Consider the following 56,509-nt stretch of genomic DNA (forward strand, 5'->3'; position numbering starts at 1 on the left):
CAACAACCCTGGAACTTGGAGGGGGGCCAGGAGGACCCTGAAACTGGGAGGGAGGGGGGCAACGACCCTGGAACTTGCAGGGGGGCGGGCGGACCCTGAAACTGGTAGGGAGGGAGGGGGCCCCTGGCACGCACTCTCATTCTCACACACACTCTCGCACACAGTCTCACTCTCTCTGTCACACACACTCACACATTCACTCTCTCTCTGTCACACACAAACACACATTCACTACTCACTCTCACACACACTTGTAAAACACACCCACTCCGAGGAAAACCTTGCTAGTGCCCGTTTCATTTGTGTCAGAAACGGGCCTTTTTTCCTAGTCTTTGTATAAATCACAAGCCAGCTTAGAGATATGGTGTAAGTTTTCTAGTTCAATTTGTAGATACTACAGTATGTCCCCCCAAAATACACAGGCAAATAGACTGAAAGATCTAGAACAGTAGAAAAGAAAAGCAGACCTGCAAAAACCCAATGCCTAATACTCACCTCGCAACATAACACGACCAAATTCACCACCATTAACACACCAAAACTGAATCTTCCAGTTTCGGACACCCTAAAAAATTCTTGGAGTTACCACTGATCGACACCTATCGCTTGAGAGTCACGCGAAAAACACAACCAAGAAGATGTTCCAATCAATGTCGAAATTAAAAAGAGTAAGACCTTTCTTCCCAAGGACCATCTTCCGCAACCTGGTACAATCAATGGTAATCAGTCATCTAGATTACTGCAATACACTGTACGCTGGCTACAAAGAGCAAATAATCAAGAAACTTCAGACAGCTCAGACCACTGCAGCCAGACTCATATTCGGTAAAACAAAATATGAAAGTGCTAAACCCTTGCGAGAAAAGCTGCACTGGCTTCCACTCAAAGAACACATTACGTTCAAAATATGCACCCTAGTTCATAAAATCATTCACGGAGACGCCCCAGCCTACATGTCAGACCTGATAGACTTACCACCCAGGAATGCTAAAAAATCATCCTGTACATTCCTAAATCTTCACTTCCCCAACTATAAAGGTCTAAAATACAAACTAACGCATGCGTCAACATTTTCCTACCTGAGCACACAATTCTGGAACGCACTGCCGCGCAACCTAAAAAACGATCTATGAACTAACTTCCGCAAACTACTGAAGGCCCATCTCTTTACCAAGGCATACCACAAAGATCAACAAATATGAACTCCTACACATATATCCAGAACTGCCTTATAATATCTACTTGTTAAACTACTATCATGTTTTTTTTTCATTATCATGCTTTAACATGCTTTATTTTGCTCTATTATGCTTTATTATTACCTTGCCTACAACATTTGCTTGTTAAATTTACTATCATGTTTTATCATTACCATGCTACCCAAGATCCTTCTGTTATACTAAATGTATATTTTCTTATACACTTCCACTATTCATGATGGTAAGCCACATTGAGCCTGCAAAAAGGTGGGAAAATGTGGGATACAAATGCAATAAATAAATAAATAAAAATGAAGTCAAACAGAATTTATTGACTGCAGATAATTAAAAACAGCATACAGATTTCATCTAACTGCCCAACATGGCAATGTTTTGCCCATGTTTGATAAGTGTTAGGGGCTTATCAAACTGTAAAATAAATACATAAAAGCCCATTGTAAAATGTCATAATACACTTAAAACAACCCTATATTAAAATAAAACAGCAGCCACCAAGATGTCACTACAAACAAACTTCAATACCTACCCAACAGGAGCCAATGAATGTATTCCCTGTCTGGTTGATACTAAAAAACATAAAACATACATATAAATAATTAATCAGGAACCTCCCTCAGAGCAGCCAAAGAAAGCATAAGTATGACAAAATAAAAAAAAAGTTACTCACCAAAGCAGCATACACTGCAGGGCTCACAAGCTTTAAGACTGAAGGGCTCCCACAAAGTTGACATTCATGCATAAATTCTCAAAGATATTCAAACACAGTTTGCCATCTGATGAAAAATTGTTTGAAAAAGAAGACAATAATTCCAACTTTGTGAAAGCCTTCCTTGTAATTGGACGGCATGACAATGATAATAAAGATAAAATGAAGATGTAAGTGGTGAATTAGACAGCACCACTTGTAATGCAGAAGATAATGATAACGATGATAAAGTACTCTTTGCTATATGGAAGTCAAGTGTTTCAGAGATTCCCTTGACCATAACTTGCAGACCCAGTCAGAAGACATCATTAATACTGCAACCTGGCCTGATCTGAAGGAACCTTTTATCAGACTGAACAATCCACTTTCTGCTAGTGCAGTTGTTGAACCTTTATAGCTGTGCTGGATTAATGACTCACAAGCACACTCGCATGATTGCAGTGGCGTAGGAAGGTGGGGCGGTCCGCCCCGGGTGCACGCGCTGGGGGGGGGGGGGTGTCGGCTCGCTGGTTCTCTGCTCTTTCTGCCCCGGAACAGGCTACTTCCTGTTCAGGGGCAGAGAAAGCAGGGAAGCAGCAGAGCCGACGCAGCTCCCAGTGACATGCACTGGGGGGCGGATTGGCCCTCCCGCCTGCTCCCCGCTGCAAGGTAGGGTGCGTTTCGGGGGGGGAGGTTGCGTTTTGGGGGGGGCGCTCCGGAGGGGGGCGCCATGCCCTGCACCCGGGGGGGGGGGGAGCGCAGCGGCGACCCGCCCCGGGTGTCAGGCACCCTTGCTACGGCACTGCATGATTGACAGTCATTTTCAAAAATGTAGTTTTACTTCAAGCAAAGCGGATTGAATTGAATTGTAGAGCAATAAAATTGTTGGGATAAAAACATTAGTAACACCTATTAGGGAAATTTTTCTATATAAAAACAAAGTACGTATATTAGTAACCAAATTTCACTTGTACTCCCTGTTAATCAATCAATCCTACAAATTCACATTATTTTAATGATTTAATATAGAAATACAAATATCAACATAAAACATATAACCCACCCACAAATTTTGGCACATTCTGAGTATTCATCCAGTTTTTAAAGAACATCCGAAAGTGGCATATAGCCGCAAATCTAATTTAGGAGAGCTGTTGAAACGTCCTAGTGGGAAGAAAAATGGAGGGCATCATTCCTCATGCAATAATTGCGTTTATTGTAAACATGCTATTATTAGGAATGCTATAAAAATTCCAGGATCTCAAAAAAAAATTTTTTATCTCCGGTCTGTTACGAATTGTAATAGTGAACGTGTTGTTTACTGTATAATATGTCCGTGTAAAAAATATTATATTGGTCATACTAGGAGGAAATTGAAGAATAGACTAGCTGAACACATTAGTAATGTCAGGAATTTGAGGGATGATGCCCCTCTGGTCACTCACTGGATGGAATACAAACATACTATAGAAGATATTAAATGTATGGCATTGCTACAGGTCCCCTTGTGGGATCGAGGTGGTAATGTGAGTGAGATTCTATTTAATATTGAACAGCGCTTCATTTATCAATGGAAAACGGTGACGCCTCTGGGGTTAAACCTTGAGGTGGAATGGATTTGAGTCTAGTACGTAATTAGGAGGAGGGGTTTGGTGGTATATATGAGGTATCCAGGCACTCATAGAGAAATGAATGTCGTCATTTCCTGTCTGCTCAGACCTGGAAATTAGCCCGCTGGGTAAGTTGCTGAGTAAATTGTTATTATTACTGAGGGATTAAGCATGAATCATGTATTTATTAAAAAGGTTGTAGAAAAGTAAATTGGTGTTATGTTATATAGGATTTATATGTGTTTGTTTAGGGCGGTGATTGTGGTTCTCCTGAAGAAGCTAAGAGCGAAATGCGGTCTCGCATTGAGAACCGAATGAGAGAATATGCTGGAATAAGGATGAGCTGCAGGTGCTCACAGTAGCTGGATTTTTCTATTGCCGACGGTCTGAAAACATGGAAGATCATCTTTAAAGGGGTTTCCTTTCATATATTTTTCCCGCATAAAACATTTTATGCTCCTCGTTTTATAAGGAGATTTATGAACAGTTGAAGCCCGGCGGATGTAGACCTTTATGATGGAGTTAATAGTATGACTACCATATGGATTATAAATAATCATCAAGGGTACATCTATACACCTGCGGGTTATTGACTGTGTAATAGCTCATTACAAGCTTTATAGCTGTGATTAGAGGATGTATGTATGACTGACATTGGGCAAGAATCTCCAGCAATGCTGGGAGCACTGTGGGTGTGTATATGTTATATGTTTTATGTTGATATTTGTATTTCTATATTAAATCATTAAAATAATGTGAATTTGTAGGATTGATTGATTAACAGGGAGTACAAGTGAAATTTGGGATAAAAACATTAACAATAGTAGCATTCATTGCACTTGCAGTACTTTTACTCAAAAGGTATTATATTGGGCATGGGCAATAACTTTATTACTTTCACTTAAGTAAAAATTTTTAATGTGTTCTTCACTTTACACTTTTAACGTAAGTACTAAAATATACATTTATTTTTACTTAAGTATTTTGACCTAGTACTTTAAACAACATTGCATGGCCAGCATGTTATTTAACATGGGAGAGGCGAGCGAAAGATCTTTTTCAGTTCTCTCAAAGGCCTGTAGTGTACGACTGCCACTGACTAGGTGGGCCTGACTGTTCATGGCCCGCTTATTAAACAACTGCTAAATGGCATACATCAAGGAGCAAAAGGGATGGTATCACCTGGGTCAGGAAAATGGCCCCGGGTTGGTGAGCAGGGACCGTCCCTCTATGTTAAATTGTACAGCGCTGCGTAACCCTAGTAGCGCTTTAGAAATGTTAAGTAGTAGTAGTTGGTGCAAGTATGTCACAAAAGAAGGAAAATGGAAAGCACACAGTGGTACTGCCTAAGGCGCTTCGGAGGACCGAGCTCTACAATAATGCGTTTTGCTAACGGAGTAAACAAGACACAAGCAGAGTCAATCGGCACTCTGCTTAACGGGAAATCCATCAGTCTTCTACCCGAAGGGCAGCCCCATTGCCACCACTCTCTCTATCCTAATAGACGTCTCTTCCGTTCCCTTCCCGCTGACTGTGTGCTGCCCACCCACAGCAGGCTCCACCTACGCTACCCTATCTTCTTTCTGATTGGAGAAAACTCGCGCGAATCCAACCTGTCAGATCGGGAGGGAATAGCGATTGGCCCTGACTGGCGCGAAGCTGGTCACGTGGACGCAGGATCTGGCGCGAAACTTTTCCTTCTAGGGTACCGGGAGGAGGAAGCGGGTTCTCTCTTTATAACGTGGGATCATGGATGTCCAGGAGCCAACAGGGACGGCGGCTGGACAGCAGCTCAAAGATGAAGTGGCGGAAAAATGTCAAAAGCTGTTCCAGGATTTCTTGGAGGAGTAAGTGCACATATGAGTGATCGGCCGTTGTAGCCCTCGTGTTTGTCCATAAGGATTTCCGCGTGTGCGTAACAGTTTTTATATTTCTAAAAAAAGTGCAGTATTTTATGTTTGATTGCTCGTTCGGAATCCACCCCCGGTCTGTCTGGGACTGAACACGGGCTAACGTGTACTATGGTGGAAAATTGATATAAGAACACTCCTTTGCTTTTCGTACGGTGTTATTTTATTCCTTACGTATATTGCGCCTTTTCGTTATTGGCAAGGGAGTGTGTCCCTTTGCCTTTAGCGGCCGGTTCTCTGCCTCGGGTCGGCCCTGACCCGCGATCCCGTTGTGCTTTGCCTGTCGTATCTGTAGCTCTGTCGCGACTAGAGGAATTGGTAGTAGCAGCACTACTACTACAAGGGGGCTAAAGCAGAACTGGGTCGATCTGTCATAATTAGCTGCTGCTCATAACCCCGGTATTATTTGTGTCCTAGCTGTTCGCTGTAGCAGACACTGAATTTGGTACAACACTTACTACTACTACTACTACTTAACATTTCTAAAGCGCTACTAGGGTTACGCTTGGGTCCTTTTTTTTTTCTCTCTGTCTCCGCCCCGAGAAGCTGGCAACAAGACCAGACCAACCATTTAGCAAACTGGGCAGTAAAGAGAAGCTACTGTCAATGTAAAAAAAAAAGTGGGTTCTGATAGTAATACAAACTCAAAGAATGGGTAAACGACTGCTATCAGGTAGGTAGCATTCTTTCACTCCTTCAAAGTCGAGCCCCATGGTGACGTCACAAGGGGGTGTAACCACAGCGGGATCTGTCTCTGTTTTCACCAGTGGAATAAAAAGCTGCATTTATTATTTCTATTTAAATTGTGTTTGCAGTATCTGGTAACTAATATCAGGCGGCTACAAGGAAGGGGATTTAGGGGTGATGGTTTTGCACTCCGGGGAGGGGGGACGGTAAGAGTAGAGAGTGACCTGAATCAAAAAGGTTACCTGGCTCATTATAGGTGCTGAAGCCAGCAGTCGAAACTTGCCGCCACGTTGGTACACCCAAAACAATAGCAAACGCTGTTGAAAACATTTACACCACCTTTCTTCCTATCTTGTGTCACCACACTTCCCTCCCTTATTTATTTTATTAGGATTTATTTACCACCTTTTTGAAGGAATTCACTCAAGGCGGTCAGTGTACAGTAAGAATAGATCACAATTGATATATCCTCCAACTGATTTAAAGCATCACTCTGACCCCTAGTGAGCTTATAATGGATAAGATTCCTGTGCTTTTCTAAATTCTCTACATTCCTCAAGTAGAGGAGTGTGGTAGCCGTGTTAGTCCACTCTTAAGGTTATCAATAGAAATCAAACAAAATAAAACATGGAAAAGAAAATATTCCTCAAAACAAATCTTTGAAAAGTATCTACAACTGGATGAACTGGACCTGGAGGGGTCTAAGTGGAGGAAAGACTATATTTATTAGGATTTATTTACTGCCTTTTTGAAGGAATTCACTCAAGGCAGTGTATGGAAGAATAGATCAAACATGAGCAATGGCAATTACAGCAGTAAAAAATATTAAAACAATACAAAGTATGGCATAGTATACTTCTTACAATGTCAACACAATACATAATAGAACATTATAATTGATAGTGAAGGGTAAAGCAAAGATGTAATATATAGATAGGGAAAGTAGGAAGAGTTAGAAAGTAAGGTGACTGATTTAAAGAAAGTTGCACATGAGGTCAGAAAGATGGTTAAATATTGTCTCAGCTAGGGTAGGAGTGGATAAACATGTCCTGCTGCAGTATGTGCAGCCCAAGTCACTCGTGTGTGTATGAGTGAGGCTAACAAGTTAGTTACTACTTCCATTAAAGGCCTGGTTGAAGAGCCCAGCTTTCACCTGCTTCCTGAAGTAGAGATAGGCTTGTGTTAAGTGGAGCCTTTCAGACAGTGCATTCCAGAATATGGGGGCTACTCCGGAGAAGGCTCGCTTGCGGGTATCACATCGTATAATGTCTTTTGGAGAGGGTGTGATTAGTGAAAGTCCTTGGCAGTGTGATCAGCCTATTCTTCAGGTAATCGGGGCCATTTCCTTTCAGGGCCTTGAAGATCAGACATAGAGTTTTAAATTTAGCCCTGAATTGTACTGGTAGCCAAAATGGTGTGATGTGGTCACATCGCTTGCAAATCTTCTAGGAGTCTTGCTGCTGCATTCTGAATCAACTGGAGCTGGTGCAGGCCCTTTGTAGTCAGACCATTGTAAAGTGCATTGCAGTAATCCAGTCTTGATGTTATCATGGCATGCACAACTGGGATAAGATTTACCTCCTTGATGTAAGGACAGAGGCAGCATAGCTGTGGCAGATAGTAGAAGCAGCTCTTGAAGGTTGGTTGGATTTGGGGAATGTAAGTGTTGAATCTAACTGTACTCCAAAGCTCCTGACTTGTGATTTGAGGGGGAGTTCGTACTTCCCAAAAGTGATTTTGATGTTGGGTATGTATCCACTTCCATTCTTGAATTGATGTTAGACAGGTAAGCAGTTTATTCAAGGCTTGTAGGTAAGTCAGGCTCAACGGGTATGAGTAGCTGCACATCATCCGCACAGATGTAGAACTGACCGAATCAGCTCATCTAGTGGCTTGAGGTAGATATTGAACAGACTAGGTGACAGTGTCGATCTTTGTGGTACCCCGCAGGTCAGTGTCAAAAAAAAGAATCTCCATCCTGATTATTATCCCTACCAGTAAAGAAACTGTGCAGTCTAATTTTCCTAAAAAAGTCTTTGTAGCTGAACACAAGTTGAGAAGGAATCATACTAATGGGTGGGTACAAAAGAAAGTCCCAAAGATAATACTGCCTCCTGATCTGTAGAAAGAGTTCGAGAGGATAAATTAAATACTGTTAATGTTAATCACCCTGGCATCGGGGTCTGACAGCCTTGGGCTGAGTGTACTCCGCTAAATCCACCGAGGGAACAATTCCAGTTACTAGTAAAAAGAAGATGTGGTTTCCTTTTTGTCATCGCGAACATACCTCAATCTACACCTCCCAAACTGCTATAATTTTGTTCAGATGATCTATAGTCAACAGCATCAGATTCAACACACACTTGGATATCACTTCATTCCATTGAGTGGCAAAGCCTTGATCATCAAGAAATCTCAGTTCCTTATATAAACGTAATTAATCCCTGTGGGATTCTCTGATTGTGACAATATTCAACAAGTACTGCCAAATTCATTTCAGTTCTAATCAAATACGTATGCATTTCCTGAACATCAGTCCAATCAATCAAGGGATCTTCTGTAGGCATAGAGAATAATCGATTTACCCCTTAATAAAGCTGAAATATGTTCTGTCAGTAGACCTGACTTCTAGTCCCAGGCAGCCTCCTCCATCATGTTCCTCCCTTCAATATGAATATATAATTAAACTAAAGGACTCAATTCAATAAATACTCTCCTTTAATAATCAACTATACACACTAGAGATGATAGTCTGTTTTATACTAAACCCTCTAAAAATTATTTGATTAGTGACACTCCATCCAATGAAATCTAGTCTTGTCGTTCTTTGATCCAGAATTTCTATCATGTAATATATATTTGATAGGGGAGTCTACCAGCTCAAAGTCACATTGGTGTACTATTTGGGACCAAATTTTCAGGACTGGCCCCACTATCACATGAAAAAACCACCCCACTGGCAAAGAATCTTTTGAGTGGAAAAGAGAGGACAATCATCCATTAAATCTTTGCCCTCTAGTGGTATCAAGTGTTGATCAGACCGTGCAGTGTACCGATATAAGGCTGTTCAAAGTTGGGCGGCATGATAGTATCACTGAAAGTCGGGGACCACCAACCCACCCCTTTCTTTTGGTAGCTTTAGTACTTTTAGGGCCGCTCTAGGTCTCTTTCACATCCTTAATAATTCAACTATGAGAGTATCTAATTGTGAAAAAAAAGGAGGTTGGTATTTGACATGGAAGCATCATAAACAAAACTAGAAGCCCAGGGAGTACATTCAGCTTTACTACATTAATTCTGGTGAGCAAAGACACTGTGAAGACGTTCCATTTCTCCAAATCTTTCTGTAGGTTTTCTAACATGGCTGGATAGTGTAACGAATATAGATTGTTCAGATTTGGTATGATTAATATTCCAAGATGTTTAATTTTGATATGCCACTTAAATGGAAAGGCTGGTCTCAATTTTTCCTCTGTCCAATGGGGTATTCATTGGTAACAGTATTTTATCAACATTTAGCTTGTAGCCTGGTGCTACACTATATTCTGCAGAATTTAGTACCAGGCTACAAGCTAAATGTTGATAAAATACTGTTACCAATGGGCATCAATTTCTCAGTTAGCTCTTTATGCAGTCTCTTATTCTTAACTATCATGTTCTCTGAACCCATTTTAAATCCTGAAATGGCACCATTTCCCCTTATTGCTTCAGCAAAAAGGTTCTATAGAGAGCGAACAGGATGGGGGACAATGTACACTCTCTTGTCTAGTTCCTCTTCCAAGAGAAAAGCTTCCAGAGTTTTTCATTTTAATCCTGGCCTTAGGGGATCTATATATGGTCTGTATGACATTTTAAGAATCTTGGACCAAAATTGAGAGACCTCAGCAAGACTAGTAGGAACCCTTACTCCACCTTGTTCAAGGCCTCTTCTGTGTCTAGGGCCAGCATTAGTGTGGGATCTGAATTTTGCCTTTGGACTAGATGAATGATGATCAAAACCCTTCGGACGTTGTCTGACGCATTACGGCCTGATATAAACCCTGTTTAGTCCTTGTGAATTATCTCTCCTATTACCACATTAAGTCTAGTGGCTGATATTTTTGTAAGCAATTTGGCATCAATATTGAGTAGCGATATAGGCCTACAGAGATTTGGGCTTTTTCCAGCTTTATGCACTACTGTGATGTTGGCATGTTGAAAGTATTCGGGTAGTTCCCCTTTCATTAGGGCAGTGTTTAACACTTTCAGTAGTACTCTATTGTAGGCTAAAACTGTTTATAAAATTCTATGGGAAGGCCATCGGGCCCTGTGGCCTTTCCCGGTGGAGTCCTCTTGTTAGCCTCCCATAGTTCCTTGTCCATGATCAAGTAATCATCTCTATCTAATTCAACAATTTGTCTTTTAAGAGGGTTGTGAATTTTGCTCTCTGTTCAATACCCTCACTTTCAAAAGCGTATAGTCCTCTTTTCTAGGTTACGTGTAAATTATAGTGTTTATATGAATGCTTGTGCGCTCTGTCCAGATTCCATGCCTATATGTGCCATCATGTTATGGTGTGTGCTTTTCAATTCAGTATTCTGTAAGGGTCATTTATGCATGTATGTTTCCACGTCTGCATATAAATGATAAAAATACCCCAGAAGGGTATGCACCCCTTTAATATACCTTCAGTCAGTCCAGAATACTGCAATATGCATTTATTTGCATACAGAGATCTGATCATATCGCCCTTCCTTATGATTCATTATCATTGGCTCCCAATTCAGTTTAGGAATCAGCATGTTTAATTTAAGTCACAATTTTCTATGCAACAGACCCTGTATAGCTTTCTTCTTTGGCAGTGCCCTAAGTTCCTGTCTGATCTTTGTTCCAATTAAGAATCATGGTTCTCTGTCCCCTCAGTGTTTTCCTCTCAGTTTGCATCTACTGGACAATCAGCCTTTTTTTTTTTTTTTTTTTGTATTGCTCCAGCTTTATAGAACATTCTGCCTTTTGGCATTACATTCAGAGACCATCTTACCTGAAATTCGGAGCAGGATTATAAGCTTTTTTTGTTACAAAAAACTTATGAAGCTTTGGGTTGATTCGGCTTTCAGGTTCGGGCCACTTGACTTGGGTCAGTCTGTTGTTCTCTAGTTTCTGTAGTCTAGTCTGTTCCTTAGTGTCCTTTTCCTATCTCAATATTGGCGTTCCTTTTGCTTATTAGTATATAAACCACCTTCCTTCCTCTATTTAATTAGTATATAAACCACCTTGTATGTTCTCACATTTAGGTGGTATTATTAAGCAGCTGTTAATTATTGTCGTCAACAACCAATTTGTTAATAAGTCTTGTGTTTCAATAAATGTACACTAGTAAATTTAGCCCCAACTTTGTGCTTTACACGTGATAGATGTGTTTATGCCTAATATTATAATAGAAATTTTATTTAGATAATTTTAGAGGTGACTGGCGACCGAAGATGTGGAAATGTGTAGCGAATGTGTTCTGACCTTCCCCTCTCTCGTAGGTTCCAGGGCAGTGACGGTGAAGTGCGCTACCTACGAGATGCGGAGGAGCTGATTCGCCCGGAGAGGAATACACTGCTAGTCAGCTTCGTGGATCTAGAGCAGTTTAACCAGCAGCTGGCTACCACCATCCAGGAAGAATTCTACAGGTGGGGCTATAGGGGGCTGATTTCACCCCCACTTCACGGTGATCGCGTCTTTTTTTTTTTTTTTTCCTGGAGCAGTTCCTGTTTGTGACTGGTTCCTGTTGGAGCACACATTAGTGTGTGTACACCTTTATAGATACCAGTGGATCAAAAGAACTGATATGTTCCCTGTGTAATCTCTTCTATCCGGCAACGATGAATCGTTTAATATGGTGTCACAATGGAATGCTCTTAAGCACTAGTTCTGTAATGACACTTAACCAACGTCCCTAATTTGTGTTAGAATACAAGCACAAACCCGCTTTGATGTGCCAAAAGTTAGCCATGACCACGTATTCCAGTTCAGTAGCTGGTGTAAGTGGGCATGCCAATCAGTGCATGCAGCTGATGTGTTTTCAATGTTGTTTGACAGGCTCATGTGAGTGCCCCCTGGCAGTTACCCACTATACTTCTTAGAATAGTGCCTAGTGAAATCCTGTTCAGAAGGAATGGATCCTAAGGAGCTTAGCCGAGATTAGGTGGCAGAGCCAGAGGCGGGGATGGTGCTGGGCAGACTTATACGGTCTGTGCCAGAGCCGGTGGTGGGAGGCGGGACTGGTGGTTGGGAGGTGGGGATGGTGCTGGGCAGACTTATACAGTCTGTGCCAGAACCGGTGGTGGGAGGCAGGGATAGTGCTGGGCAGACTTATACGGTTTGTGCCCTGAAAAGGACAGGTACAAATCAAGGTAAGGTATACACAAAAAGTAGCACATATGAGTTTATCTTGTTGGGCAGACTGGATGGACCGTGCAGGTCTTTTTCTGCCGTCATCTACAATGTTACTATGAATTGTGCCTAGTGCATATTTGTGCATTGCTGCTGTTATTAACGCCAGTGCCACTCCACAAGTGACGTGTATTTCTAGGTACCTGTTTATAGAATGAATTGAATGTTTTGACACCCACCAGACAGGACTTAACAAAGATCTGGGTTTTCTATCCCATTATAAATCATAAAATTCTACTGCTTTGTCATCCTCTTATCACCCATCCATCCTCTACCTGTCTCTCACCTAACCCACCCCACCCTCTTCCTGTGAGACTGTCATTGGAATGCTTTTATGTTTCACTTATGTATTCTGATATTTGTCAACATTTTGCTTATTTCTGATGTGACAAAGAAGGATTACCTTCGAAAGCTAATCAAAAATGTAAAAAAGTATTTGTTTTGTTTTATTTCTGTTTATTACCTCTAAAAGTGGACTAACACAGGTACCACACCACATTACTGTAGAATTACCCTGATACTGCACTGTATTGTATCTATAGGAGTTGTAAGTTTCAAGCTCGTGTCATTTTTGATTTGTTGTGCTTGGATTAGCTATTGTCTAGCAGACGTCTGACGACATCTAATGTTTGGGGGGGGGGGGGGAGAAGATGAGTGAGGGCAGGATTTTGTCCTGTCTGTAACAAATCAGAGCAAACTGAATCTAGGTAGGACTGGGGGGTGGAGGACAATTCTTTCTGTGACACAGGACCATAGCTAGCTATGTGCAGCCATACTGTGCCAAGATAACATCCTGTCCATTGGCTTCCTTTGCTGATGTCACATAAGTGGGCGGAACAGGAGCGGTGGGGGTGGGGGTAGAACAGGGTGTATTTCCCACTTGCAACGCTCCTATCCTAACAGGCTTGTAACTGGGAGCCAGTTGCCATCCCCTAACTACTCTGGGCGACTTGATGCCGTTTTCGTTTCCTTCCTATAAGTAGCAACTCCCTTCTGGTTCACCCCCCTCTAGACCACCTGGCACCTTTTAACGGCATAGTACAGCGTAGAACCTCCGTTAACATGTGAGACTGGTGCGTGGGAGTTAACACTTTCCAGAAACTGACGATATATTTATTTATGCCCTTGCCAGAGTTTATCCTTACCTGTGCAGAGCGGTGAAAAGTTTTGCCAGAGATCATGGGAATGTTCCTGCCAACAAGGAGTTTTATGTTGCTTTCCAAGAACTGCCAACCAGACACAAGTGAGTATTCCAAGGTGTTACGCAGTATAAACTGCGTTGAACCCGAAAAGAATATAGTGCTATATTGTACCCACGTAGCCCTATTATTATGAGGCCATTTTTGTAACCAGTCTGACTATAGACTGCTGGAAGCAGAGTGATAGGCTTTGCTGATTCACATAAAGAATAAGGGTTTGGGTTATGGATTTGATATGCCTTGTTTTCTGATGTACAACCAAAATGGTTTACATTTACAAATACAAAACATTCTTGTATTCCAACACTCCCTTTTGGTTCATTGCGGATCCCATATAAGAAGCCAGGCATAACCTGGGAATTAAGATATAAGTCTACAATTCAATTCAACTTTAACTTTTTAAAAAGAAAAGCCTTAAAAAAAACCTTCAAAATACTGCATAATTCCTTAGTATCTGAAATTGATAAGGGATGGAATTCTATTCTGCTAAACAAATCCTCTGTCTTTTTGATCTTATTCCCCTTGGACTGGGAAATTGTAATTTATTAGAATTTCATAACATCTCTGATTTAGTTCTACCTAAATAAACCTATCAAAGGTATTGTATATTGAGGTGCCTGTCCATAAATTTATATTTAAAACCAGAATACACAGTTTAAAATATATTTGAACTTCCACTGGTAACCAATGCAAGTTAATTAACAAAAGTGATACTCTATCTTGAATTTGAGTGGAGCACACCAGACATGCTGCCACATTTTGTATGGTCTGTAATTTCTTTAACAGAGACTTTGTTTTACAATAATCCACCTGTCTTGCATTACGAGCCCCCCCCCCCCCCCCCCCCGCAGTCTCCACTTGCCTACCCTCAGCTCCCTCTGCAGCCCCCTTCTGTCTACCACCTGGCCCCCTGCATTTAAAAACAAAAACCTCAATCGGCAGCACTTTGCGTCTGCGTGAAAGAAGCAGATCGCTTCGGGCCTGGCCTTCCCTCACTGTGTCCTGCCCTCGTGGAAATAGGAAGTTACATCAGAGGAGGGCAGGACACAATGAGGGAAGGCCAGGGCCCGAGGCAATCTGTTTCTTTCACGCAGACGCGAGGTGCTGCACGCTGGCACTGCCGATTGAGAGATTTTGTTTTGTTTTTTTTAAACCCAGGGGCGGATCACCCCCACCGCGCTGTTGCTCCGAGCAGAAGAGGGAGAGAGACCCTGGCGCCCCCCCCCCCCCCCCCCCTCAGCAGCCCTTTGTGGCTTACATAAATTTATAGAGTAGTTACATCATAGTGGCCTAGAGAAACAATAGAGTAGGTGCAAAAGGGTTGTGTGTGTTAATTGCATATGCATGAGAACTGTGGTTGGGTATTACCATGGGAATTATGATAGGTAGGGTCGTACAATAGTAGATTATTTGCCTGTCTGTGGATATAGGAATAGAGTGCAGTCAGGTTATAAGGAGTAAGCAGACAAGGTACTTTCTGATTCATTTGACTGATCTTGAGTTCCCTCCCTCCCCAAGTCTTCAAAGAAGAACTTTTTGAAGAAAAAAAGCTTTGAGTTGTTTGCAAAAGTTCAGCTAGTTATATATGCTTCTTAAGGTTTTGACGAGTGCATACCAGTTCTGTGTCCTTAGATATGCGAAGCACAATGAGGAAGCTGATAAGTATCGTAGTCCCTGGCAAGAAGTGATGTGAACGTTTCTTGATTCCATGCTTATGTTGCGTATCAGGATTATTAGGTCTGCCATATAACTGGGAGCAAGGCCAAAAATGATTATGTAGGCTATTGTGCAGAGTTTGAAGGTAATTCTAGTCTTGACGGGGAGCCAGTGTAAGGCTTGTGGTAGTGGTGTGGCTCTGTCGAAATGGGTTTTTTAATAAATTAGTTGTGCAGCCGTGTTTTGCGCTGTTTGTAGATTTTTCAAGACCTGTGTTTTCCGGCATAGACTCATTACAGTAGTCCAGGTGTGATAAAGTCAGTGTTTGTACAAGGATGTGGAAGACTTTTCTCAGAGAATATCCTGTGATGCGCCTGGAACCTTCTTATTGCGACATTCGTTGTTTGTGTTTGGTCTAGTGTCATCCCCAGGATTTTCAGGCTGTCTGCTATCGGATGGGTGTGCCCTTCTAGTGTAATGCTGGATAAGATGTCCTTACAGTATGTGGATGTGAGAATTAAGAATTGTGTTTTTTCTCTGTTTTAATTTGAATGTAGTTGCTCAAGATTCAAGGATGTTAGCCCCTTGGGTTATAGTGGTAACGGTTTCTGATGTGTCCTTGTCAAATGGTATGTAGATTGATAGGTCATCTTTGTAGATGAATGGGTTGAAGCCATTTCTTGCGAACGTGTTGGCTAATGGAGCATTATTATGTTGAAAAGTATGGGGGATATTGGTGATCCATGTGGAACTCTACATTCTGCTGTCCATGGGAGGGATAGTGTGTTGCCCATCTTGACTTGGTAGGATCTGGTTGTCAAGAATCCTTTGAACCAATTTAGCACCTTGCTTCTGATGCCAGTTTTGTCCAGTAGTTTTATCAGGATTTGATGATTGACCATGTCAAAGGCACTTGACATGTCAAATTTGGAGGAGCAGGATTTTCCTGCCTTTGCTGATTTCCCTTTTGAAGTTGGCTAGTAGCATTATGAGTACTGTTTCCATGCTGTACTGTGGCCTAAATCCCGATTGGGAGTCTTGGAGTATAGAGAATTTGTTGAGGTAGTCCATGAGTTGTTTGGCTACCAGTCTTTCCATGATCTTGGTTGTGAGGGGTATTGAGGCCACAGGTCTGTAGTTTGAGATTTTGTTTTTGCTTTTGCTTTTTTGTGCATTCTTTGGAATCGATGTGAGCACTTTCTACCCTTTTCTGTTGGAAATAAACCTTTGGATGGCATGTATGATGTGTAGAATCAGAATTGGTATATAAATTGTGCTGATACTTCGCTCATCAGGTAGTTAGGGCAATCATCTAGCATGCAGAATGTATTGGAGAGTTTTTTTAATTGTTTGATTAATGATGTGGAAGAGGTGAAAGATGTCCAAACTCTGTGGCGATGCCCTCGTGCTTTGCCTCCATTTCTTCTATGTAAGTGTCTAGGTTTCCGTTGTCTTGTGTTAGCCCCCTTCTTAGATCTGTAATCTTTTCCCTGAAGTATTTTGCTTTTATCTTTTGCAGATGGAGTCAGTTCATTCTTCGATGTCACAGAATCATGTCTTAAAAGCTGTGTACAAGCCCGTATAGATTCTTTGTGTTTCTGTAGTCTGTTCCTATTTGTTCTTTGTAGTAGCTACATTTTGTATGTCGTATGCTCATATTGTAGGTTTTAATTGCTTTTTTCCATTCAAGTTTTGTTTCATCTTTTTTTTCCTTTTGCCATCTCCATACTCGTCTTCTGCACTGGCTTTTTAGTTCCTCATGGAACCAAGGGGATGATTTGGTTCTGTATTTCGTTGTTTTTTTCTTCATTACTTGGGCGATTTTGTCTAGTATGGTTTTGCATTGTTCATCCCAGGTTTTTAGGAATTCCATGATTTTGGTTGGAATTCTGTCCCAGAATTCTTTGTTGTTGATTTTGGCTCTGGTTTCATACAGGGTTGGGACTTTGTTTGTGGCAAAGTTTCTTTCCAATTAAGCGTTAGGTGCAGTCTGTGGTGGTCTGACCATGGTATTTCCACCCATTTGTAATCTCCCATTTGTAGATAGTGGTTGGCAGTGAATCTGTAGGCTAGTAAGTCAAGTGTGTATCCTTTTGTGTGAGTGTAGGTTTAGTGTTTTCGTCTTTCATATTGTATAGGTGTATGTTGATGTCTTCTTTGAGCTAGATATTGGATCAGGTGATTTCAATTACCCCGATATTGACTGGGTAAATGTAACATCAGTGCACGCTAGGGAGGTAAAATTCCTCAACAAAATCAAGGACTGCTTTATGGATCAGCTGGTGCAGGAGCCAACAAGAGGAGGAAAAATTGTAGACCTAGTCCTTAGTGGAGCACATGATCTGGTGCAGGAGGTAATGGTGCTGGGGCCCTTGATAACAGAGACCATAATGTAATCAGATTTGATATCGGTTTTGGAGTAAGTACACGCAGGAAATCCAATATGTTGGCATTTAACTTTCAAACAAGAGACTATGATAAAATGAAAAGAACTGTGAAAAAAAAAAACTTGAGGAGCAGCTGTGAAAGTCAAAAATTTACACCAGGTGTGGATGCTGTTCAAAAATACCATCCTGGAAGCCCAGACCAAATATATTCTGTATATTTAAAATGGAGGAAGAAAGACTAAATGACAGCCAGCATGGTTAAAAAGTGAGGTGAAGGAAGCTATTACAGCTAAAAGAAAATCCTTCAGAAAATGAAAGAACAATCCGACTGAAAATAGTAAGATACAGTCTGCTTAAATCGCCTATGGCCACCTAAGCCCCAGTTTAGTTATGCGGGTCCCGACCAATATTCAGTGCTGGGGCCCGCGTAGGTAAGCGAGTGAATTTAGGACAGCTTTTGAACTGTCCTAAATTCAGCCACTTAGCTACACAGATGCTACTTTTGTGGCCCCAATCCGTCTCTTGCCCCCCAAAAAGAGCTCTCCGTCCAGTCCACAAGACTCGAGGCCTACCTGTTAGCCCTAGTGGGGGTGATGGAGGTAGGCGTGAATCCCACTCGCTCCTGCCCCTCGTGGCAGCCTCACCGGGGGGGTTGGAGGTTGGTGGGCTGTTGTGGGGGAAGGAGAGGAAGAGTTTGAGTCTCATCAGCTGGGAGGATGGCTCTTTTTGGAGGCCAAGAGGGGGATTGGAGCCATTTAAAAAGTAAAAATTAATTATTCATGTCCTGTCATGAGACAGTTATTAGGACCCTGGATGAATATCGACTGAGAACCGTATAAGCTCTGGCATCCATTCCCACCAGATTTAACCCCTGATATTCAGTGCCTTGGCACTGAATACCTGGGGCTAATCTAGCCAAAATGGTCAATGTTTAAGAAAAATCACTAACCTCCGCAGACTGAATATCATCTGTTGTGTATAGTGCCGGGGTGGAGCCAAGGTGATCTCGGAAATTATCCGGATAGTGGTAATATTTAGTCTATCCAGATGAGTTATTGGATAACCTAGGACAAAGAGGTTGTCCTAAGATATCCAAATAGCAGACTGAATATTGCCAGATTCAGATAACTTCTGGAACTGAATACAGTGCAAGGGTCTGGGACCAAAAAAATGCATGCAGTTAACAGGAGCGTGCACATAACCATTGTGACCCTTAACCCATATGTACAGTACTGATATACGTACAGTATACAATCTCCATTAACTGACATTAGGCTTACTTGAAATAATCAGTTATTGTCCTCTGTACACTATTAGGTCTGTGAGTTCCATAGACTACGTCTGCCAGACAGTAAAAACTGTCATAGCACTGACATCCAGTGGCCTCCAGATAGGCCTGCACGGTGTTTAATCCACCCCTCTATAGACCCCCGTGGGATCCTTCCACACGGAGGTGTACAGAGGGTTTGGTCTTCACGTATAGGCATCAGAAGGCGTAGTTCAAATCTTATTCCCATGACCACAGCTTTCTGTCTATTAGGATCTAGGTGAATCTTGGGGAATTTATGTTCCCACATATATTCTATTAGAATCTAAAAGTATTCTGTATACAGAATGGGTGTCAGGTATATGTGTAGATTAGTTTGTAGAATTAGTAGGAGATGAAGGTTAGATAGAAATTAAGACAAACACTGTTTTAGGAAGATAAATACATTTTATTTCTTACCCAAACACAAGTCTTCAAGTTGGTACAAATTACAGATTCAGTAGGACAGCTCACCCCAAGTAGGGTCTTCAGTTAGGTACAGAAGTTGGACAGATTCTGGATATAACCGGACAGAGCTTCGCTGCTTCCAAGGCGTTGGGGAGAACTCCGAAACTAAGCCAAAATTTCCCTTCTTTTATACCCACAGCTCTCAATAGAAGTCAATTGTGAGGAACATTTTTTCTAATATTTCTCAATTTCTGAGATCATACTTTCGCATCCGGCCAGATGTACATCTGTACCCAACTCCTTCCGTTCTAGCTATTGCAAGTTATTTCGCAATTTCCTCTTTTGTCAACATGTTTTTCTCTTCTGCCAGAACATCTTATTTTTAGCATATCAGTTTCACTTCCTCTTTTTTTTTTCATCTTATGATCTCAGTTTCATCTTATAGAAAGACAAACTCCCTTTTAATAAGTGCTACATTCAATTTGTATCTGATTTTGTTAAGACTCATCTATAAGGCCATTAGTAGGTTATCAGGCCTAGTCAGTGCTTTTCAGCTGTACAAAGCTATGTAGCTTGGCGCACCACTATTCCAGTGGATAGATCTTAAACTAGAACGCATATTAACTTGCAGGAAAAGCAAGTCCTTGCTCAGCCAGTCATAGATTTTTAAACCTAGCTGGTATTTTTACAGCCTGAGTCCTAAAATCTGGCCTTCCACCCTTCCGGTGGGCATCCAGTGAGGGCCTCTTGCTGTACTATAATTATACAGCGGTGTTGAGACTCGCCATCGCTCTTGCAAAAGTGACAGGAGGAGGTTGTTGAATTTCGTCAGCATGTGCCTCGCTGCTCATTTCATCATCTGTTTCATCATCAGCCGTTGTTGCTTGCGTGTAGGCGCATATCTCGACATCAGTACTGTCAGCTGTTTGTAGATCGTAATCAACAGCTACATAGCGATGAAACTCCTCTTCAGTAACACCAGCTGGGATGTCAATAATCTGTTCATCTGACACGTTTGCAACAGCTGCATCTGTTTCGTCCCTTTCCACATCCTTAACATTCCACATCCTTAACAAAGCTTGCCCGCTTGTAGCAGTTCACAATGGTTGTCTGTGTAACCTGATTGCAGGCTTCTTTCTGCATACGTAGGGAATCCAACAATGATAGATTACGAGCCAGTTCAACAGTACGTTTTTCCTTGTCAGTCTGGTCATCTATAACGCTCATCAGACGACATAGCACAAGAGCCCGATAATGTTGTTTGAAATTGGCTATTATGCCCTGATCCATAGGTTGGATCAGAGAGGTAGTGTTTGGTGGCAGGAAAACCACCTTGAAGTTAGACAGCCTGACATCATCCTGTGTGCAGCACAATTGTCACAAAGCAACAAAATCTGACGCTTTTGTGCCCGCATTCTAGTGTCTAACTTCTTTAGCCACTGCTTCCAAATTTCCCCAGTCATCCATGAATTTGCGTTAGCCTCGTATGACACAGGAAGTCGCTTAACTTTCTTGAAGCAACGGAGCTGTTTGCTCTTTCCAATGACGAGGGGTTCCAACTTCTCACTCCCATCCATATTGCAGCAAAGGAGGATCGTCAGTTGGTCCTTCCTTTTTACCTCCAGTAGTTTCGGCATGTTTGAATGCAAGTGGTTCCATCAGGAATCGCTCGCCAGTAGAGACCGTTTTCATCAGCATTGAAAATGTCACAAGGTGCAAACTCGTTCAAGATGGTAGGAAGAACTGAAACAACCCAATTTTCAGCACCAAAGTCATCAGCGTCTTGTTTCTCACCATGCTGTTTCTTGAATTTTATGTTCCTCTCCTTCCATCTTTCCAACCATCCAACAGTGGCTTTGAATTCAGTTAGTCCAAGACTTTTCCAGCTAGCTGGTTAGCTTTCTCCATAAGCAGTGGACCACGGACAGGAAACTGTCTGCTCCTGTCTCGAGAAAACCAGCGAAGAAGAGCATCTTCTACCTCCTCAGCTTTTCCCACCCTTTTACGTGTCCTGTGTGGATTTGTATTGTTTTGCCAGTCTTCCAGAAGCTGATCTTTCTGCTTCAAGGCACGTAAAATTTGACTGGGATTGACACCATATTCTTTAGCAATAGATGCTTGACTTTGTTTTCTAATTTTTTAAGAACTTTTTTCGTTCAGCCAGTGTTAAGTCTTACAGTTCCACGACGACGACTCCAGTGTACACTTTCTTTCGCTTATTCTGCCTGTGCCAGTTAGGGGCAGTAAATTTGAAATCTTGTTGGTTCACTCGCCAGTTGGCTTCCATATTCCGTAAGCGCGCTTATGCGGAGTCTTTCCTGCAGAGGAGCGGTCTTAAACCATGCATATAAGCGAATCTTGCACTTATCAGTGGTGCGCTAAACCGAAGTTTGTCCCCATAGAAATTGATGGCGCCAAAAAGGGACCAAAGTACGGTGTGCAGTTAAACAGAGCAGGCGCTTATCCGACGTGCACTGTATTTGGATATTCTGTGCCAGCCATTATCTGGATGTTAACTGTTCTGGAGCTTGTATTTAGAGACAGCTGACAAGGAGGCTTGCACCTTGTGAAAGATGGTATGCATTTATTGCCCCAGATAAAGTTGGTGAGAGGCCATGTTTGCAGAGAGCATATTTCTCTGAAATACTTCCCAGAGGGGGGTGGTATTAAGAATATCTGCATTTTGTTTTGGCATTTCACATTGCTGCTTCCGTGACTATTGATGAGTTTGACATCTGGACTTTTATTAATCCCGAATATTGGTGGTGGTGGAGGAGACGAAAACTGTAACAGAATTCAAAAATGGGTGGTATAAACACAAAGGATTCCTATGTGGAAAGAGAATGGAAGCAAAACAAAACTTACCACTGCTTAGATGGTAACTCTAGTAATTGGGGAAATAAGGGCAGTGCCGGGTAGACTTCTACCGTCTGTGCCCCAATTATGGCTAGACACATCTGGATGGCTGGAATGGTCTTCAACAGCAACTCTGTTGGGGAGTATGTCCAGTGCCAGGCAGACTTCTATTGTCTGTGCCTTTAAAAATGGCAAGGACAGATCAAGAATATATGTTATAGTGCGTGATATGCTAAGAGTTTATCTTGTTGGGCAGACTGGATGGACTGTGCAGGTCTTTATCTGCTGTCATCTACTATGTTACAGGACAGAACTGCTAATAAGTTCTGATGTGATGAACATAGCCGTCTGGATGATGTGTAAGGTATAACATATCTAAAAAGAGAGGTGGGAATTTCAGAATGAGAAATCTTGTAGACAAGGATTAACATTTTGAATTTGATTCTACATGTCAGAGGGAGCAAGTGCTCTTCCAAAAGCCATGGTGTTACTTGATCCCACTTCTTAGCTCTTTTTATACGTTTTATTGCTTTGTCTCGTAGCAGTTGTAATCGTTGTGAATTGCAATAATCTGTTAGTGATTACCATGGAAAGAATCAGCATTCTTAGTGCTTCACAAGAGAATAGAGATTGTACTTAACGGATCATATGACTCTTATAAAAGCATTTTTTTGGAAACCTAAGTTGCATGTTTGAGTTCATCTATGATTTACTCCTAATCTTTTCTTGGATGTGACCTAGTTCATTGGGGCATTTGCTGTTTGGATGGTGGGCAATAATAAGTTGGGTTCCTTTTTATTGAAAAGAATCACTAATAGAGTCTTCCGAGGGAAGCCAGTATTCTGTATATTATCCACTAAAGATTTTTTTTTTTATGGGGTCCTCGCCGACACTGGTAGCCAGTGTTCTGATTTAAGAAATGAGGTAATGTGATCCCATTGTTTTGTTCCGGAGATCATCTTGACATCAATGTTTTCTTCTGTTGTTTCTACTGGGAAACTGTTCATGTATCTCCCAGCATTCCAGGGAAAAAAATATTTCCTTTGGTTAACTTCTGCTTTTACCTTATTTCGACCTGTTCCCAGAGTTGCTAGTCTCTAATTTTCTACTTGAAGGTGCCCCTCTTTTATGCTTTATTTATAACTTTTAAGTATTTGATTTCTCATGTTCCCCTTCTCAGCTAGAGAATGTATGCTTCCTTAGTGTCCCTCCGGACCAGGATTGGACTGATGGGTTGCGCTCGCCTTCCAGCAGGTGGAGACTGAGAGAAATTCTGATTCCAGAGAGCCAATAAGAGCCCCTGGTCATGTGACCTTAGCCTCAGTATTTTCTCAGTCTCCAGCAGGCAGGAGGTGAGCCCATTAGTCTCTCTCTCTCTCCTTTTTTTTCTCTTCAAGATATTACACATATTCCTATTAGTTCTTCTGTGCCTGGAGAATCTCAATTAGAGGCTTGGCAGATAGGGCTTCTTTTCTTTTTCTTTCTTTGCCAGCCTCTGGGGTGTTAAACTCTGGTGTCCCTTCACCCCTTCCTCCCCATCTCCCTTGCTTAGTTGGGAAGGGCTAGCTACCCTTTCACTGAAAGGTGTACTGCCTTTGGGAGAGGCAGCCATTATTATTTTTAAAAGTAATATAGGAAATAATGAGCATTATGAGGCAATGTCTTTTTCTTTCCCCTCAGTTGTGTTCTAGGGCTCTTCTGGACTGTATGAAAATAATGTTTTCAAAGTGGTCTTGCCTTTGGGAGAGGCAGCTAGTATGTTTTCTTTTTCTTCTCAGTATCAGAACAGAGAAGCAGTCCTTCCCCATTGACTTAACGATCCCCTTCTCAGCTAGAGAATGTATGCTTACTGTGTCTTAGGTCTTTTTAGTTTTTTAAATTAAGTGTACAAATTTAGAAAGACATGTGGTTAGGGTGGTGGACTTTGGTCCTGGGGAACTGAGGAACTGAGTTCGATTCCCGGCACAGGCAGCTCCTTGTGACTCTGGGCAAGTCACTTAACCCTCCATCGCCTGCCGCATTGAGCCTGCCATGAGTGGGGAAAAAGCGCGGGGTACAAATAAAAAAAAAAAAATAATAATCTGAAGACTTGTGGCAATACTACTGTTCTCAAACTTGAGTGACTGGTAGCGGAGAGGCAGCTCACGTCACCCTTGGATGTTTCTTTGTTTTGACAGAATTCGAGAACTGACCACGTCACGGGTGGGGTCCTTGCTGCGGATTAGTGGTCAAGTGGTCCGGACCCACCCTGTCCACCCAGAACTGGTGAGCGGCACATTCATGTGCCTGGACTGTCAGACCGTGATCAAGGATGTGGAACAGCAGTTTAAATACACACAGCCCAACATCTGCCGGAATCCGGTGTGTGCCAACCGCAGGAGGTTTATGCTGGATACTAATAAGTCCCGATTTGTTGACTTTCAGAAGGTAAGTGGAAAGACTTCAGATTATGGCATTGTGCTCTGGGTCCTTGATTTCACCAAGGAACCCTTGTGTGTCAAAGCAACGTGTGCATGCAAGGGTTAAATGTTTCAGTAAGGTCTCTGGTGTGTGCATGACCACACTTTTCCGAACGACTACAAACCTAAAGTTACCATTCGTCCGGATTTCCCCGGACATGTCCTCTTTTTGAGGGCATGTCCGGGGCGTCCGGCGGATTTTGCCTGCACGCACGTTTGTCCGGATTTCTAGACAAACGCGGGCGGCGCCGTGGGTCTGGTCTCGTCTCCCCTCCCCTTCCCTACCATGTTCCCTGGTGGTCTAGTGACGTCTTCGGGGCATGAAAGAGCCCCGTCTTTCCTGCCCGGAGCGCTGCCTCCCTTGTCCATCATCCTTCTCGGTCGGCTGGGGATTCAAAATGGCCGCCGAGAGTTGAAGTCTCGCGAGGCCGCTTCAACTCTCAGCGGCCATTTTGAATCCCCAGCCGAGACCGAGGAGGATGCAAGCAAGGGCAGGCAGCGCTCCGGGCAGGAAAGACGTCACTAGACCACCAGGGCTAGATAGTAAGGGGGGGGGGGGGGTGTATGTGACGGGGGGCGGGGGAGGAGACTATGTGACGGGGGGAGGGGAATAGGGGCGGAACGAGGACCCAAAAGGGGCGGGGCGGGGTATGGGCGTGATGGGGCGGGGCAGGGGGCGTGGCATGTGTCTTTTTCAGAGGACACAAAATGGTAACCCTATACAAACCTACAGTGATGGGAGAAGAGGAGGGGAGGGTTATAGACAGCACAGTGATCATTTCCATCCATAATGGTGATCTTACAGAGATAAGAGGAAAATCCAGGTTTGCAGTGACGGAGAATCCAGATAAGCTTGGAAGAGGAGGCTCCGCCAAGCCCTTCAGAGATTTTCATGGGCCCTGTAATAATTGTCCCCTCAATTGCGTTCAGTTACAATTGGTAGTGTAGGGTTTCCCAAACCCATCCTTGCCACGCTGCCAGTCTGGTTTTAGGGATGTCCATAATGAATGTTTATGAGAGAAATTTGCATGCTTCGGAGAATCAGTATATATGATTTTTCTCAGGTGTATTCATTGAATATCTAGAACCTGACTGGCTATGAGATCAGCTTCAGGAAAACCTGCAGCAGTAAAAGTTAAAATCAGGGTAGCAGACTGTCAGTTGCAGAATTTCGTCTTGTTCTAATGAAGCTTGCTCTCTTAAAAATGAAATCTGTTTTTTTTAACTGCTGGGGCTGTCTTTTTGGATGTATTTGCTATTTTTCCAGATGGCCTCCAAATGAATCTGTATGCCTTCCCTCCTTAGGTCCGTATACAGGAGACTCAGGCCGAGCTCCCCCGGGGCAGCATCCCTCGCAGCTTGGAGGTGGTTGTACGTGCTGAGGCCGTTGAGTCTGCTCAGGCCGGTGATAAATGCGACTTCACCGGCACATTGATTGTGGTACCAGATGTATCTCAGCTGTCAACTCCTGGTATGTCTGGATTTTTTTTCCCCTCTCCTGTTCTGTGTGTGAGTATTCAGAGCAGACTGTGATTTCTTTGGTGCTGTCGTGCAGGAGTGCGTGCAGAAACTGGCTCCCGGGTCAGTGGTGCAGAGGGATACGAGACAGAAGGTGTCCGAGGGCTTCGAGCCTTGGGTGTCCGAGACCTGGCCTACAAGCTGGTTTTCCTTGCGTGCCACGTTGCCCCAACAAACCCAAGGGTGAGTTCTCAAAGGGTGGAGGAGTCTGAGAAAATATTGAAAGGGAAGGGGTGCTGATCTAGTCCTGTGTCAAAACTTGTTTGGCAGCAGCTCTGGGGCCCCTTAAAATAGCCAAAGGGACCCAGCTGGCTCCAACATACAGCCACACACTGCATGTGGATTTTTTTTAGACCCCCCCCCCCCCCAATATTTGGCTCAGTTATTCCCCCCCCCCCCCCTTGAACATAGAACAAGGATGTCAACTGTTTAAAAAAAAATTGGGGACAAACTGGTAAATGCTGAGTTCAATATTTCAGGGCTTCCCAAACTATGGTTCTGACCCCAAATGGGGTTGTGAAACCTGCATTTAGGATCACAACCTGGTCTGTGCCTCTGAGGGTTGCATGCTTTCTGTGGCTACACAAATGGGGTTGCAGCCGGAGAAAGATAAGAATCTTGTTTTCATCGGGCGCAGTCAACCTTTAACAGGTTGCACCAGTTGCTGGTCCTATGTAGAAATTATGTGGCGGAGATGTCTGACAGAGTTTTAAAGACCACAGAGAATTTTTGTCTTAAGTTCTAAAAACAAATCCATGTATAGTGTTTGTAGCCATATGTTGGAGCCAGCTGGTGTCTCCTTGGCCATTTTACGGGTCTGGTTTTAAAAACCTACTTTCAAGTTTGATCCCAAGCAAGTTTTGAATAGACAGGGCCAGAAAGTGGTAGGCCATTGGTTCCCAAACCTGATCCTGGAGGCAGTGCATGCGAATCTCTCTCGTGAATATTCATTGTGGATATCCTGAAAACCTGACTGGCTGGGGTGCCTCCAGGGCCAGGTTTGGGAACCACTGCAGTAGGCTTTGGTTTCCGCTTCAGAGCTCAACATTTTACAGTGAAAACATAGTCAAACCATTAACCTTTCCCAAGTTATAACCTCTACACTTTTATATAGTAGGTGAAACTATTATTTCCTGAGTCTACAAGAGTTGTGTTTTTTTTTTTTTTTTTTTAAAAGCCCAATCAGATGTGCTGTCTACCCTCGCTTCAGTTTTCAATGCCTTTTGACATTTTAATAAGAGACCAAATAATTGACCCCACCTGGATTTGGGTGATTGTGACGTCTGGCCCCTGCTGCCTAGGACTCCTGCTGTCAGGGATCCTGGTTCTGATAAGCTCCGGCTCCATTAAACCACTAACTTTTATTTATTTATTTTTTTTAATCACCAAGTCCTCGGTTTTCCTTCTCCAATACAGGCAATAGACTCCTCCCAGTTTTTGGCTGATTTCGGGCTCCCTCAGAAGTGACCACCTTGTAGGGGGGGTTTTTGGCCTAAGAAGAAGGTGTTTATAACCTGCAAAGAAATTGAGTGATTAATGAGGTTATTACAAATCAGAAGCCATGTAATTGTACCTTTTTGGCTTTTAATATTTCCTAACTTAGGGTTCGTGTTCGCCCTTCTCCCTCCTGATGCATCTCTTCTTCCCTTGCTGTCCCCACAAAGCTCTTGCCATCCCATCCTCCCACCCCCACGTGCCTTAATCACCTTCAGTCTTCACCTGCGCAACAACAGCAGCACTCATAGGCTGCCTGCAGCATGCACCGGGGTTTTCTCTCTGAACTGTCCCGCCCCTTCTGACACAATTTGGGGTGGGACAGTTCAGAGAGAGAGCCCCGGTGTAGGCCGCAGACAGCCTATGAGTGCCACTGGCACTGCCTGGGTGAAGACTGGAGGTGATTTTAAGGTACAGGGAGAGAGAAAGACAAAGCTTTGTGGGGAAGGGAGAAATGTGGTGGTAGGAGGGAAATGTAGTATGAGACACACCCCCTGTTGAAAATTCCTGGCTGCGCCACTGGAGAGGAGATTGGATGATTGGGCAGGGCCAGCTGCAGCTTGGGAAGGAGAGTTGCCAGTTCACCCCCAGCTCAACCAAAAATGGGGTGAGGTGGTGACTGCCATGATGCACAAATGGAGAGAAGTCGGTTGTATCTATTTTTTTGACATGTTCTAGTAACCCATGAAGACTGTGTGGCTCAAGATACATTTTCTGTCTGATCCTGTTCTCAGTTTGGTGGAAAGGAGCTGCGCGATGAGGAACAGACCGCAGAGAGCATTAAGAACCAGATGTCTGTGAAGGAGTGGGAAAAGGTGTTTGAAATGAGCCAGGATAAAAACCTGTATCACCACCTGTGCACCAGTCTTTTTCCTACTGTGCACGGTAAGAGGTTGACTGGGGCACTGTTTTTTTAAAGGAGACTTGCCAGACACTCCCAATAGAAAATGTCCAACCCACTAGGGCCTGACATCTTTCCAGAACCTACCGATTTTCCCACATTCCCACCACACATGGAAAAAGGAATGAGGATTAGAATTATTCCATAGCTGCTGCTGTCCTTTGGGTAAGGGGTGGGGAATTGCATTTGGAGGAGGAGGGGTTAGGGAGATCATTTGGGAGTAGTTAGTCATGGAAGAAAATTAATTTGGAGGGTTGTTTTGTATCTTAAATGTTTGTCCTCCCACCCCACCCTTTGAGTTCTTTTCCACGTACTCTGTTTAGCGTCAGCTGCTGCAGTATTTGGAGTATGCATGAATAAACATAGCCTTTCACTAGAGACTGAACATCTGCAGTCAATCTGGTCCGCTCTTTTTACATTTGGGATAATTTTTATAAACAAGATGCTTTCATGGAAAGTCCAAAAAGACAGGGAGACTGCAAAAGCTGGTCACACTACTCCCTTACATGGAAAGTCCAAAGCGGTGCCTCCTTTTTTTTTTTTTTTTTTTTTTAAATAAAAACAACCTCGACACCTAGAAAGTGTTATACGTACTTACGTTTTTGGAGAGGTAATGAATATGCGTGAAATATTTGCATACTGCTGAGACCCTCTGGGTTTGCAGTTTGACACCACTACCAAAGAGTTTGGACCAGGTTCTAGGACGGGAGTGAACAATTTAACTTTGAGTTTTGTAAAACTTTCCACATTTCTAGGTGTTGATGTGTAATTGTTGCTGATAGCTTGTTATTTCTTGGTGCAGGTAACGATGAGGTGAAGCGAGGTATCTTGCTCATGCTCTTTGGAGGTGTTCCCAAAACCACCATGGAGGGCACCTCTCTGCGTGGAGACATCAATGTCTGCGTCGTGGGGGATCCCAGCACAGCCAAGAGCCAGTTCCTCAAGTATGATGTTTGCAGATTTGTTAAGTATAGCTTAGATGGGAAAGAAAATTTTAGGTTTTGCTCTTGCCTTTTCAGTAGTAGCTCAAGGCGAGTTACAGTCAAGTGCTGTAGGCTATATCCCTGTCCCTGGAAGGCTCACAATCAATGAAGGATTAAGGGCCTTATATTATAAAGTTTATGCTCCTAAACTTTTTATGCTCCTAAATGTACACTCCTTATTTATGCAGCTAAATTACGAGGGTACACTATGCTTGTAAATTTAGGAGCAAAATCTTTATAGAATAAGGCCCAAAGTCACTTGCTCAGGATCACAAGGAACAGAAGTGGGCTCCCTTGGTTCACAGTCCCTGTGTAGCAGACTGGATTTGTCTTCAGACCTCCTGTCTTCAAGTGCACACACAGCAAGCCAGCAGTGTTCATTGCAGCTGTATCATACCCTCTTCCCCCTTGGGTACACCTTGTAGACAAGGGGTTCACTCAATTCCAGTGCAAAGTCCACAGACCTCTTTTAATTAGGCATGGAACTGATTGTAATGTAGATGCCCAGCACTATAAGACCTGGCAGTGCCACTGGAGCACATTAGGGGATGATATTCCCACAGAAAAAGTGGAATTGGCACTGATTGAAGCTCCTCAGAGGAGAAACACTTTTCACTTCACCATATCATTGACAATTGCCACAACTGCTAACCAGGGGCGTAGCCAGACTTCAGCGGGAGGGGGGGTCCAGAGCCCGAGGTGAGGGCACATTTTACCCCCCCCCCCCCCCCCCCCCCCGGCACCACCACCACCAACAGCAATTTTGACATCCACCGTGGCCTACCTTTGCTGGCGGGGGACCCCAACCCCCGCCAGCCGAGGTCCTCTTCTTCCGGCGCAAGGCTTCGTTCTGTTTCTATGAGGTAACATGCAGGACGTCGGACTCCACGTGAAGGACGTCAGACTCACAGAAACAGAACGAAGCCTTGCGCCGGAAGGTAGGCGGGGAGGGTTGGCGGCGGGAGGGGGGTCGAGACGGTCATTGGCAAGGGGGTCCAGGGCCAAATCTACAGGAGCCCAGGCCCCCGTGGCCCCACATAGCTACGCCACTGCTGCTAACAGGTTTCGAATAGTGCTGATATTGCCTTACCATGTGTCCTGTAAAATGTGCGTTCATATTTGCAAACACCGAGTGATGGTCTCAGATTTGGACCAGTCTCGTGATGTCTCCTGCATGTTTTTTTTTCTGCTCTCCAGGCATGTGGAGGAATTCAGTCCCCGGTCTGTGTACACCAGTGGCAAAGCCTCCACCGCTGCTGGTCTGACAGCAGCAGTGGTGAAGGATGAGGAGTCACACGAGTTTGTGATTGAAGCTGGAGCCTTGATGTTAGCTGATAATGTAAGTACTTAGTTTAAATTTTAAAAAACATAGCTACATTTTGGTAGCGAAAACAGCAACAATTACTATGTGTTTTACTCAAATTTATCAAGCAGCTGCAGCACTGTAAAATGGCACTTTCCTGTATTTACCAAAAAAACACATAGGCAAAACTGACAAACTTGTTGAAAGAGGTGTGTATGCGTCACAGAAGGATGCACAGCAAAGTAATTCCAAGAGTAGCGATGTTTATTTAAATCTGTTTTTATTAAATTTGAGGACTGCACATACAAATCAGCAGAACAATGAAACATTTGCACTTCATATCTACTATAATAAAACTCACCCTCAACATTCTGAAGACAACGTTCTGAAGTCACTCAGTCACTCCCTGAAGGGTTCATGGATTCATGGTGGTGAAGCCACAATACTGGCCATGTCTCTCTGCCCCGCCCTCGCATGACGGACCAATCAGAAAAAACACCCTCAACATTCTGAAACACAAAGGACCATCACAACACCGTTCCCAGGCAACACTAGGCAACGTAAGATGGACCAATCAGAGGAAACTACGTGACAATAAGGGAGGAGCATTCCCCAGCAGAATGGCTCATTATCTGTGCAGCACGGAGAGCACAGAACCAGCGCTAGAACGAGAGAATATTCCTGCTGTGGGTATGTGCAAAAATAGACCGGGGGGGGGGGGGATAAAGTTTTAAATGCCTAATGCCAGTACTGAAGAGTGCCAGAGGGCCCATAGCAAAGACTATATTTGGGATCGCTTGACATGGAGTCAGAGGAGCCGGAAAACAACGTGCCCGTCGCCATCTGGGACGTGGACGAACAGGACAAGCTGCGGCCCAGCTGGAAGGATTACCCGCGACCCAGCCAGCAGCAAACAGCGACCAAGGACAGCACAGCACATCCCCCAACCCCCAAGCAAAAAACAAAACAAAAAAAGACACACATCAACAACCTGCACACACACCGCACCCTCACACACACACACACACACACACACACACACACACACACACACACAAAAAAAGCCACATGCTAGCGCCCGTTTCATTGGTTTCGGAAACGGGCCTTTTTTACTAGTATATCAATAAAGAAATCAAAGTAACAGAGAACAATGTTTCTTACTATCGCCTCTTCCCACCCCCTAACCTTCCTGGTCTGATATGGTCTAACAATTGTATAGACGACAAACAAAAGAAGCGCAGCCTTCGCAAATGCTGAACAATAGATAGGTAAGATGCCTTGAGGAGTGAATACTAGGCTTTCAAGCCTTGCCTAGCAAAACATGTCCATATAGGCAGCGGATCTGGATATCGGATACAAGCTGATTCAAATATTGAGTAAATTGCTATCAACAATAATTAGCTATAATGATAAAGTGTTCAGTCTAAGTGTAATAAAAATGTTTTACCAATGAGGAGGCAAGCGAGTCATGAGTACATGGCTCATGTGAAAAGAGTCACCGTTGAGGTCATGAATAAATGTATTACGAGTGTTGAGCATTTGAGTAAGTTTGAAGAATAAATTAGGTGCACCAGTGTACCTGATCAAACAAAAAATGAACCTTCCCGTCATCCAGCATGTTAAAAAAAAAAAAAAAAAAAAAACACCCCCTTCCCCCCCCCCCCCCCCCCCTAAAAAAGAAACAGTGAATTCTTCTACGGTACATAAGTCATAATATAATCAGAAAAGCGGGAGAGCAGGAAAGATAACCCAAGTAAGGGGCATCGAAATTTAAGCAGTTCCTTCCTCTGAAGCTTCGGGAGCATCCATGCTAACGGTTATGAACCATCTGGTTTGGGATCTAATTGGCCCATGTAGTGTTTTGAGAAATTAATGCTTTTATTACATCTGAGTAGGCTTCTGACAGAGTGCTGTGATTGTATTGTTTTTATTGAATGGTTCCTTTTGTATGATTGTGTCTTTCCTATATATTTTTTTGGAGTTCCTTTCTTTTTATCTGGTATATATTTTGTGAACCACCTTGACTTGTACTGTAAATAAGGTGGTATATGAAGTTCCATAATAAGCATAAACATAACGTGAGCTGGGAGTAGCTGACAGACGGTGCTTCTTACCTGCTGCTTGCTCCTGCTGGTTTTCCTCTGCAGACAGAACCACATGGACACCTGTTTCTGGAGGTTTTATAATGCATTAATTATGGTGAGGACTCAACACTTGTTTGCCTAGGGGCCCGCCAAAAGGTTAATCTGCCCTACTGCTCCTCGCACATTCCTCACCTCTTTCCCATATGTCTTCTCCTTCACATGTCCTTATCACCCCCTCTTTCTTCTCTTCTGTATCTCTCAACTTCCTCTCATCTTGCTTCCCGTGTTGAGTGGCCTTTTGTCAAAAGACTGAGGACTCAGTGAATGACAATCCCTCCCCCCACCCACATTCACTTGTCTGTTTCCCCTTCTCAGGCTCTTGTCTCCCTCCTTCAGTGCTCCATCTTGCTCATACATCCTCCCTAGCAAATACTCCTCTTTTAACCCAGTCTCGGCCATCTCTTTCCAGCGCTTCCCACATCGCAGTCCTCTGTCAAACCATTAGGTGTCACTTAACACATTTCAAAGGATGGGTTTTACAGTTCAACCAGAGGGTGCCAATGTCCCACATCATCACTTATTATTGTGTTTCTCCACCAATAAAAAGCCACACACACACAGCAACCAGCAGCAAACTACATGGTTCAGTCATTAGGTGTCATTTTACAGGGAACTTATGTCTGTGATTTGAATGTATGACATTTGTTCCCTAGTGCATGTCCCTTGTTTGGCCAGCAGATGGTGACTGTCTAACAGCTTTACAAATAAAAGAAAAGACAGAGAAGTGACCATTTTTTTTCCCACCTGAGCTGTGATGTAATTTGTAGTCTCAGTGTGGGATCACAGAGGTAAACATCTCTGTCCTGAGATCCTGTTCAAGACTTGTGAGCAGTTAATTTCCTGAAATTCCTCAGGCACTACCCAAGTAGAGACAGTGTTTAGACAGTTTTAATATTGATCCTTGTTCAGTTACCTGTTATTGCCTGTTACTTTTCCATCTGTTGTATATGGTTTACTGTTCTAATTCTGTGACAGTAAACCTTGTTAGTTTATTGGCTCTGTTGTCCTGGATTGACTAAGAATCCTGGTGGTTTGTGTGTTGGGTCTGTGGGTGCTTTCCAGGAACTGTGGGACCCCTGAGATTAGAAATAACCATGGAATAACTTGAGAATGGGAGACTCACCCAGAGGCAAGTGGGACCAAGTCAGTGGGGTGGAGGGTGCTAGTATAGAGCACATGCCCAGGTGCAGGTGGGCCTGAGCATTCCTGGGGACAGACCCTCCAGGTGGTCGCACGGTTAACTCCAGGCGGGTGCTAAGCGTTTCGTGACAACAACCATTAAAAAAAATTATAAAGTTCAGTCACATAAATGAAATACATAGGTGGAGAAGTGGCCTAGTGGTTAGAATGGTGGACTTTGGTCCTGGGGAACTGGGTTCGATTCCTACTACAGGCACAAGGCAGCTGCTTGTGACTCTGGGCAAGTCACTTAACCCTCCATTGCCCCAGGTACAAATAAGTACCTGTATATAATATGTAAGCTGCATTGAACCTGCTATGAGTGAGAAAGCGTGGGGTACAAATGTAAGAAAATTTTTTTAAAAATACCAGCAGGGATAGGGTTGTGGCAGCATGGAGAGATGATTTGGGGGGGGGGGGGAGAGCAAAGTGGGGAAAGCATATAAAATTACTTCCAGTTCCTCTTTGTGTCTGTGACAGGGAGAGGCAGTTTAAAAGGAGTGACGTTAACATTATGTGCTGTAGAAGCTGGAATTGCTCCTCTGCTAGAAAAGCAATGGACTATATTTTAGGAAACCTTTCTCTGGAACTCCCTGTCTGATCTGGCTCTTTTTGGGGGTCCCCCCCCCCCCCCCCCCAATCTTTCACTGTTTTGGGGTTGGTTTCCCTCGCATCTAATTTGGTCCCTTTTCTTTACATTTTTGGAGTGTTATTTTACCTCCAGACATGCAGACAATATGAACACCTAGTGTTTATTTCTTTCAAACATCAGGTTGGGAAGAATACAACCTGGACTGTAGAACGACAGTTACTGTCCTGAATGTTGATTTCTATCTAACATAGTTCTTAGATTTCTATTAATGTATTATAACGTACATTTGCATATATTATTTCATTTATTCTGAAAGCTTGGTTGATTGGTGCTCCTCCGAGGACAGATTTGAGATCTGATGTCGTAGACAATCCTGTTGACCTCAGCAGGAGTTCATCTATCTGAGTGTGGGGTCAGGGTTAAAACTTGGCTGATCTGTGCTTGGCCTTTTTCTCTCTAACCCATAGAGTAAGATTTTGTAACGTCTTCTCAGGGTGTTTGCTGCATTGATGAGTTTGACAAGATGGATATCCGGGATCAGGTGGCTATCCACGAAGCCATGGAACAGCAGACCATCTCCATTACCAAAGCAGGCGTCAAGGTAGCTTTCAGTAATTCTCTCATTAGACTGATACCCATTGCTGGTGCTGAGCTTTAAATGCCAGACTCATGTCTGTTGTTTTTTTTTTTTTTCTCGTCAGGCTACGTTAAATGCTAGAACTTCTATCTTGGCGGCAGCAAACCCAGTGGGTGGCCGATACGACAGAGCAAAGTCTCTGAAACAGAATGTAAACTTGACAGCACCCATCATGTCCAGATTTGACCTCTTCTTTATTCTGGTGGATGAATGTAATGAGGTTAGTCTAATTTTCTGCATATAAAGTTGTTTGATCTTGTTAGAATCTGTGCTTGATGTGTGCACAGGTGGATGGGGTGGAAAGATGGCAGAGGGGGATTTGTGCATTTCCCCCCCCCCCCTTCAAATTGTGTCTATAAATATAAGCTCCGATCACATTCCACCCACAGCATGGTTGAGTGGCTTTGTTCTTTGAGGCTCTGTTTTTAGACTCACAAGGCTATATCATGTTTAGGATCTCTATACAGTATTTGGACAAGGTTCCTGTTTTTTTTTTGCCTTCAGCTGAGATGCTGGGTATGTTCATTTTGGACTTTTGATATCAAATGACCCCTGACTCTGGCACTGTGCATCGAAACATGGCCCGTGTCGGGTCATTGATGTGCAAGATTGATCTACGCTGTGGAATAAAAGAACCTCCCGTTTTTGAAATCTCTTGGTGCTTTTTCTTTTCATGCTAGAAACAGGAGGTACCTTGGCTCACATTTTAAACCAAAATCAGAAAAAAGGGGGGGTGTAAATGACCAGAGCGATGAAACAGGATATTCTGTCTTTTATTGTTGGCATCCACAGAAAATAGCACAGATTTAAAGTTTTGAATAGTCAAACACTGAATAATGGACTCTACACTATACGTGTTTCGGCCGTAGCCTTCATCAGGATTCGAGGCAAATAAACAGTACGCAGTTGTATATACTGCTTGCTGTCCGTTAGCATCTACATTTCATGTTTTAGACCTTGGTGATCTAACACTGATTGTTACTTTGATACATTTTTATTTATTTGCCTGGACAACTGATGAAGTCTAAGGCTGCAACATGGACCATGTATAGAAAATTATTCAGTGTTTGACTACTACTATTATTTAGCATTTCTATAGCGCTACAAGGTGTGCGTAGCGCTGCACAAACATTTGACTGTTCAAAGCTTTAAATTTGTGCTATTTTCTGTGGATGCCAACAGTAAAAGACTTAACAGAATATCCTGTTTCATTGGTCTGGTCATTCCCACCCCTTTTTTTTTTTTTTTTTTTGCTGCTTGTTTCCTTTGGGATTTGGACTTCGTTTTCTGAAGACTTTCACATTTTAAACCTGCAGTGGTGCCAGAGCAGAGCAATGCATTAAATATTAGCAAGAAAGGACATGCTAAGGACCTGATGCATGCGTGCTGGTGAGCATGGAGGGAGCTGACTGGAAGGAATCTGAAGTGGGCTCCAAGGTGGAGGTGACAAAGCATAAGTTGGCTCAGGGTGCCAGAACCCCTTCAGCCAGCCCCAAATGTAGCAAAACTTACTTGGGTAAAGAACAATATCCTGTAGCCCAGTCAATCTTATACAGCTGACACCAGGGAGCCCCAGAACATCTGATGCCCTATGTGAACCTTCAGCCTTGTAGGGTCTCCCCCACCCCACCATCCCCATAGTCTATCTAATTTATTTATTGGAATTTATTAACCATCTTTATGAAGAGAGTCACTCAAGTCGATGTACAGTCTAACATGTCCAGCATCCCTGTCCGTCCTTTCCTCCTGCCACTCTTGCTACCACCCTGAATACATTATAGGGTGTTTGAGCACCTGTTCAAGGCTTGCTGACCCAAACTTCCTTCAGAGGGGATGGGTCACAGCAGACATTGAGTCACATGGGTTCTCAGAAATACCTACAGCTGTCTTGCCTGTGTCATGCTGTGCCACTTCCCTGACTTCTGCTGTTCTACTCTGCCTAGTGGAAAGGCTAGCTTTGGCTGCAGTTAAATCATATCTTTACTGTGTGGACTGGAGTAACCTGGCAGGAGGGGGCCAATTGATCTTTATCTGCCGTTATCTAATGTGTTAGCAGATAGTGGTTCATTGCAGCAGCTGTAAGTATTTTCTCTGGTCTTAGCAGGATGACTGCTACCATGCACTTTTATAGTCATACAAATTATATGTAGTGCTAGCCAGATACCTGTAAGATCAGGGCTTCTCAGACCTGGCCTGGAGACCCCTCAGCCAATTAAGTTAGTATGAGTACACATGCGAAATCCTGCATGCATTGGAAACCCAGCATATGCAAATTTATCTCATGCATATTCACTATGGATATCCTGAAAAAGCACAATGTGTAGGGTTGCACTTTTTGGTGCTTGTAATGGAGTCAGGATAAATCAAAAAGGATAAGCACTAAGAATTGGGGGGGGGGGATCTCAAAGGCAGATTAGTGGGTGGAAGTTTCATTGAAGATAGGTATGAGTTTAAAGTGCTATGGTAAAGCTGTGAGAACATAACAAAAAAACCAGGAAAACCCAAAGGCATAAAAAGCAGGAAGGCGAACTTATCAGAGGACTCATTTACAGCAAAACTGTAGTTTTACTGAGGGGTAAAAGATGTTTTTTAACTTTTTGGAAGAGCAAGTGTTAGTTGATGAAATGGAAATGTTGTACTTGCCCTAGCCACTTTTCACAGTTAACAAAATAAGATCATCATTCTTATAACATCTCCAGAGAACCCAGACAGAGGCCACATATTCAAACTTCACCTAAATGTGCAACTGTTTGTTCTATGTGTCACTAAACGTTTCCTGAGCTCACAGGCACAGGGGTGGGGGGGGTGGGGGGAAGAAAATGCACAGCCCCCCCGGATCTATCGGAAATATTTCTGGTGTTCTATGCTTGGCCAATAATTCTGGCTCCTACTTTGGTTTCAGGTCACAGATTATGCCATTGCCAGGCGCATTGTGGATCTTCATTCCAGACTTGAAGAATCCATCGATCGTGTGTATTCCTTAGATGACATTAGAAGGTATCTGCTTTTTGCACGACAGTTTAAGCCAAAGGTAAGATTTATAGATCACTTGACCTTTGCAGGAAAGGAGAAAGGAAATGGGACTTGACATACAGCCTTTCTGTGGTTTTTGCAACTTCATTTAAAGCGGTTTATGTAGTATATACAGGTACTTATTCGTACCTGGGGCAATGGAGGGTTAAGTGACTTGCTTAGTCACAAGGAGCTGCAGTGGGATTCAAACCCAGTTCCCCAGGATCAAAGTCCGCTGCACTAACCACTAGGCTGCTACTCCACTCCAAAAGAGTGTAGGTGTGGGGCAAGTATTGACCAGGCGGGAAGAAGTAATCCTGTGCCAAGTACTTTCAGACCTGGTCTTGAAGGGACTTCTGTGGAAAAGCTATGACGTGCATCTTATTTCACCAATTGTTCATATATCTGGGTACATCTACCCTCTCCTTAGGTCCCTTTATCTGTTCTACAGTGGAATTTGAATTTCACTTTCCTCTTAGTACCAGCTGGAGCAATGAATTTATTTAATCCTAGGAGAATCAAAAATTTGTCAACCCTTTCAAAAGGTACAAAGACCAGGGGATATTCAATGAAGTTACATGGAAATAATTTTAAAACAAATAGGAGGAAATATTTGTTTTTTTTCACTCAACAAATAGTTAAGCTCTGGAATTTGCTGCCGGAGGATGTGGCAACAGTGGTTAGCGTATCTGAGTTTTTTAAAAAAGGTTTGTACAATGGCATCCTTTGATCTTCTTGCTTGGGAAGAGGCCAGAGCGCTTTACATCTGATCAGTGGCTCTTGTTGAGAGGCTCTCTGCATGCGACCCGAGTACATTTAGCACAAAATTGGAAATCACGGCTGGTGCCCCCAATGATGAGATGGCTAACCAAAGTGTGCTACATATGTGAGATGGAGAGATTGACTGCTGTGAAGAGAAAAACTCTCCCCAAATGGAAAAGGATTTGGGAACCCTTTTTAAAAGTGTGCTCTGGATAAAAGGTGTATTAATAGAATGGAAGGGAAGGAGGAGGGGGGGGGGGCAGGATACGGGTAAAGGTGGATTTATATAAAACAAAACTGAAAAAAATTTTGAAGTATAATAAGTAACTGTTATAGCATTGTTATTGGGTTGGAGCATTCTTCTGCTAAGTACTCACTGTCTGACCCACCACATGTGAGGAATATTGTATTGTATCGAGCTGAGTATGTAATGTTTTACTTATGCAATGCTTAATAAAGACTTCTACAAATCAAAAAAGGTTTGTACAAGTTCCTGGAGGAGAAAGACACGGGGGAGCCACTTCTTGCTCCAGGATTCTTATTTATTATTTAGATTTTGCTGACACCTTTTTCAGCAGTAGCTCAAGGTAAGTTACATTCAGGCACTCTAGATATTTCTCTGTCCCAGGAGGGCTCACAATTTAAGTTTGTACCTGAGGCAATGGAGAGTTAAGTGACTTACCCAAGATCACAAGGAGCAGCAGTGGGATTTGAACCGGCCACCTCTGGATTGCAAGACCGGTGCTCTAACCACTAGGCCACTCCTCCACTCAGCAACATTCCATGTAGAATCACCAATAATAGCAACATTCCATGTAGACTCTCCAATATTTATTTATTTAGATTTTGCTCACACTTTTTTCAGTAGTAGCTCAAGGTGAGTTACATTCAGGTACTCTGGATATTTCTCTGTCCCAGGAGGGCTCACAATCTACATTTGTACCTGAGGCAATGGAGGGTTAAGTGACTTGCCCAAGATCAGAAGGCGCAGCAGTGGGATTTGAACCAGCTACCTCTGGATTGCAAGACTGGTGCTCTAGCCACTCCTCCACCCCAAAGTGTGTTGTTACTTTTTGGGGTTCTACATGGAATGTTGCTACACTTTGAAATTCTGCATGGAATCTTATTATTCTTTAAAATTCTAGAATCTTTATTTGTTTGTTTAGATTTTGCTCATACCTTTTTCACTAGTAGTTCAAGGTGAGTTACATTCAGGTACTCTGGATATTTCTCTGTCCCAGGAGGGCTCACAATCTACATTTGTACCTGAGGCAATGGAGGGTTAAGTGACTTGCCCAAGATCACAAGGAGCAGCAGTGGGATTTGAACCGGCCACCTCTGGATTGCAAGACTCAGTGCTCTAACCACTAAGCCACTCCTCGGATTGGCAGTACAGAATCGTTTCTGTCGGGTGATTGTGACTTGGATACTGGGCTAGATGGACCATTGGTCTGACCCAGTATAGCTATTATGCTCTTATGTTCTTTTTAAGGCAGGGGTTCTTAACCCAGTCGATGCACCCTTCTAATTGGATTTTCAGGGTACCCACATGAATGTGCATGACTGATTTTTATACAGTGCAGGTAGTGCGTGCAAATTGTGCATATTCGTTGTGAGTACCCTGAAAACCTGACTGGCTGGGTGTGTCTCAAGGACTAGGTTAAGAACCACCGTTCTAAGGCAAGCAATAAATGCACATTCCAGATAAAAACACAGGTACCCTTTCCTGGTGGTGAAGGAGAAAGACTGCAGATGAATTGTGTCCTATTACTGCTTTCTCACCAGAGGACCTGGATTCAGCCTCTGCCTCATGTTTTATGATTCGTTAGTCCACAGAGAAGAGCACCAAGGCAGAGGTCCAGTGGCAACCATAAAAAGTTGTGGCCACTGCTTTTCACTAGTGTGTGTGAGTGATTTCTGCCGGGCTCTTCAGAAAGCCTGTCGTCCTGTTTAATGATTAATTATTCCACTTAACAGAGATCTCTCTTATATAGATGGGGGTTTCTTTTTATTGAGTGAGTGAGATATTTTCTAATTAGGATGGTGGAAGCATATTCATTCTTCTGCTTTGTTCCCACAGATCTCTAAAGAGTCTGAGGATTTCATTGTTGAGCAGTATAAGCGTCTCCGGCAGAGGGATGGCTCTGGGGTGACCAAGTCCTCCTGGAGGATCACCGTACGCCAGCTGGAGAGTATGATCCGTCTTTCAGAATCCATGGCCAGGATGCACTGCAGTGATGAGGTGATGGGCCTCAGCTTTTTTTTCTCCCACAGATTGATACAGCTGGCCTTCTGGAAGTTTTCTTTTTCTGTCTGTCTCGTAGCCCACTGCATAGCTGGACCTCCTGACTTTTTGTAAGAAAACTGTGTTGAGACTACATAATAGCATAAATTCTAAAAGGAATAGGTCTCTAGTAATACTAGCCTTAGGGGTCCTTTTATCAAGCTGCAGGAAAAAGGATCCTTCACTAGTGGTAGGGGCTGTTTTTCCCACGTGCCAGGGCCCTTGTTACCGCAGCGGTTAAAAAGCCCCCAGACACATATGGCCATGCATTAAGAACTCTTACCACATGGCCATGCAGCGGGGAACCCTTACCGTCACCCACTGAGGTGGCGATAAGGGCTCCTGCGCTAACCTGGCGGTAACTGGGCAGTACGTGGTGATTACTGCCCCGTTAACGCCACGCAAGCCGTTTCCAGGGGTTTTCTTTTTCACCCATAAATGGTTTCACCCGTAAATGATGCGCCCTCAGGGCGAGACTACCGCCAGCAGCCGCATTGGGCTGGTGGTAGTCCCGAAAGAGCAAGTGGTAAGCTCTGTAAAAGGGCTCCTTGGTGAGGAAAGTGTCAGACGCTAATGTTTTTCCTTATTAGCCTTAGATCCAAGCTCTCTGTACCCTAAATAGTAAGAACTAACTCCACAACCAAGTATTCTAAAATACAGTACTTATTTACAATAGCAGTAAAGATAATTTGCAAAGAAGGCAAGAATATAGACACAGGAAATCTTATAGAAACAGCTCAGAGTAAACGCACATAAATCCCTAACTAGACTCCTAAGTAAGAGAGTCACACTGAGCCCACAGCACTTATACAAAAGTATGTGGCACACACGCAACCTGATGGAGACTTCTAGCCGGTGTGTTCCTCAGATGTTCAATCAGCTTCAGCACAGTCTGCTCCTTGGATGGAATGTTAACACAGCAGCCCCCTTGCCTCCGATAATAGCCTCTTTTTATATGGAAATCATGGGCTGCAGCTGTGCTAATGACTTACATTCTGGCCTTGGGGATGACACACACAACTTTGTTTACACCAAATATTGTGGCTTCAAAGACAACTGATTATCTCACTGGCACCACATCGAAGGAGTCACCTTGACAAGAAGCCGGGGTTTCATAAACGATGTGCAATTTGCCAGCCACAGCGTTTCTCCATCTGAAAGGGTAATTCCAAGAGTCCTGGCCATGACGTCAACACTGATGATAACCTTGTCATTTTAGCATACTGGGACCCTTGTCAGCAGTCTTTGTCTGTATGCAAGGTTGCAGCTTCAGCAGATAATAGGCTTTGCATTGGGGATAAAATGCAATAAATTGAAAGATGGAATAAGCTTGGAGCTGCATTTTTGAAGTTGGGTTATAAATGCTGGATAGTGCCACGTATTATAATCCCATATATCGTTGTTATATAGGAACACATATAGTGCTTCATAGTGCTTGTTTTGCTCCTAAATTTCAGGTGCAACCGAAACATGTAAAAGAAGCATTTAGATTATTAAATAAATCTATTATCCGTGTTGAGACTCCTGATGTCAATTTAGATCAAGATGAGGTAGAAGAGGAAATGGAACAGCCAGACCAAAATGGAATCAATGGTGAGTTGCCTGAGCTTACATTTTGCTGTAATGTGAATTTAGGGCCAAGAATAACACACACACCCTCCCCCGCCCCTCCCCACAGATATGACTCTCTTCTATTTGTCTTTTAACCAGTTCTTGGACTTTTTTCTAAATTGGTCCCTAGGACATGCTGAGGTTCCCAATGTTGTGAATGGGATTAATGGTCATATTGAAGATGTCGGCAGAGACAGTGAACCCAAGCCCTCCATGAGGCTGACTTTTTCCGAGTACAGAAGAATTTCCAACTTGCTTGTTCAACATCTGCGAAAAGCAGAGGAAGGTAAGAGCTCATTTTGACTGAGCATATAAAGAATACCTTAGTAAAGGTTTTCTTCAACGTAGTAGCAAGTAGATGAGTAAAAGATCTACAGGTCCGTCCCACCTGCTCAAGTTGTCTTTTCTTTCGGATTTTCTACCACATTGGGTCGACAAGCATGTGTTTTAAACCAACACCACTTCCCTTTTCTTTACCCCAAACTACACAACCCTTGTCCTAATGCTGCCCTCTATATCTATTCAAACATAGTTAAATTCTGTTTCACTGCTGACCACAACCATCTCATCTGGTAGATATTCCAGGCCTTATTGTCATGCGTTGTGTATATATTTATTTATTGGGATTTATTAACTGCCTTTATGAAGTGATTCACACAAGGCGGTGTACAGTAGGTACAGTTTAGCATTAAACTTACAATTCTGTTAACAGCACAACAATAGTAAAATGTACAAGTGTATAAACATAAATACAATGAAAGAGGAAACTTGAAAAAAGCAAATTGAAACCTAATAATAAGACTACCACGAAACAGGATCAAAAAATATACAGAATGTAAGTCATTAGCACAGCTATAGCCCTGAAATTCAAGTAACAGAGATATAATAAGATGCAAACATAATAATGATGGAATATCTAATAAGCACATTTAGTAGTCTCGAGTTATTGGTAACCCCTCTGGGAGTAAATTCCAGAGCACGGCAGCTACTCCTGAGAAAGCTCACTGGCGGGTATCACATTGTATAATTTCTTTTGATGAGGGGACAGATAGAGATGCTCCTTGAGAGAACCTTACAGACCTAAAAAAAAAAGGTGTGTAAAGGGCTAACTTATTCTTTAAGTACTCTGGCCCATTTTGTCTGAGGGCCTTGAAAAGAGTCTTAAATTTAGCCCTGTAAGGTATTGGTAGCCAGTGTAGTTTTTGCAGGAAGGGTGTGATGTGGTCACACCGTTTGCAGCCTCCTATCAGTTGTGCTGCAGCATTCTCAATTAGTTGGAGATGATGCAAACTGTTTGGGTTGACCAGTGTACCGGGCATTACAATAGTCTAGTCGTGATGCTATGGACCACTGTGGTCAGACTCGTCTTTCCAAAACATGCAGAGAGGTTTCATAGCTGCCGTAGGTGATGGAGACAGTTTTTAAATTAAATTTTTATTTTTTTGTGCCAACTTTATACATTGCAGTTCAGTAGTACCTTATCCAGCCACAAGAGACATATATTAATTCTCAAAAGACCTGACCTAAATCCAGCAGTTAGTCCCCCTCCTGTGTCCTACTGCCGAGATTTGTCATAATCTTTACAGCCAGCAAAACTAATACTGCTATTAGCCAAAATATCTGGCTAATTATGCTGAATGATGATGACGTTTATAACCATGGTTGCTCCATGCAGGTTAATCCAAATTTCTTAGAAACCTGATGCATCTGGGCCTTTTGGTTATGATTGTACTCTGGCTGCTCTGTTCATGTTGCCATTGGGTTCTTAGCTGCTTGCTGCCGATGGGAGTTGCATGGGGATGTGCAGGTTGCATCTGTGGAATGTTCACTGAAGTGAATGAAGATGTGAAGTTTGGCTGAATCTAAAGGCTGTGAATCACAGGGAGAAATTGACTTATGCAGGTTCACACAGAGTCGGTGATAAGGGGGGAGTCTTGAAATCATAGCTCAGGATTTCTTGTGAACAGCAGAGCAGTTTTTAACCATTCATTGAATTGGGATTTGAATGCAGTACCAGCCAGTACCACCCTCATTATTTGGTTTCACAGCAGCATTTCCAACGTGAATTGCTGGAATGTTTTTTTGATCTGGGTTTTTTTGTCTTTTCCTTAACAGAAGATGATGATGATTTAGCATTAAAGAGGGGTGAACTCATCAATTGGTATTTGAAAGAAATAGAGTCCGAAATAGACTCGGAGGAAGATCTCATCAACCGAAAGAAGGTCATAGAACGAGTCATTCACCGACTTGTTTACTATGTAAGTGTACGCTTTTGCACAGAAAGTATTTCATTTCTTACATTGAACTTGTCGTTACAAAATCTTCAGACTATTACAGTAGTTTGTCCTACGCTTGTCAAGGGTAATAACCATTTCAGGAGCATGCAGCGCTCGGAGTTAGATTATTCTACCGTTCCTGTACACGTGAAATCTTTGACTTCCGTATGAATTTGTCAGCTCGTGTCTGCTTAAGCTGATCTATGACAAAGCATCGACCTTGATTAGTGCAGACTTCCAACTTTCATTCAGGGGTTTGAGTTGGGTCTTCCAGGGATTTGAACTGGCAGCCATCCAGATGCTCCAGGTGGCAAGACCACCACTAAAGTAGTGCATTTGTATTTCTTGAGACTTTTTTTGGCTGAGACAAAAATCTATGTAAGGGGGGGAGGGGAGGTGTTAATGTTCTGCCAGCTGACCCCACTAGAGAGAACAGTTTAGACCCTTAAAGTAGGAGGATTCAATGCCATAAAACTAACGGCACTAATTGTTTCTCGTGTACTGTATTGCAGACATCGGTGTTATAGCTTTATCTCTGTATATTTTAGACTTGTCCTTGTGTGTCTTTGTTTGTATGCATCTATAAATTATAACATTCAAGAGCGTATTGAAGGAGTGGTTAGCTGGGACATCCTTTTGTAAAATTCCCTGCTCACCAGGGAGACTTGCTAGTCTGTAGGGATGAGTCGTGGTAATGTATAGGAATATGGGTCAGTGTTCATATTACTGGCCAGCTACCAAACTGGTCTGAGTCCATTGCTTTCTGAGACTTGAAGGACTAGGGAGTAAAAAAAATAAAGCAGCTGGAGCTTGTCTATAGTAATAATGCTTTTACAAGACTGTATCCCAGGGGTTCTCAACCCAGTCGTCGGGACACACCTAGCCAGTCAGATTTTTCAGGATACCCACAATGGGAGATTTGCATGCCCTACCTCCATTGCATGCAAATTTATCTCATGCATATTCATTGTGGGTATCCTGAAAAAATAGACCGCCTATGTACAGTGGGGGAAATAAGTATTTGATCCCTTGCTGATTTTGTAAGTTTGCCCACTGACAAAGACATGAGCAGCCCATAATTGAAGGGTAGGTTATTGGTAACAGTGAGAGATAGCACATCACAAATTAAATCCGGAAAATCACATTGTGGAAAGTATATGAATTTATTTGCATTCTGCAGAGGGAAATAAGTATTTAATCCCTCTGGCAACAAGACCTAATACTTGGTGGCAAAACCCTTGTTGGCAAGCACAGCGGTCAGACGTCTTCTGTAGTTGATGATGAGGTTTGCACACATGTCAGGAGGAATTTTGGTCCACTCCTCTTTGCAGATCATCTCTAAATCATTAAGAGTTCTGGGCTGTCGCTTGGCAACTCGCAGCTTCAGCTCCCTCCATAAGTTTTCAATGGGATTAAGGTCTGGTGACTGGCTAGGCCACTCCATGACCCTAATGTGCTTCTTCCTGAGCCACTCCTTTGTTGCCTTGGCTGTATGTTTTGGGTCATTGTCGTGCTGGAAGACCCAGCCACGACCCATTTTTAAGGCCCTGGCGGAGGGAAGGAGGTTGTCACTCAGAATTGAAAGGTACATGGCCCCATCCATTCTCCCATTGATGCGGTGAAGTAGTCCTGTGCCCTTAGCAGAGAAACACCCCCAAAACATAACATTTCCACCTCCATGCTTGACAGTGGGGACGGTGTTCTTTGGGTCATAGGCAGCATTTCTCTTCCTCCAAACACGGCGAGTTGAGTTCATGCCAAAGAGCTCAATTTTTGTCTCATCTGACCACAGCACCTTCTCCCAATCACTCTCGGCATCATCCAGGTGTTCACTGGCAAACTTCAGACGGGCCGTCACATGTGCCTTCCGGAGTAGGGGGACCTTGCGGGCACTGCAGGATTGCAATCCGTTATGTCGTAATGTGTTACCAATGGTTTTCGTGGTGACAGTGGTCCCAGCTGCCTTGAGATCATTGACAAGTTCCCCCCTTGTAGTTGTAGGCTGATTTCTAATCTTCCTCATGATCAAGGATACCCCACGAGGTGAGATTTTGCGTGGAGCCCCAGATCTTTGTCGATTGACAGTCATTTTGTACTTCTTCCATTTTCTTACTATGGCACCAACAGTTGTCTCCTTCTCGCCCAGCGTCTTACTGATGGTTTTGTAGCCCATTCCAGCCTTGTGCAGGTGTATGATCTTGTCCCTGACATCCTTAGACAGCTCCTTGCTCTTGGCCATTTTGTAGAGGTTAGAGTCTGACTGATTCACTGAGTCTGTGGACAGGTGTCTTTCATACAGGTGACCATTGCCAACAGCTGTCTGTCATGCAGGTAACGAGTTGATTTGGAGCATCTACCTGGTCTGTAGGGGCCAGATCTCTTACTGGTTGGTGGGGGATCAAATACTTATTTCCCTCTGCAGAATGCAAATAAATTCATATACTTTCCACAATGTGATTTTCCGGATTTAATTTGTGATGTGCTATCTCTCACTGTTACCAATAACCTACCCTTCAATTATGGGCTGCTCATGTCTTTGTCAGTGGGCAAACTTACAAAATCAGCAAGGGATCAAATACTTATTTCCCCCACTGTATGTCCCAAGGACTGGGTTGAGAGTCCCTGTACTAATTTCACCATTTTTTTTTTATTTTTTTTTTTTGGGGGGGGGGGTTAATATTTCCAAATGTTAGTTTTGCACATACTAAGGTTTGTAGAGTGTGATCTAAATATTTCAGTTTTATTGCTGATGCTTGCAGTAATACTTAAATCGTGCCAAAGAGCACTTCTTTCCTAAGCCCATATGATAGAATGTGTATAGGCAACTTATCAAGATGTGCTTAAAAATGATTTTTAATCAGGCTTGTGGGATGTACTTCTGTATCTTTTGGTTTCTGACTGCATTTCTTGATACTTGAGGGTCTTCTTACCGGGAGCATCCCAAGCCGGGATTGCCCCCCTACTGCACTGCAGCTACCACAGGGAGACCATGAACGAGGACCAATTTTTGTGCCCCTCTCTCCCTTGCACCTTGCACAACCCTCGGGACTGCTCTGTTTCTCTTCTCCACACAATTTAGAGGCTTAACCATCTTGTCTGTACTCCACTGACCTGTGCTGCAATTGTCAATCCCTCATCATTAGGTTTCAGTTCACCTCTCCATAACCATTCATGTGCCTGGGTTTGATTGACACACACTTTTTTGGAATAATACTTCTATTTCCCACTTTATTTGTGTTTGCCACTTTTCCTTTGTGTTTTTCCCTCATGATATGCAAATTCTATTGCTTTCTTTCCTATGGTACTGGTGGATGTTTACTTATTCTACTGCTCATGAATTTCTTGTCCAAGTTAAATTATGGAACCAGATTCTGGACCTTTTACGTTCGCATTTCAACCTTTTTTTTTTTGTACTTCATCCAATTTAAGAGGCCAGTCTACAGTTTCAAAGCTGTATGGGGATAATAAGCTGACTGGTGGCTTGTTTAATTTTAATTTATGTAATATTCTATACTAATCTTTTCTCTCAATTTATGCTGGATTGTTGCTCCTTCCTCTACTTCTAGATATTTATATAGGTTCAAGTTTATTACATTTTATTAACTGCCCAAAGCAAAAAAAGAAGTCTATTAAGGCGGAATGCTTACAAATATACACAGCAGAAAGGAACTCCAGCATCATGATGGGATAGAGCAGAAAGAGTACGGCCTGCTTATCATGCTTCCAGACCTTGGCCCATCCTGTTGAAGTTCCTTCATGTTGGCCATCCGTCACAGAGACATTATAAAGAAGGTTACCTTGACTCTACTTACAAAATGTTAATACTTTTGTCCAGGTGAAAAGTCGTCCTGATGACACCTGAAAAGTGTTTTGGGGTTTCTTTTTGTTTGTTTTGGTTTACTAAATGGAGTTGTTTAGCTAAAGTGTTGATCATGTCCTCTACAAACAATGTGTTGATGTAACCAGATTCTTAATGGAGTGATAGCCGCGACTAGGCATTTAATATTCAGGCGCATACAATACCACATATTAACCTGTACTACAGTGTAAAAAGAAAATTGTGGTGCTTTGCCAGCTGAAAACATTGTTACCCTAAAAATGGTGGTTAACATTCAAAAGCCTTTTATCTGACCAGTGAAGGGATACATTTTGGCCAGATAAGTGCACAGCCAAAATGTATCGGGTCAAGAGAGAGAGAGCAGGGTCAGAAGTTTTATGGAAAGCAGCAAAACCTCAGCCAAATTCCACATAACTATGCATTCAAATCTGTAAGTTAAGAAATAGAATTTTATCCGATTAAGCTACACACATAAAGTTAAGCTGGCATTTTCAATATAGTATAGTCTCAGTTATCTGACCTAAATGGGACCAACCCGATGTCCGATAATACAGAAGACAATGCATAAACAAAGGCACAGAGTTCCCCGTTTTCAAAAGTTGTTCTAAAACAAAGATTTTTTTGATAGAAATAAAAGCAAATGACATCACCGGGGAGGGGGGGGGTCAGATATGCCAGATGGTCAGATTACCAAAGGTCGGGTAATCAAGACTGCACCATATTCAGATTTGTCAGCATATCGTGATTCAAAATATACAAACAATTTTTATGTCATGCATAAGTTCCTGCTGTATCCATTCTACTGAATATGTGACCTCAGTTTTGGCAACAGTAAATGATCGGTGTTCAGAGGTTTGAGGTCTTGATTCTGAATTTGCTTGCTAATTGTCTGTCCTTGAATGTGTCTTAAGTTGCCTTTTGTACTTGCTTTTCCCAGGACCACATTCTCATTGAGCTAACCCAGACAGGTCTAAAAGGCTCTTCGGAAGGCGAGAGTGTAAGAGAGGACGACCCCTACCTTGTGGTTAATCCCAACTATGTGCTGGAAGATTAAGACTCGGCAGAGCAAAATGTTGAGGGGAATTTTTAAGTTGGACGTGAAAGAGAAATGGAGTTCATTTTTAACTGGATCAATATAAGTACTGTTAGTGTCTTTTGATTCAGTAATTCTGGACGGAGAGCCGTGCAGGAGCCTTCCCTTCATGGTCAACATTTCTGTCTTGAGAAGGAAAGATCTTTTCTGTTTTCTAATTTTCATGTCATCGAGGACTTTCGGTATTGAAAATCAAGACAAAATACATTGAAACAACTCCTAGAACTGGGTTGGATCTCGATAAAGTGAAGTAGAACTATGTGGGAGCAGTTTCCTCATACTCTGTGCTTTATGGCTGTTTTAAACTTGATAAAACATTTTTTCATCTTTCATTTAACTTCATCTTAAAGTCACTTTAAAAGGTTAACTAGCATATGATGTGCCCAGTGCTCAACTTAATGTAGTTTGGTTGGAGGGAGACACTGAAGTTTTTAATGCCCTTTGCGATATGTTAAAATTTACTATGGGAAACTTTTTTTTCACCAATATGTTCACCATAGCAGTCTGACTAGATACATAGAAGTAAATCGCAAGAAAGAAATTGTGGGTGATACTTTTTGTGTCCTGACAGCTTAATTCTCCTTATAGGATTCTTGTGGGAGTCTGAATAATGTCTGAATGTATAAACATTTTACCCAATTATTACATTATTTTGCATTGAATATTGCCTGTTTCCAGTGCGCACGAGAGAATTCTGAAGAATTACTGTTCTATTGGATGATTTTCTATTTTTTCTTTTTTTTTACTTGCTACATGTTGTAGATTTGGCTGTATATGTATATAGTATTTCAAGTGTTTTATTAAATAAAGTATATGTAAGATTGTTCACTCTTGCTCTGTTCTTTGTACCAGGGAGTGCTTGGTCATTGGCAGGGGTGAGATGCTTTTAATGACAATACTGTGTTGGAGGTGGTGGTTGTGGATATCCTAAAATAAAGCTTTTCAACTGTTCTCCAATTAAAATATACACAATTCACAATATTATCTAATTACTGTTCATTGTCTGTTCTCTCCTTACTTTGTGCTGCTGGCTTTCTCAGTTTGGGAGAAGGAAGACAGCAGCTATGGTCAGACCCTAGGAGATACTGGGTTAACTACAATTTTGCACACCTAGCAGGTAATTCTGTAAGGAGACACCTAGGTTTAGGTGACAAGTGTACATGTGTAAATGTCAGTGTTCTAGTCATTTACATGATCTAATCTGGCAAATGTACACTCTAAAAACACATTCTAATCACAAAATAGAAAATAAAATTTACTTTTGGTCATTTTTATTTTACTTATATTGGTCCCAGTATCTGGTTTCTGCTTTCCTCTGTCGTCTCTTAACTGATTTGCCAGGATCTCCTAGCCATTTGACATTTCTTCTCTTTGTGTCCATCAGTCATCTCCTCTCTGTATGCCTCTGTTTCCCCTCTCTCTCCCCGCCATGCAGCATCATCCCCCACCTTCTAACCCTTGCCATCCAGGTTCACCTCTCATCTCCCAATCCAGCATTGCCCCTTTCTATCCTGCCACCATCCTGCATGGCCCCATCTTTCATTCCTCCTGCCATTGTCCTTTCTTTCTTCCCATTTCCCACTATCCAGCATTGCCTCATCTCTGCCCCTCACCCTTTCTCTCTGTTGCCCCTTCCCCCTTCAACTACAACCATCTACCCTTTCCTTCCTCCCCCCTCTATTCACTGATTTTCTCACTGGCACTTCTGCCAGCCTCTTTGCTTGCCTGCTACCTTCCCAACTCCATGGCTGCAAAGAAACCAAAACCAAGTGCAGGGTCATATCGCTATGCATGCTGCTGGTAGTTCTTGCTTGTCCTCTCCCTCTCTTATAGATATAAAAATCTGTAAGAGCAAGGTTTTGGTTTTTAAATCTAAAGCAAAGTACGGAGAGAAAGTGTCCACAAATAAAACAGACCAAACTGGACAAAAGGTAAAGATTGCACCAATGAGTTTAATTGAATAGTCCTGTATTTTTTAAAAGAAGAAAATACCCAGCCATAGTCATGTATTGCTCATATGGCTGCATCAGGGCTAATGATAAAATACAAACTTAAAAAAAAAAAAAATCACTGTTAAGACGCACATAAATAATCAAATCTAATTGTATGAATAAAGAGGTTCATTTGTAAACCATAATTAAGAATCGAATCAAATAAAACTATGCAGACAAAAATCAAACAAACATAGATATATTAATATCACTGCAATGAACTTTCCTTATACATTTATGATGGCACATACCAACCCAAATAAATGCATGGCAGGGGAATGAAGGGTTCCTTGAAGTCAAAACGCATTGCATTTGCAAGTGTGTGGCAAGCTAGTCCAGATGTGGTACAAGTGGATAGTCGGTCACCACATGTGTAAAAAGGCTTGGGAGAGGAGCCAGGCTTTCACCTGCAATGAGTTCCAGAGTGTGGGGACTACTTCTGAGATGGCTCACTGGCAGGTGTCACATTGTATGATTTTCCTTTGATGCGGTTGATGCTGCTTGAGATTACCTTAGAAACCAAAGGAACATGGCAGAAAGAAAAGCAAATTCCAAAACTGAACTCCTGAAAGATGCCGTTTTTGGCACAATTCGTATTATGATGAGCATTAGCAGTAAATTTGAGAGACTGCGACCGTACTGCACTTAGGAATGAGGTTCATTGGAAAGAGCTTGCTCAGGTATTCTTTTCTTCTGATTCATATATGATTAGAAGAAAGGTTAAAACATCACTGTTTCAGAAATTTGTTTTGGTGTAATTTTTACTTTATTTTGTTTCTTTAATTATATCCCAGAGGTCTGCTGTGGTTTGTCTTGTCTTTACCCGCTTTGAACAGTAATGTATTAGTAGAATATAAGCTTGTTATAGTGTGGTTAGTATATCTGGGTTTAAAAAAGGTTTGGACAAGTTCCTGGAGGAAATGTCCATAGAGGGGCATAATCGAACGCGGGCAACTATCTCAGAGGGCGGGTCCGTGAAGGGGCGGGACAGACCGTATTTTCGAAAAAGATGGGTGTCCATCTTTTGTTTCGATAATACGGTTGGTGCCAGGCAAATGCATCGGATTTGGGCGAATTTAAGCTGGGCGGTATCGGTTTTCAGCCATAATGGAAACCGAAGCCGCCCAGCTCAAAAACGAACAACTCCAAGGCATTTGGTCGTGGGAGGGGCCAGGATTCATAGTGCACTGGTCCCCCTCACATGCCAGGACATCAACCGGGCACCCTAGGGGGCACTTGTAAAAAGTAAAAAAAAAAAAAAAAATTTAAAATACCTCCCAAGTCCATAGCTCCCTTACCTTGGGTGGTAAGCCCCCCAAATCCCCACAAAACCCACTCCCCACAACTCTACACCATTACCATAGCACTTATGGGTGAAGGGGGGCACCTAGCTGTGGGTACAGTGGATTTTGGGTGCGGTTTGGAGGGCTCCCATTTACCAGCACAAGTGTAACAGGTAGGGGGGGATGGGCCTGGGTCCACCTGCCTGAAGTCCACTGCACCCACTAACAACTATTCCAGGGACCTGCATACTGCTGTGATGGAGCTGGGTATAACATTTGAGGCTGGCATACAGGCTGGAAAAAAAAAGTTTTTAAAGTTCTTTTTTTTTTTTTTTTTGGTGGGAGGGGGTTAGTGAACACTGGGGGAGTCAGGGGAGGTGATCCCTGATTTCCTCTGGTGGTCATCTGGGCAGTTGGGGCACTTTTGGGGGACTTCGTGTAAAAAAGGGTCCAAAATAAGCAGCCCAAATTCTCGCTACTGCCGCCCTTCTTTTTTTCCATTATCGGCCAAGGGCGCCCAGCTCTCAGCCGATAAACACGACCCAGTCACGCCTCCAACACGCCCCCATCAACTTTGTTCATTCCCGCGACAGACTGTAGTTGGAGGCGCCCAAAATCGGCTTTCAATTATACCGATTTGGGTGCCCATGAGAGGCGCCTATCTCCCGATGGGCATCTTTCTCTTTCGAAAATAAGCTGGATAGTCTGTTAATGAGGTGGACATGGGGGGGAAGCCACTGCTTGCCCCGGGATTGGTAGCATGTAGCGTTGCTACTAATTGGCTACCTGATTTGGCCACTGTTGGAAGCAGGATACTGGCCTATATGGACCATTGGTCTGACCCAGTATGGCTATTCTTACGTTCTTATTATTCTCATGGTTCATGCAAAATTAACCAAACGTTTGTCTTTATTCTATTACCAGAGGTATTATTCAGCTGTATCGATCGAAAATAAAGAATTCTGGAGAAATAAGGATCTCAGAAAATCACAGTCTGTCTTTTCTTATGTGGACGTATTTTATGAGTGTTTTTATTGTTTCTTGCCTACTTAATAGTGTGGGCTAAAAATGTATAAGTTAAATATATTTTTTCTTTCTTGTACACTTCTAATTTTGCAATATAAAATAAGTTTGTTGTAAATTATAAAATTGGAAATGCATAAGAGAGAAAAAAATAATGAAATGGGAGTTTTTCAGGACCACAAAATACATTTTTTTCCTGTCAACTCTTTGGTGTTCTCCTACTAAGCTGCGGTAGAAATTGGACTTAGTAAGCCCTTACATTTTTTTTTCCCCACACGCTAAGACCATTTTTACTGCAGCCGTAATATGGCCAATTTTCTATTTTTTGTATTAATAGCTATGTGGTAATGTTGCCATTAGCACGCGGCCTTTAAAAAAAAGAAATGACCACATATGCACTGCCACCCATTTTGTAAGTGGTAAAGTCTTGCACAGTATTCCGGTACTAACCAGTTAGCGCAAACTAATGTAGATGCCCTGTTTAGTGTAGAAACGCCCACTCTCCACCCGCTGACATGCCCCCTCAAAAACAATGTTTAGCGCACACACATCTTGCACTACATCGTTTTAAAGCTGTGCTAGTGCCTAAGCAGCTTAGTAAAAGGCAGTGGCGTAGCTACGTGGGGCCTGAGGGGCCCGGGGCCCCCGCAGATTCACCCCAGGACCCCCCTCCCGGCGAACCCGCCCCCGCCTACCTTTACTTTTGCTGGCGGGGGATCCCACTCCCCGCCAGCTGACGTCTTCTCAGTCCTTCCTGCTCTTCAATTTGTTTGCTGACGTCCTGCACGTAATTGTACATGCAGGACGTCAGCAAACAAATTGAAGAGCAGGAAGCGACTGAGAAGACGACGTCAGCTGGCGGGGAGTGGGATCCCCCACCAGCAAAAGTAAAGGTAGGCTGCAGCAGTGGCGGGTTCGCGGCGGGAGGGGGGGCGGCAATGTCGGCGGTGGGGGGGCGCCGCCGGGGGGAGGGCTAAAATGTGCCCCCTCCCCCCGGGCTCTGGACCCCTCACCCACGGAAGGCTGGCTACGCCCCTGGTAAAAGGGCCCCATAATTTGTTTAATATGCAAAATTAACCCATTTCAAAGCACCGCTCCTGAAAGAACCTCCCGACTCCCCTATTTCTAGTTTAGGGTTTATATTTATTTTACAAAACTGCTTCTAAGTTGATTTGGATCTTACTGTGATTGAAGGGCTTAGTTCCAAAACCTGCTAAGTCCATATTAGTTGCATTGGTCTTGGAGGGTTTTGGAAATAACCCTTCAGTTTGATCTAGCAGACATCTTTCATGAACATAATCCTCTATAGATTTAGGGAAGATGTAATTGCACCTGCCGTGTAAAACTGCCACTGACTGTTAGGTTTTGGGGTTTTTTTTCTTGTGTAAGGTGGAGTGATGAGGGTAAAGGTGGCCCATTAGCAAGATGGAGCACACAGGCCCCAGTCTCTTCAAAGTAAACTTGCACTTCAGACAGGAGGACAAGTCTAGAGACCAGTAGGATACAATAGAAGCCATAAAAATACAGTACAGACTCAATCTGACTATCTAACAGACCCCCCCTTCCCTGGTGATGTCATCACATTGCCGTTAAGTACGTGGCTTCTCTTGTGGCATGTGAAGCTGGAAAACGGGAAGCAATGTTTGAGCTGAGACTGTGCTTCTCTGCAAGGGAGCCATGCTTTGCACCCAGGGCCGCCAAGAGGGGGGGGCAACATTCCCCGGGCCTCCAAGGGGGACCCGGCGCCAGGGTCAGAACGCCGGCGCTGCAGTCCCTGCTCTC

At 43.0% G+C, this 56,509-nt stretch overlaps 1 protein-coding gene across 2 annotated transcripts; it reads left to right on the forward strand.

The window, feature by feature from the left end:
• Positions 1-5,205: 5,205 nt before the first annotated feature.
• Positions 5,206-51,254, forward strand: MCM6 (minichromosome maintenance complex component 6). 2 transcript variants are annotated; one of them, XM_030210126.1, is made up of 17 exons: positions 5,206-5,362; positions 11,623-11,769; positions 13,665-13,775; positions 24,522-24,771; positions 26,109-26,274; positions 26,359-26,504; positions 28,550-28,700; positions 29,519-29,660; positions 30,897-31,038; positions 35,411-35,518; positions 35,619-35,774; positions 38,457-38,585; positions 41,409-41,570; positions 43,070-43,205; positions 43,354-43,509; positions 45,339-45,481; positions 50,275-51,254. In XM_030210126.1, the coding sequence occupies exons 1-17, from the start codon at positions 5,265-5,267 to the stop codon at positions 50,389-50,391; spliced, it is 2,460 nt and encodes an 819-aa protein (XP_030065986.1). In that variant the 5' UTR covers positions 5,206-5,264; the 3' UTR covers positions 50,392-51,254. The 2 variants fall into 2 exon arrangements, with proteins under 2 accessions (XP_030065986.1, XP_030065987.1); XM_030210127.1 differs by having other exon boundaries at positions 45,342-45,481.
• Positions 51,255-56,509: the final 5,255 nt, after the last annotated feature.

This window comes from Microcaecilia unicolor, chromosome 7 (genome assembly GCF_901765095.1).
Source record: "Microcaecilia unicolor chromosome 7, aMicUni1.1, whole genome shotgun sequence".
NCBI classification, from domain to species: Eukaryota; Metazoa; Chordata; class Amphibia; order Gymnophiona; family Siphonopidae; genus Microcaecilia; species Microcaecilia unicolor.

Excerpts from the sequence above, each read along its gene's own strand:
- MCM6 (XM_030210126.1), top strand. The coding sequence starts at position 5,265 with ATGGATGTCCAGGAGCCAACAGGGACGGCGGCTGGACAGCAGCTCAAA. Across the intron at positions 35,775-38,456 it reads TGGTGGATGAATGTAATGAG|GTCACAGATTATGCCATTGC; the intron begins GTTAGTCTAATT and ends CTTTGGTTTCAG. Across the intron at positions 38,586-41,408 it reads CACGACAGTTTAAGCCAAAG|ATCTCTAAAGAGTCTGAGGA; the intron begins GTAAGATTTATA and ends TTGTTCCCACAG.